The sequence below is a fragment of the Jaculus jaculus genome, chromosome 21, assembly GCF_020740685.1.
Source record: "Jaculus jaculus isolate mJacJac1 chromosome 21, mJacJac1.mat.Y.cur, whole genome shotgun sequence".
Lineage (NCBI taxonomy): Eukaryota > Metazoa > Chordata > Mammalia > Rodentia > Dipodidae > Jaculus > Jaculus jaculus.
This window is the reverse complement of record NC_059122.1, coordinates 6,993,471-7,051,744: the sequence shown is the minus strand read 5'-3', so window position 1 is coordinate 7,051,744 and position 58,274 is coordinate 6,993,471. Positions and strand designations below refer to the sequence as shown.

General features: G+C 50.9%; 1 protein-coding gene across 1 annotated transcript; it reads left to right on the top strand.

Moving 5' to 3' along the window:
- The first annotated feature begins 25,949 nt into the window (after window positions 1–25,949).
- On the top strand, window positions 25,950–56,860 carry Dhcr24 (24-dehydrocholesterol reductase). The gene is made up of 9 exons (XM_045139266.1): window positions 25,950–26,277; window positions 31,934–32,089; window positions 36,702–36,807; window positions 37,591–37,709; window positions 39,447–39,710; window positions 44,723–44,866; window positions 52,746–52,943; window positions 54,075–54,253; window positions 54,355–56,860. Exons 1-9 carry the CDS (start codon window positions 26,047–26,049, stop codon window positions 54,506–54,508), a joined length of 1,551 nt encoding a protein of 516 aa, XP_044995201.1. The 5' UTR covers window positions 25,950–26,046; the 3' UTR covers window positions 54,509–56,860.
- The last annotated feature ends 1,414 nt before the right edge of the window (window positions 56,861–58,274 follow it).

The window sequence follows — 58,274 nt, the reverse complement described above, 5'->3', positions numbered from 1 at the left end:
TAGTACGCATCTAAGGCTTGGCAGGCTCCTGTTTCAGGCATCCACTTGGGATCTTGGGCCATATCTCCATGGGCGAGGGACTACCACAGAAGACTCCAGGATGTCCCCGGGTTCTGCTATCGCTGGAGCCATTGTCACTCCTGCAAGAAGATGGCTCAGAGGGTGATTGTCTGTGGGAAGAACAGGGGCTCAGGTAAAGAATGTTGGCCAGAGAAACAATGCAGAAGAAGGGCCCGAGGGATAGAGTGAAAAGTCCAGGCTGGGGCTGGAGAGATGGCTCAGCAGTTAAGGCGCTCGCCTGAGAGGCCCAAGAACCCAGTTTCAACTCTCCAGATCCCATGTAAGCCAGACGCACCAAGGTGAGCCAAGTGCAAGGCTGCACGTGACCACTAGGTGGCCCAAGTGTCTGGAGTTCGACTTCAGTGGCTGAGGCTCTGGTGTGCCAATTCTTTCTAAAAAAAAAAAAAAAATTAAAGTTTTAAAAAATCCAGGCTCTGCTCACCCTGTAGGGAAACCACAGCCCCTGCAGCCCCCATCTTCCCCAGGTGATGTCAGCAAGCCGTCTCCCTAACTGAGCACCTCGCCCCCTGAATTATGACGACTCCCCAAGACGGGCACCCTCAATCGCAGTTTACCGATGAGGACACTGAGGCACGGAGTGGCACAATTACAGTCAGAAAGAGCAGCCGCTGGGCCAGAGAGATGGTGTAGTGGTTAGGGCGCTTGCCTGCAAAGCCAAAGGACCCAGGTTCGATTCCCCAGGACCCACGTTAGCCACATGAACGAGGTGGCCTCAAGCTTTTCTATTCACCCTCTCGCCCTGCTGGGTTCCTGGCTGTGCCCAGAACACAGTTGGCTCCTTGATCCACTGTGAGGTCCACCTGGTACCTGGAGCCCCTCCCTTGCTCACCCCTCCCCCACCACGTGGTGTACTTCCCTAACCACCTCTCCTCCCTCACCTCCCTATTGAGAGAGAAAGAGGGGAGAGGGAGAGAGAGAGAATGGGCGCGCCAGGGCCTCCAGCCGCTGCAAACGAACGCCAGACGCGGGCGCCCCCTTGTGCATCTGGCTTAATGTGGGACTTGGAGAATCGAACCGCGATCCTTTGGCTTTGCAGGCAAATGCCTTAGCCGCTAGGCCATCTCTCCAGCCCCCCCAGCACCGGTATCCATCAGCCATGGTGGCCGCCTCTGCCTGTGCATGCATCAGCGAGCCATCCGTCTGTCTTTCTGCAATCTGCCCCCGCCCGCATGAGAGCGAGCTCCGCGAAGGGGCATTTTTGAGCTTGTCTGACTGCTGTTTGCCTCTGGGGCAGTCCTGCCTTCTGGTGAGGTGATCCATCGGAATTACTGAGTGGGTGGGTGAATGAGTGAGTGTTCCCTCCGAGCCCTCCCCCTCGCCCCCCAAAACACACACACACACACACACCCTGGCTGACTCTGTGACGCTTTTCCCATGTCTCCCAGGGGTCACTTCCTGGCTAGAGCCGAGGCAAAGCTTTGTTAACAGCCATGGTTCTAGGGAAGCAAAGTCAGGTTGGGACAGGCGCCCAAAATGGACTCACCGTGTGGAGACAGACACGAGAAAGTGGGTCATCCACAGTTCTCAAGAAACCTCCCAGCCATTATCCATCACCCTTCCCTCCCCTTTCCCCCACCCTACCCGCCCACATACCCCATGGGAGTGCCAAGCCTGGATCTCGGGCAGGAGGCTCTGGAGGATATCGGCACTGATGCCAGCCTGCTTAAGTGTGGGCATGCCCTGAGGCTAGCTCGGCACCTCAGTCCTCCTTGGCTTTACCTATGAGAGGACAAAACCCAGCATCGAGTGTCCGTGACTCAATGCCAGAAGGGTTCCCGTCCTGAGCCACACTGCAACGGCAGATGTCGGATAGATCTGGTCCCCCATCTGTCCGGCCTGGAAACTTGCCTGTTCCCCGTCCTTAGAAGAAATATTTTTCTTTTATTTATTTATTTATTTGACACACAGAGAGAGAATGGGCGCACCGGGGCATCCAGCCACAGCAAACTCCAGACGCTTGCGCCACTTTGTGCAGCTGGCTTACGTGGGCGCTGGGGAATCAAACCTGGATCCTGGATCCTTTGGCTTTGCAGCCAAGTGCCTTAACCACTAAGACATTCCTCCAGCCCCATTCTTCTTTTTAAAAGGTTTTTTTTTTTTTTAATTTTTGTATTGATAACTTCTATACTTACAGACAACAAACCATGACAATTCTCTCCCCTCCCCCACTTTCCCCTTCACAACTCTGCTCTCCATCAAATCCCCTCCCTCTCTCCATCAGCCTCTCGTTTATTTTGACGTCATTGTCTTTTTCTCTTACTGTGAGGGTCTTGTGAAGGTATTGCTAGGCACTGCGAGGTTATGGATATCAAGACCAAATTCTGTCTGGACAGTTGCATTGTATAAAAGCTTTAATTTTTTTTTTTAATTCTTAAATTTTTTTTTTTATTTATTTGACAGAGAAAGAAGGAGGGGAGAAAGAATGAGAATGGGCGCGCCAGGGTCTCCAGCCACTGCAAATGAACTCCAGATGAGTGCGCCCCCTTGTGCAGCTGGCTAACATGGATCCTGGGGAACTGAACCTGGGTCCTTTGGCTTTACAGGCAAATACCTTAACTGCTAAGCCATCTCTCCAGCCCTAAAAAAGCTTTTTTTAAATTTATTTGACAGAGAGAGAATGGGCACCTCAGGGCCCCCAGCTGCTGTAAATGAACTCCAGACACATGCGCCACCTTGTGTGACTGGCTCACGTGGGTCCTGAGGCACATGTATCTGGAGTTCATTTGCAGTGGCTGGAGACCCTGGTGTGCCCATTCTCTCTCCCTCTATCTTTCTCTCTCCCTCTCTCATAAATAAATAAATAAATGTTTGTTTAAAAAAAGTTAAAGTTAACCTTGGATACCTCTGGCAAACATCTTTCTGAACTCTTGGGTCACCTGGCAGCGGGTGGCATTCTCCCTGGTTTTTGTTGTTGCCAGTTAAGATGTTCAGACCTCTCTCCCCCACACCCAGCCCTTCACCCCTAGGGTGGTCTGGGAGGTCGCGGGCTCTGCCACACTCCTCACGGGCTTTACCTCTGCCCAGGGATGGCCCCCGGGATGTTTGCCCCCTGTGCCCGATGGGGTCTCACTTGCCTACGAAGCCGTCCACAGAAATACCAACACAGCCAAGTCCAGAACCGAGAGAAACCTCACTCCTCTGCGCCGTCTCCGCGCTTTCGTGCCAACGATGCCCTTCCTGTGCCCACCACCTGAGAGTCCTGTGGTCATCTTTCCGGCCCACCTACTGTAATGCTGAGTGACTAAATAAACGAGAAGTTGCTAACTTGGTCTGGGCTTATAGCAAGTAGCTGGTGTGACTGTGGTTTAAATCCCAACACTCATGTTACAATTTGGTCCCCGGTACGATGGGGTTGGGAAGGAGACCCTTTAAGAGGGATTCGTGTTTCGATTTGCCAGATAAATGATTGAGATAATTGATTTTTTTTTTTTTTCCCAAAGAGCAAGTTGTTGCAATGTTAGCCAGACCTTTATCTCTTCCCTGTACAGCCCGGACAAGTTCACCACTCTCAAGCTCCCTGACATGTTAAAACACAGCACAAGGCCAATCATGACCAACAGATCTTGGATTTTCCAGCCTCCAGGACTGCAAGCTACATAAGCCTCCGTGCTGGTTTGAACCCGATGTTCCCCCGTGTGTTTTGAATGCTAGGTCCCCAGTTGTTGGTAATTTGGGAGGTATGTTTGGGGGGGGGCTATATTACTACAGCCAGGCATGGTGGCACATACCTTTCATCCCAGCACTCGGGAGGCAGAGGTAGGAGGATCACCATGAGTTCAAGGCCACCCTGAGACTCCATAGTGAATTCCAGGTCAGCCTGGGCTAGAGCGAGACCCTACCTCGAAAAACAAACAACAAAAAGATAATTACAATAATCTCTTCCTTTGTAATTTGCCCAGTCCAGACATTCTGTCACAGTCACGGAAAGTGAGCTAAGACAGTGGTGGAGTTGAGATTCAGACTCAAGTCAGCCTGAACGCAGTCCTATACATCACATTATTTCCAGGCCTTCCCTGTTGACCATCGTTATGGTCCCGCCGTCAGAATTATCATCACCTCCGATCATCACCTCCACCAACATCATGCCACGTCACCACCAAACTGCTCACCATCACCAAACAGCAGCACCAACCCTAACTCCCCTCCAACTGTAACCATCATTATCACTTCTTTTTTAAAAAAATATATTTTATTTATTTATTTTTGTGTTTTTGATTTTTTTTTAATTTTTTGTTATTTTTATTTATTTATTTGAGAGCAACAGACAGGGAAAGAGGCAGATAGAGAGAGAGAGAATGAGCATGCCAGGACCTCCAGCCACTGCAAACGAACTCCAGACGCGTGCGCCCCCTTGTGCATCTGGCTAACGTGGGTCCTGGGGAGCCGAGCCTCGAACCGGGGTCCTTAAGCTTCACAGGCCAGCACTTAACCGCTAAGCCATCTCTCCAGCCCGTGTTTTTGATTTTTGAGTTTTTTGTTTGTTTTATTTTGTGTTTGTTTCTCAAGAAAGGGCTGAAGTTCTTTTTTAAAAGTTCATTAAATAATAGGAGGAAAAGATCATGACATCAAAATAAAAGAGAGACTTAGCCGGGCGTGGTGGCGCACGCCTTTAATCCCAGCACTCGGGAGGCAGAGGTGGGAGGGTCGCCGTGAGTTTGAGGCCACCCTGAGACCACGTAGTGAATTCCAGGTCAGCCTGGGCTACAGTGAGACCCTACCTCAAAAAACAAAAGAGAGAGAGAGAGAGTGAGAGACAGAGAGGGAGCTTTAGAATGCTGATAGACTCCTATTTGGTTATTAAAGAAACCAGTTTTCCCCAGAGACCTTATATACCTGCCCCTGTAAAACCACCGGCAGTGGGCACCCCTAGGCTGTCTCTACCAGAGAGCCCAGAGAGAGTGTGGCATGGATAATAAACTGGAATTCAAATCTGTGCTGAGTATATGCATCAAACGTCCAGAAAGCAACCGGTTCACAGCAGGTGTGAAGTTGGGCTGTATTGTCGCATCAGCTGGGCCGCCTTCTGCAGTGAATTCTGAGGCCACAGTGACCACGTTCAGTCCTACCTTTGTCTCTACGTAGTCCATAACTCTGAGTCAGGCCTCAGCCCCTCATGTGTGAAATTTAAACCAGCAGAAGGGTCGTAAGGAGAGAGTAAGAGCCCTGCATTGGGGCTGGCAACAGCTACCGGATGGAGCATGCCCCGGGATTTCGAGCTACTCAGAGACCCACAAATGTCCCTGGCCTGGTTTCTGCAGAGTGTGGGATAAACTTCTGACCAATGTGCCCAGTGACCAGGGCCCCAGGAAAGGAGCCGGAAGCTAGAGCAGGTGGGGGCTGGCTTCATGGAAGGAGCAGGTGTCATTTTGCAGAACAGCCAAGATGGATGGGAAGAAAAGGTGGTGAATTGACCCTTCCCTGATGTCACAGTCAGGTTCGCACTGCTGGCAGAAAACACCCGACCAAGAGCAGATTGTGAGGGAAAAAAAGGAGAGGGGTTATTTTGGCTTACAGACTCAAGGGGAAGCTCCATGATGGCAGGGAAAATGATGGCATGAGCAGAGGGTGGACATCACCCCCTGGCCCACATAAGGTGGACAATAGCAACAGGAGGGTGTGCCAAACACTGGCATGGGGACACTGGCTATAATTCCCATAAGCCCACCCCCAATAATACACTGCCTCCAGGAGGCGCTAATTCCCAAATCTCCATCAGCTGGAAACCTAGCATTTGGAACACCTAAGTTTATGGGGGGACACCTAAATCAAACCACCACATTCCACCCCTGGCCCCCATAAACTGATATCTATACATGATGTAAGATGTAATATGTAATGCATCCAGTTCAACTTTTAAAGTCCCCATATTTTTTTATCAATCCTAATAATGTTCAAATATCCCATAATCCAAAGTTCTTTAACTGAGCCATAATACCAAAAAATCCTCCCCCCAGAAAAAAAAAAAAAACCATAATGGCACTAAATACACATTCACACTGCAAAACATGTCATTGGACATAGCAAAGAAATATTCAGCCAATACAAGATTTAAACAGGGTAAACATCAAACTCTGTAGCTCCAAATCCAGCAACTCTAGTCAGTGACAAATCTCCAAGTCCAATGATTCTAACCAACAAGTCTCTGGAGTTCTGATCCCTCCCCTCCAGCTAGGTTACTCACAGACCTGGAAAACTTCATCAGGGCCTTCATGGGCAGCTTTCCCTAGCATCTGTCTTGTGGTCCAGCATCTCCACTGGGTCTCCACTGCAATCCACGGTTCATCCTCATGGCCCCATGGGGTCTCCATGCAAGCTTCACACTGCCCATGGCCATTTCCAAAACACAAGACCACATTGCAAACTCAATGACCCTCTCTTTCCTGCATTTCTTAATACTCCACAATACCAGGTAGGGTGCCATTTTGCTAATCCGGGGGGGGGGGGAATAAAGCAGACTTTGAGGAACAGGACACTCCTTGAGCACTCAGGCCCCTTCAAAAGAGTCTACATTCTTCTTGTTGCCCCAGCGCAGGTCAGCTAGGCCAGTCTCAAAGGTTGTAATCTCTCATATAATTGCAGATAAACAGGCAGAAGTTTTGGCCCAGAGATTTCATTTTTTCTGTGCCATATCCCTCTGCTCGTACCAGTTCATTTCTACACAAAGCAACCCTGCACAACTTCTCAGGACACGGGCCTAAGAGCAAACCTCACACAAACTGCTAGCCCAGTCCAGGCAAAACTCTTTCTCACCCTCACAAGCCAAACCTCACAGTCCACAGTTCTTACAGCATTCGGGTCTTTCAATTCTGACCAGAATAGTCCATCAAGCTGTATTTACGACACTGCACGGCGTCTCTTAGGCCAAGGTTTCAAATCCTTCCACATTCCTCTTGAAAATCAGCTCTAAAAGGTCAAAGCCACACACAGTCAGGTGTCTAGCAGAAAATTACACCACTCTTTGGTACCAACATTACTGTTACAGTCAGATTTGCTTTGCTCGCAGAAATCACCTGACCAAGAGCAGCTTGTGGGGGGGAAAAAAAGAGGCTTATTTTGGCTTACAGACTCAAAGGGAAGCTCCATGATGGCAGGGAAAATGACAGCATGAGCCAAGGGTGGACATCATCCCCTGGACAACATAAGGTGGACAATAGCAACAGGAGAGTGTGCCAAACACTGGCAAAGGGACGCTGGCTATAACACCCATATGCCTGCCCCCAACAATACACCGCCTTCAGGAGGCGTTAATTCCCAAATCTCCACCATCTGGGAACCTAGCATTCAGAACCCCTAAGTTTATGGGGGGGGGGGGACACCCGAATCAAAGCACCACACCTGCCTTTTCTGGCTGCAGGGTGCCTAGCTCAGAGCTGACGGTCCCAAAAGGCTACTGGAATGGATACATTGCCTACACGCGGCCTCTCTGTCACCACGGGACCGTGAGTCCCAGAAAGCAGGGGTAGAACCTCGCCCCTGTCTACATCCTTGGCATAGTGGTGAGAAAGAACACAGAGGCAATGCCAGGCACCAAAGCCGTGGAGAAATGCATTGCAGGATCCTGGGCACCTCACTGCATCCCTGGGAAGCCCTGGAGAACCCTGCTAGGAGACCAGCTGCCTCCCACCAACAAGGCCACTGAGGGTCCCCAAAGACCCTTTCTGCCACCGAAACCAACAGAGTCCACGAGATCCCTGCCCACTCACCCTGTGACAAGTCCACGCTTGGATCAAATGCCCCCGATGCTGAAGGGGAACAATGATGGGAACAGGAGCTGGCCTCCCACCAAGACTCCAACGTTGGGGGGCCCCTCCCCGACGCGGGAAGGATACTACATCGGTGCTGAGAGAACTGGAGCCCGAGGGATCGGGGTGCATGCGCGAGTCACACCGAGCAAGCCACCTGGGCCCGTGGCTGGCCCTGACTCGTGCAGGGAGCTGAAAGGGAAGGGGCGTACAGGGAAGCCTAGGATGTCAGAATAAGGAGCTGGTGCTTGACTCTGCCGCAATGGGGCCATTGAAGGTCTCTAAGCAGCTTTGAAATTTGACCAAGATTACACAGACCAGAACAGAGCATGCTGGGTAGCTGGAGGCCCTGGCATGCCCATTCTCTCTCTCCCTCTCTCTCTCCCTCTCTCTCTCCCTCTCTCTCTCCCTCTCTCTCTCCCTCTTTCTTTCTCTCAAATAACTAAAGAAAAATATATACATTAAAAAAGAAAAGAGGGGCGGGAGAGATGGCTTAGCAGTTAAGTGCTTGCCTGTGAAGCCTAAGGATCCCCCGGTTCGAGGCTCCATTCCCCAGGACCAGATGCACAAGGTGGCACATGCATCTGGAGTTCATTTGCAGTGGCTGGAGGCCCTGGTGTGCCCATTCTCTATCTATCTGACTCTTTCTCTGTCTGTCGCTCTCAAATAATAAAAACAAAAGAAAAAAAGTTTTTAAATAAAAGAAAAAGAAAAAAGGAGGTGAAATGCTTGCACCCATCACAGAGTTAGTGTCCAGACAGAGGCAGCTAGTGGTCACTGGCATGGATAGAGCACAGAGCAGCCTGCCAGGCGCTGGCCAAGCATTCACTCAACCCTGTGATGCCAGAGATGATCTGGCTTTAGAGGCGAAGTCTGGTTTAGACCTAGTCAAGCTGCCCAGGCAACAGGAGGAGATTCCGACACAGAACGGTATGCCTATTCTCGAGAGCTGACTCACACGGGGGGCAGAACTGAGCCTCGGAGGCGAGAACCCGAAAGCAGTGGGATCACAGGAGGAGAGAGAGGGGGGGGGGGAGACAGAGAAACTGTATCAATTGCCTCTTGTCCTCCCAGCTCTGGGTATCTTCCCTGCCAGCCAGGGGGTAGGGGACGGGATTCTCCCTTGCCCCACCTTGACTTCTGAGTTGCTGCCATCAAAACCTGCTGCAGGGCTGAAGAGAGGGCTTAGCAGTTAAGGCTCTTGCCTGCAAAACCTAAGGACCCAGGTTCTATTCCCCAGAATCCACGTAAGCCAGATGCAGAAGTTCGTTTGCAGTGGCTGGAAGCCCTGGCGTGCCCATTCTCTCTCTCTCTCTCTCTCTTTCTCTCTCTCTCTCCCTCCTTCTTTCCCTCTCTCAAATAAATAAATAAAAATAAAATATTGGGCTGGAGAGATGGCTTAGCAGTTAAGTGCTTGCCTATGAAGCCCAAGGACCCCGGTTCGAGGCTCAATTCCCCAGGACCCACATTAGCCAGATGCACAAGGGGGCGCATGAGTCTGCAGTTCATTTGCAGTGGCTGGAGGCCCTGGCACGCCCATTCTCTCTCTCTTTCTCTCTATCTATCTATCTGCCTCTTTCTCTCTCTGTCTGTTGCTCTCAAATAAAAACAAACAAAAAACTTTAAAATAATCTAAAAACATAAAATAAAATATTAAAAAAAAAACCTGCTGCAGGAGTTGGAGAGATGGCTTAGCAGTTAAGGTGCTTGCCTGCCAAACCTAAGGACCCAGGTTCGATTCCCCAGAACCTATGTAAGCCAGATGCACAAGGGGGCGCATGCATCTGGAGTTCATTTGCAGTGGCTATAGGTGCCCTCTCTCTCTCTCTCTCTCTCTCTCTCTCTCTCACTCACTCACTCGCTCTCTGTCTCTCTCAAATAAATAAATAAACATTTTTTAAAAATCCTGCTGCAGCCCACCCTCATCACCCAGCTCCTGGCTGGCAGGTCTGGCAGCCCATCTCTCAGAAAATGCAAGGCTAATATACTGGAGGAATGTCTGGGCCCAGCACAGGGCCTGGCCATATGGAAGGGCTCGTGACCTCCTTGGTCACTGGCTTCCTCAAATGTCCCCAAACTCCCCAGAAACTCAGAACCTTCTCAGAGAAGCTTTTAGCCTTGACAAACTAACCTCCCATTTATGTCATTTTCATGGACAATTTTTTTTTTTTTCGAGGTAGGGTCTCAACTCTGGCCCAGTCTGACCTGGAATTCACTATGTAGTCTCAGGGTATCCTCAAACTCACGGCGATTCTCCTACCTCTGCCTCCCGAGTGCTGGGATTAAAGGTGTGCGCCACCACGCCTGGCTTCACAGATGATTTTTTTTTAAATTATTTTATGTCATTTATTTATTTGAGAGAGAAAGAGGCAAGTGCGCCCCTAGCCACTGCAAACTAAACCCAGACATATGTGCCACCTTGTGCATCTGGCTTATGTAGATCCTGGGGAATCGAACCTGGTTCCTTAGGCTTCACAGGCATGTGCCTTAACCACTGAGCAATATCTCCAGCCCCATTTTTGTTGTTGTTGTTGTTGTTTGTTCTCTGAGGTAGTGCTGGGATTAAAGGCATGCACCACCACGCCCAGCACAATTTTTTTTTTTTTTTTTTTTTTTTTTTTTTTTTTTTTTTTTTTTTTTTTATTTTTTATTTTTATTTTTATTTTTTTTTTAATTTTTATTAACATTTTCCATGATTATAAAATATATCCCATGGTAATTCCCTCCCTCCCCACCCCCACACTTTCCCGTTTGAAATTCCATTCTCAATCATATTACCTCCCCATTACAATCATTGTAATTACATATATACAATATCAACCTATTAAGTATCCTCCTCCCTTCCTTTCTCCACCCTTTATGTCTCCTTTTCAACTTACTGGCCTCTGCTACTAAGTATTTTCATTCTCACACAGAAGCCCAGTCATCTGTAGCTAGGATCCCCATATGAGGGAGAACATGTGGCGCTTGGCTTTCTGGGCCTGGGTTACCTGACTTAGTATAATACTTTCCAGGTCCATCCATTTTTCTGCAAATTTCATAACTTCATTTTTCTTTACCGCTGAGTAGAACTCCATTGTATAAATGTACCACATCTTCATTATCCACTCATCTGTTGAGGGACATCTAGGCTGGTTCCATTTCCCAGCTATTATAAATTGAGCAGCAATAAACATGGTTGAGCATGTACTTCTAAGGAAATGAGATGAATCCTTTGGATATATGCCTAGGAGTGCTATAGCTGGGTCATATGGTAGATCAATCTCTAGCTGCTTTAGGAACCTCCACACTGTTTTCCACAATGGCTGGACCAGATTGCATTCCCACCAGCAGTGCAGAAGGGTTCCTTTTTTTCCACATCCCCGCCAACATTTATGATCATTTGTTTTCATGATGGTGGCCAATCTGACAGGAGTGAGATGGAATCTCAATGTAGTTTTAATCTGCATTTCCCTGATGACTAGTGACGTAGAACATTTTTTTAGGTGCTTATATGCCATTCGTATTTCTTCCTTTGAGAACTCTCTATTTAGCTCCTTAGCCCATTTTTTGATTGGCCTGTTTGATTCCTTATTAGTTATCTTTTTGAGTTCTTTGTATATCCTAGATATTAATCCTTTATCAGATATATAGCTGGCGAAGATTTTTTCCCATTCTGTAGGTTGCCTCTTTGCTTTTTTCACTGTGTCCTTTGCGGTGCAAAATCTTTGTAATTTCATTAGGTCCCAGTGGTTAATCTGTGGTTTTATTGCCTGAGCAATTGGGGTTGTATTTAGAAAGTCTTTGCCAAGACCAATATGTTGGAGGGTTTCCCCAACTTTTTCCTCTAGCAGTTTCAAAGTTTCCGGTCTGATGTTAAGGTCTTTAATCCATTTGGACTTAATTCTTGTGCATGGCGAGAGAGAAGAATCTATTTTCATCCTTCTGCAGATATTTATCCAGTTTTCAAAACACCATTTCCAGCACAATTTTTAAAATATATATTTTATTTTCAAGGAGAAGGGAGGAGAAAGGAAACAAGAGACGGAAAAGGGGGGATGTCAAGGTTTCTTGCCACTGCAGACGAACTCCAGACACATGTGCCACTGTGTGCATCTGGCTTTACGTGGCCATTGGGGAATTAAACCCAGGACAATGGGCTTTGTAAGCCAAGCATGTTTAGCTGCTGGGCCATCTCTCCAGCTCATTCATGGGGAATGTAACCTTCCCAGGTCACCTCATGGCTCTTGTTCTCCCTGGAACGTGACTGGAGTATAAGCTTAGTTTCCTTTTAACTGTACCTTGGAAACCACACAATGTAGGGTCCACCACCACCTCTGAGTTCTAAGAACATCCTCCATGAAGCCCTTTCACCTTCAAAAGAACAGCAGGGAAGGAGAGCTGTGGCACTCTGCCTTGTAAGTGAAAGGACCAGGGTTAAAAGGCCAAGCCGTGTTTGTCTTAAAACAAAAGTCTGGGCTGAAGGAAGGCTTAGAGGTTAAGGCGTTTGCCTGCAAAGCCAAAAGACCCAGGTTTGATTCCCCAGGACCCACATGAGCCAGATGCACAGGAGGCGCACGCGTCTGGAGTTCGTTTGCAGTGGCTGGAGGCCCTGGTGCACCCATTCTCCCTCTCCCTCTCTCTCTCTCTCTCTCAAATAAATAACTTTGCCAGGTGTGGTGGTGCACACCTTTAATCCCAGCAGCACTTGGAAGGCAGAGCTAGGAGGACTGCTATGAGGTCAAGGCCACCCTGAGACCACAAAGTGAACTCCAGATCAGCCTGGTCTACAGCAAGATTCTACCCTGGGGTTTAAAAAAAAAAACAAAAAACAGACTTTTTTCCATTCTTCGCCACCTCTATGCGCCATTCAACCAGCAAATATTTAATAAGACTGTGCTCCATGGAGAACATGTCTGTAATGGCTTTGTGCATTCTCTCACTCTAATGGAGGCTAGACTCATCCCACAGACCTACTGTCGGCCGTGCAGGAATTCAGAGTCCAGCGTTGTTTTATTTATTGCTAACTTAACATTTCATAAGAGTCGTTAGTCAAGGTCCACTTACGTCAACAGGGACAACTGGCACGAAGAAATGTGAACTGGGTTGCAATTATTGACTCCGGTAGATGAAAGGTTCAGAAAGAAAAACACACGCACATTTACATGACAGAAATAGCAAGTGCGTGAGCCATCCCCGTTCCCAAGGTCGGTGGGCGATGAAAAGAATCAGAGATCACACAGACACAGACACAAAAAAAAAAATAATAAGTTATAGGGCTGGAGAGATGGCTTAGTGGTTAAAGCTCTTGCCTGTGAAGCCTAAGGACCCATGTTCAACTCTTCCGATCCCATGTAAGCCAGCCGCACAAAGGCAAGGCAGGCGTAAGGTCGCACACGACCACCAGGTGGCGCAAATGTCTGGAGTTCGATTTCAGTGGCTGAGGACCTGGAGTGCCAACTCTCTTTCTCTCTAAAATAAAAAAGTAATAATTTTTAAAAAAGGGGCTTGCCGGGCGTGGTGGCGCACGCCTTTAATCCCAGCACTCGGGAGGCAGAGGTAGGAGGATCACCATGAGTTCGAGGCCACCCTGAGACTACATAGTGAATTCCAGGTCAGCCTGAGCCAGAGTGAGACCCTTACCTCGAAAAACCAAAAAAAAAAAAGGGGGGGGGGCTGACGCCTGGAGAGATGGCTTAGAGGTTAAAGGTATTTGCAAAACCAAAGGACCCAGGTTCGATTCTCCAGGACCCACGTAAGCCAGATGCACAAGGGGGCGCATGCATCTGGAGTTCGTTTGCAGTGGCTGGAGGCCCAGGTATGCCCATTCTCTCCCTTTCTCTTTCTCCCTCTCTTCCTCTTTCTCTCTCTTAAATAAACAAATAAAATATTAAAAAAAAATACACATTTAAAACCAGGTATAGTGGCTCAAGCCTTTAATCCCAGCATTTGGGAGGCAGAAGTATAGGAGGATCGCCGTGAGTTCGAAACCACCCTGAGACTCTATAGTGAAAGTGAATTCCAGGTCAGCCTGGGCTAGAGTGAGACCCTACCTTGAAAAAAACAAAAGGAAAGAAAAACATTTCAAAGACCTTCTTACAGGAGCAGCACCTCGAATTTTCTCTTGTGTGTGGACAGGCTACTGGCTACTGAAAACTTCCTGGGTCAGTGCCTCTGTCTGAGAAGCTGAGGTTCCCTGGAAGCCTTCCAAGTCTCCCTGCTTCCCCCATTAGGAACTCCTGGGGGTGCCCTTGATCTCAGGCTCCCCTATTCAAGGCAAGCTTGCCCTGAAGCCTGGCTTGCCTCCGTGACTCCATACCCTCCTTAGACATTACACACTCACACATACACATTACCTATATACCTGACTTGCTGTGCAGTCACCAGCCTCACCCCTCAGGGGCTGTTCCGGAAGCTTCTTCTCTTCTCTAAGGCTGACTGACTCTGAGACTAGACCAGGTCTTGCTTTGCCCCTAGCAAGCTCCATTTCCCCTTGACACCTGTCAGTCTTCTGACCTCAACTTCTTCTCCTGTGGGCTCGGCTCTGGGGTGGGAAGTAGGGTGAAAAGACATGGCCAAGTCCCCTCAGAGCTCCTCTGAAAAGACAAGATCCCAACCTTCCAGTGAGTTGTTGGCCAGGGAGGTCCCTGATGCCCCCAAAACATTACAGGCCATTGCCGAGCCCACTGGTTTCCCACCAGGAATAGATGGTAAGACTGTTGCTAAAGACTCCACATATTTGGGCTGCAAGGCCACTGAGAAATCCTGCTGGAGCTGAGCTGATAACCTCCTCCATGTAAACCAGCTGACAGAAAACTGGAAAAAGCCACGCTGCGTGCAGTTCAATGGGAGAAAGAGAAATCACCAGTGAAGATACTCAACAGTGGACACTGCAAGCCTTATATTTAGCCAGCCAGGCCAAATGAGCCAACGGGTGCAATAGTGGCATGTCTGTTATGGGGGAGACCAACTGCCCTCTAATCTGACTGGAGGCCCGCTCCATGGGAGGGAATACATCCCTGATACTGAAAACCTACAACAGGGGTAGTCATGAGCCCCAGGGGTATAATGTCTGCTGCTGTTGGGCTAAGTGTATATACTGTGCTCACCAAACTTCCCAGCAAGCACTTCTCTTAATATTCATACCCATTGCTGGGTGTGGTAGTGCATGCTTTTAATCCCAGCACTCTGGAGGCAGAGGTAGGAGGATTGCCGTGAGTTCAAGGCCACCCTGAGACTCCATAGTGAATTCCAGGTCTGCCTGAGCTACAGTGAGACCCTACCTCGAAAAAAAAAAAAAAAAACAAGCAAACAACAACAACAAACATATATATATATATTCATACCCATATATTAATGCTACTCTCATTTTTGGTAGAGAACCTTCTCTTTAAAGATGGCAGTGACCTTGGAATGACTCAGAAGACATCATGGTGCTGGGAAGAAGTGACAGAGGAGTGCTCAGCACTGAAATATCTCTATCACACCTTCCAAGGCTCAGGGTCCATTGCAGAAGAGGTGGTAGAAAGAATGTAAGAGCCAAAGGAAGGGTAGGACTCCTTACAACGTGCTCCTCCAGACACAATATGACCTGGATATCCATGACCTCACATTGCCTGACACTCCCTACACAAGACCCTCATAATAGGAGGAAAAGATGATGACATGAAAATAAAAGAGAGACTGATTGAGAGGGGAAGGGGATATGATGGAGAGTGGAGTTTCAAAGGGGAAAGTGGGGGGAGGGAGGGAATTACCATGGGATATTGTTTACAATTATGGAAGTTGTCAATAAAAAATAAATGAATTTTTTTAAAAAGTGAAAAAAGTAAATATAATAAAATAAAAAGTTAAGATCCCAGTATCTCTCTGTGAATCATTGGCAGTGGGCTGCTAAACAACACAGGCAATTGCTGTCTCTCTTTTTTTTTTTTTTTTTTTTTTTTTGGTTTTTCGAGGTCGGGTCTCGCTCTAGCCCAGGCTGACCTGGAATTCACTATGAGTCTCAGGGTGGCCTCGAACTCATGGCGATCCTCCTACCTCTGCCTCCCGAGTGCTGGGATTAAAGGCGTGCGTCACCACGCCCGGCTCCTGTCACTCTTGACTGCCCACCAAAACTAAGTGGTAAGTCCCTGTTGCTAAAGATACCACATGCATCAGTTGTAGGACACAGAGAAACAAAGTGGACGCTGAAGTAGTAAGCCTCTTCCTGCAGGCTGGCCATTCGTAGTTCTGGAAGGTGCCACAAGGTTGCCTGGGAAGCAAAGTTATCAAGAGTCTTGCCCTGGGCTGGAGAGATGGCTTAGCGGTTATGCGCTTGTCTGTGAAGCCCAAGGACCCCGGTTCGAGGCTCGATTCCCCAGGACCCACGTTAGCCAGATGCACAAGGGGGCGCACATGTCTGGAGTTCGTTTGCAGTGGGCTGCATGCCCGTGCTGCCTCTCTCTCTCTCTAATAAATAAAAATAAATTTTTTTAAAAAAAAAGAGGAAAGAGCTGGGCATGGTAGCGCACGCCTTTAATCCCAGCACTGGGGAGGCAGCGGTAGGATGATTGCCATGAGTTCGAGGTCACCCTGAGACTCCATAGGGGATTCCAGGTCAACCTGAGCTAGAGTGAGACCCTACCTTGAAAAAAAAAAAAAAAAGAGGAAAGAATGGATGTAAGAGCCAGAGAATGGGAAGGATGAACTCACGGCATGCCTGGTTTCCTAATGCAAGGTTGAGCCTGTCAACATTACATCATGAATGGACTAGGGAATCATGATGTCGCACCCCTCCTAGAGAAGGTATTGGAAGTTAATGTTTGCTGGAGGAGAAAAGAGTCATGTCCTGGGCTGGAGTGATAGCTTAGCAATTAAGGCGCTTGCCTGCAAAGCCACAAGGACCCAGGTTCAATTCCCTAGGACCCATGTAAGCCAGATGCACAAGGTGGCACATGTGTCTGGAGTTCATTTGCAGTGACCAGCGGCCCTGGTGTGCCCATTCTCTCTCTCTCTCTCTCAAATAAATAAATTAACTTTTTTAAAAATTATTTATTTATTTATTTGAGAGCGACAGACACAGAGAGAAAGACAGATAGAGGGAGAGAGAGAGAATGGGCGCGCCAGGGCTTCCAGCCTCTGCAAACGAACTCCAGACGCGTGCGCCCCCTTGTGCATCTGGCTAACGTGGGACCTGGGGAACCGAGCCTCGAACCGGGGTCCTTAGGCTTCACAGGCAAGCGCTTAACCGCTAAGCCATCTCTCCAGCCCTAAATTAAATTTTTAAAAGGAGTCATTTCCTTCAGAGGTTGCTCTGGTAAATAACATTCCTCCCCATGCGCGTGTCAGTGCAGTGGGCCACAAAAGAAAAGAAAAAAAAAACAGACATGAAAGCAGGAAGGGAAAGAGGTATAGCAGGAATGAGAGAACGATGAGAGAGATTAGTGGGGAAGTGAATTATGATCAAAACATATTATATATATGTATGAATTATCAAAAAGAAAAGAAAATTTGGACTGGAGAGATGGTTTAGCAGTTAAGGCACTTATAAGCAAAGCCAAAGGACCTAGATTCTATTCCTCAGGACCCACGTAAAGCCAGATGCACAAGGTGGCGCACGCGTCTGGAGCTCGTCTGCAGTGGCTAGAGGCCCTGGCGTGCCCATTCTCTTTCTCTAGTCTCTGTCTCTAATAAACAAATAAATAAAAATAAAATTTAAAAAAAAGAAAGAGGAAAGAGAGAGGGAGGGAGAGAGAGGGAGGAAGGAAGTAAAGAAAGAAAGAAAGGAAAGGGGCTGGAGAGATGGGTTAGCCGTTAAAACGCTTGCCTGCAAAGCCTAAGGACCCATGTTCAACTCTCCAGATCCCGCATAAGCCAGATGCACAAGGGGGCGCACGCGTCTGGAGTTCGTCTGCAGAGGCTGGAAGCCCTGGGGCACCCATTCTCTCTCTCTCTCTCTCTCTCTCTCTCTCTCTCTTTCTCTCTCTCTATTCTTTCTCTCTGTCTGTCGCTGTCAAATAAATAAATAAATAAATAAATTATTTTTTTAAAAGATAAAAGATAAAATTTTTTAAAATAATAATAACAACATAGACAGGACTTAAGTGGCATTTGTTTTTGCTCCAAAGTCTGTGTCGTCGCCACTATGCCACGCCCTCAGCCGGGTTGGCACTCTCCTGGCTCAGGCTCCCATAGACTAGCGATCTTTTAATAGAAATTTCAGGGTCACCTGCTGTAATAGTAGAACTAGCCGGGGGGAGGGGGGACCAAAGTGCCTCAGCACTGAGTATGGATGAGATCCAGGCTTACTCATAAGCTAAGGGGATGTTGGATGTGAGCTGATTTTCCTTCGGTAAGATGGAGCTCACAGACCCACATCCCAGGCTTGATGGAAAGAATTAAAGTAGGGACTGGAGAGGTGGCTCAGCGGTTAAGGCGCTTGCCTGTGAAGCCTAAGGACCCATGTTCCACTCTCCAGATCCCACGTAAGCCAGACGCACAAAGGTGAGGCGATCGCAAAGGTCGCACGTGCCCACTAGGTGGAGCAAGCGTCTGGAGTTCAATCGCAGTGGCGGAGGCCTTGGAGCCAATTCCCTCCCTCCCTCTCCCTCTCCCTCCCTACCCTCTCTCTCTCTCTCAAAATAAATTTAAAAAGAGAACTCAGGGGCTAGAGAGATGGCTTAGCAGTTAAGCACTTGACTGTGAAGCCTGAGGACCCCGGTTCAAGGCTCGATTCCGCAGGACCCACGTTAGCCAGATGCACAAGGTGGCACATGCATCTGGAGTTCATTTGCAGTGTGGCTGGAGGCCCTGATCCTCCCATTCTCTCTCTCTCTGCCTCTTTCTCTCTCTCTGTGTGTCTGTCACTCTCAAATAAATACATACAAAAAAAAAAAAAACTCTTAAAAACCGAGAGAGAGAATTTCGGATTGGCCAGAACGACTGGAAGTATATAAGAAACAGGAAAGCAGCAACCTCAACAGCACAGACTTTAATGCAGTGTACCAAGGGGCAACTTTCCCCCGCTGGAAATGGCAATAGCAGCCCCGTGGAGAGGGCATTGGGGATTTTAAAGGGAGTTAGGTTGATGGGGCCGAGTGTGGGTAGAGGTAAACCAGCTTTAGGTTGTCTCTACCCACTGTTGACCTTTCCTTGGGAGTAGATAATGGGAAGACAGAGCCTCTTTCGTTTACTGATCACCCGCCGAGAGGGGATTAGGGATGTATCCCAGGCGGGCCTGACAGCTCCAGGAGTCTGGCCGTCTTTAAGCTTGTAAGTTTTGTGCTCCAAAAGAATTCTTCCAGGGCTGGAGAGACGGCTCGGTGGTTAAGGCGCTTGCTTGCGAAGACTAAGGACCCAGGCTCCACTCTCCAGATCCCACGTAGGCCAGACACACAAAGGTGAGGCGATCGCAAGGTCGCACGTGCCCACTAGGTGGCGCAAGCGTCCGGAGTTCGATTACAGTGGCTGAGGCCCTGGCGCACCAATTCTCCCTCGCTGACACGTGCTCTCTCTAAAAACAAAAAAAAAAAAAAAAAAAAATTTAAATAAAGAAAGAAGGAAAGAAAGAATTTTTTTTTCAGCAAGGTTAGTGATTCATACACCCTTCAGTCACCAGGATGTTAGTTCAGACACAGAGGTGGGCAATAAGTGGCTTTATTAAGGGGCTCAAGGTAGTCCAAGGTAACTTGGCTCTGATCTTGCAACATTGCATGTCTGTAGGATCACAGTAGCTCTCTCAGTCCGTTCGGCCTTGCTGGAAGGAGGTGCGGCAGCTGTAGCTGTTTTCTGGGAACTTTAGTTCACAGCGGGGCGGGGGCAGATGCACTCTGGGTGGCTCTGGAGGGCAAAAGTGGGCTCCAGGAGGCCAGCCTGGGAAGTGACTCGTGCGGAAGCAGCTTTTCTGAGCAATCCAGCTAGAAGGAATGAGCAACAGCAGCGATTCCTGTTGGTTCCAAGACAGGGCTGAACCAAGGAGGGCGACATTGAAATAGAATAGGAAATGTGCCATGACCTCAGCACAGGGCTGATCTTTACTTGAGAGCCAGTGGGTGAAGGACCCTGCAAGACCCACTGGGCGGGTCTGAGGGTGCTCCGAAAAAAGGGCACAGAATAGGGGAAGGAAAAGAAAGGAGGAGGAGGATATTAACTGCGCTTTAAGTCCTCTGCCGACTCGATTTCCCAGGTAGGACTCTGGGATGTGACTTAGTTCTTTTGATGATAGCTGCATGCATAGTTTGCATGGCTCTCAGGGCTGCAGGTAACCCTTATCTGGTTGTGGTTTGGGGAGTTATTTACAACCCAGAAGAGCCCAGAAGAACTTCCTCTGCGTCAGGGCCTGTTGCAAAGCCTGTGGCAGGGCAGCAAGTCCCAGGACTTTCTGGGACTCTCAAACCATGGCTGGGACCCCAGACCTATTAACCCTTTTCCTCTCTCTCCTTCCCTCCCTCATTTAAAAAAAAAATTTTTTTTTTGAGGGCTGGAGAGATGGCTTAGCGATTAAGACGCTTGCCTGCAAAGCCAAAGGACTCAGGTTCAATTCCCCAGGACCCATGTCAGCCAGAGATGCACAAGGTGGCACATGCATCTGGAGTTCATTTGCAGTGGCTTGGAGGCCCTGGTGTGCCCATTCACTCTCCATCTGCCTCTTTCTCTCTTCCTGTCTCTCTCTTTCAAATAGATAAATAAATTGAAAAATACTTTTTTAAAAGCACTGAAATCTAGGAATCACTGCTGTTCGGTGTGTAAAAGTCTATAGTGGGTAGTTTCTTTCAGAGAACTCTTCCAAAATCGAGCTTGGGAGTTCTCAGATATCTTTTTTTTTTGTTTTGTTTTTCCTTTTTTGGTTTTTCGAGGTAGGGTCTCACTCTAGCCCAGGCTGACCTGGAATTCCCTGTGTAGACTCAGGGTGGCCTCGAACTCACGGCGATCCTCCTACCTCTGCCTCCTGAGTGCTGGGATTAAAGACGTGAGCCACCACGCCTGGCCTCATCTACTTTTTACTTTTCTTTCTTTCTTTTTTATTTTATTTTTTTTCAAGGTAGGGTCTCACTCTAGCCCAGGCTGACCTGGAATTCCCTATGTAGTCTCAGGGTGGCCTCGAACTCACGGCGATCCTCCTACCTCCGCCTCCCGGGTGCTGGGGTTAAAGGCGTGCGCCACCACGCCCCGGCTTCTCGGGTGATCTGTTCTCTCACTCCTTGCAGTGCAGGAATTGAACCCGGCACGTCACGCGTGCCAGGCGACCGCTCTGCCGCTAAGCTCTACCACCTCCAACCCTCAGGTGTCTTTTTTTTTTTTTAATTTTATTTATTTATTTGAGAGCGACAGACACAGAGAGAAAGACAGATAGAGGGAGAAAGAGAGAATGGGCGCGCCAGGGCTACCAGCCTCTGCCAACGAACTCCAGACGCGTGCGCCCCCTTGTGCATCTGGCTAACGTGGGACCTGGGGAACCGAGCCTCGAACCGGGGTCCTTAGGCTTCACAGGCAAGCGCTTAACCGCTAAGCCATCTCTCCAGCCCCCTCAGGTGTCTTTTAAAAACGCATTACGTGCCTTTCTGTGGGACTGAGCGTCTACTCTGAACACACCTGAGCTTTAACGAAGGCCTCTGCAATCGTCCCGTACGTTTATCACCATAAACGGCTGTCACCCCTTCAGTCTGGTCCCTTAAGAGGATCATTAAGGAAAGGAGGTCTGTTTGTCCCTCATTAAGCCAGGTGACTGCTTTCCTGTGTCACAATCCTGCTGCCTCTGCAGCCACAGCCAGCCCATTGCACCAGCATCTGTCTCCTCCGCTCACGCCCACACAACGTCAAGCTGCTGAACACATTAAGTCAGCGCTATCATGGAGCACCATCAACTAGAGTCAGCGGTCTGTGACTCGTGGGCCATTTACGAGTGACAATGAATGAAGCCACCGGCTCAGTGAGTACAAGAGCCATGGCCCCGTCTGTTGAGGACATTGTAATGATAATAGAGCACTGTGGTTCTGGTTTGGTTTGGTTTCGTTTTGTTTTCTTGGGGTAGGGTCTCGCTCTAGCCCAGGCTGACCTGGAAGTCACTGGGCAGTCTCAGGGTGGCCTCGAACTCACGGCGATCCCACTGCCTCTGCCTCCCGAGGCGTGCCACACCACATCCAGCGTGGTAGGGCATCGTTCTGAACTTCACGGGAACGCAATTTATTCAGAGCAGGTGAGCTGCCCGCTGAAGGTTAATAGATACTTAGGATCCAAACCGGGAACTTCTAGATTGAGGGATGTTAGCCATTAGTATGTCTTTTGCTAGAATTTTCAGAACAGAACCCTTGAAAGTCTGACAACTGAATGAGTGAAGTCAGATACGTAACAACTATATGGAGGCCGGGCATCTTTGCTAATAGTATTTTTTACAACTAGGTTAAAAATTGAGGGTAGGGGAGATGGCTCAGCGGTTAAGGCACTTGCCTGCAAAGCCCAAGCTGGGGTCCTGGCATGCCAATTCTCTCTCTCTCTCTCACTCTCGCTCTCTGTCTCTCTAAAACAATGATATGAGGGCTGGAGGAATGACTTACTTGTTAAGGCACTTGCCTACAAAGCCAAAGGACCCAGGTTTGATTCCCCAGGACCCATGTTAGCCAGATGCACAAGGTGGTGCATGCATCTGGAGTCCGTTTGCAGGGGCTGGAGGCCCTGACATGCCAACTCTCTGTCTTTCCACTCTCTCTATCAAACAAATAAATAAATAATTTTTTTTTAAAAATGACATAAGCCTCATTCAAGAACCAACTGGGCCCCCAAAACATTATACGCCATTGCTGAGCCCCTTGGTTTCCCACCAGGAATCGATGGTAAGACCCTATTGCTGAAGACTCCACATACTTGGGCTGCAAGGCCACTGAGAAATCCTGCTGGAACTGAGCTGATAAACTCCTCCATGTAGACCAGCTGACAGAAACCTGGAAGAAGCCATTCTGCATGCAGTTCAATGGGAGAAAGAGATACCACCAATGAAAATACTCAACAGTAGACATTGCAAGCTTATAATTGGCCAGCCAGGCCAAATGAGCCAACGGATACAATAGTGGCACGTCTATCATGGTGGAAACCAACTGACCTCTAATTGGACTGGAGGCCCACTCCATGGGGGGGAAACACATCCCTGATATTTGAGGGAGGGAAAGAGAAAGAGAGAGAGTTTAGAAAGAATGGGCTCACCAGGGCTTCCAGCCACTGCAAACAAACTCCAGACGCATGCGCCCCGTTGTGCATCTGGCTTACGTGGGTCCTGGGGAATTGAACCTGGGTCCTTTGACTTCACAGGCAAATGCCTTAACCACTAAGCCATCCCTCTAGCCCTCACTTTAACTTTCCTAGCAACCACCTTAAAAATGAAATAAGACAACACCCAGGAGGCAGAGGTAGGAGGATAACTGTGAGTTTGAGGCCACCCTGAGACTACATAGTGAATTCCAGGTCAGCCTGGGCTAAAGTGAGACCCTACCTCAAAAAAAAAAACAAAAAAAAAAAACAGACATCTTGCCGGGCGTGGCGGCGTATGCCTTTAATCCCAGCCCTCAGGAGGCAGAGGTACGAGGATCGCCATGAGTTCGAGGCCACCCTGAGACTCCATAGTGAAGTCCAGGTCAGCCTGACCTAGAGTGAGACCAAAGAAAAAAGAAGAAAAGAAAAAAGACATCTCATTTGTAGGCTAGCCATACCAGCTGCTATTTGTTATTCCAGGGCATCTCAGTTTGCCCTTTGACTGTTATTGAATATTTGAACATCTACCTACCTTCTTTATTCATTCATTGGCCACAACAACACGTGGGCTTGTGTCTAAGGTGCCCTCCCAAAAATACAGACGTGTTGTAACAAGTTGTTTGCCCTAGGCTCTGGGGGGGCGGGAGGTGGGGGAGGTTGACAGACTCAAAAAGACAACTAGAAAATAACAGGAGAGTTGATTCTGATATATCCTGAAGTGTTACCCGGGAGGCACTGGCATGCTGTGTAAAGTTAGCGCGCTGTGATGAAGATGTAAAAAAGACAGCTTTGACCAAGGGGGTTACCGTGAGGGCGTTGGGGAGCAAGGGAGACCCTAAAAGATCTCAAAAACTCCGTTTCAACAGTGCAGATGGCCTTAAAGTTTAGCTGGGCTGCTAGCGGCTGCTTCTGATCACCGGGGCTGGTTGCTCCGCTAGGTCCGAGCCATGTGCTTGGCTCGTCCCTTTCCCCGAAGGCCTGCCGCACTGCCTGGAGCGTCTTTCTGTTTTCTCCTCCAGGCCTCTTGTCCACCCTGGCCTCAACAGGGAGAGTTTCAACACAGCCTGGACCCTTTAAAAAGTGCTCTGCGGGGTTGGGGGGCAGGGGAGCTGGAGGGATGGCTTAGCGGTCGAGGTGCTTGCCTGCAAAGCCAAAGGACCCAGGTTCCATTCCCCAGGACCCACGTAAGCCAGATGCACAACGGGGCGCACGCGTCTGGAGTTCGTTTGCAGTGGCTGGAAGCCCTGGTGCGCCCATTCTTTCTAAACACTCTCTCTCTTTCCCTCCCTCAAATAAATAAATAAAATTTAAAAAGTTACATATATACAACATATATATATATATATATTTTTTTTTTCTTTTTTTAAGTGCTCTGGAGTTCACAACAGGTGGAACCCATCACCTTTCGTGTATAAAATGGGGCCTGACTGGGTGATGGCTCAAGTAATTTATGCAAAACACTTTGGAAAAAAATGATAGGTGAGGGGCTGGAGAGATGAGTTAGTGGTTAAGGCACTTGCCTGTAAAGCCTAAGGGCCCAGGTTTGATTGCCCAGGACCCACATAAGCCAGCTGCACAAGGTGGAGTATGCATGTAGAGTTTGCTTGAAGTGGCTAGAGGCCCTGGCATGCCCATTCTCAATCTCTCTCTCTCTGTAATAAATAAATAAGATATGTTTTTTTCTGAGGCTGGGTCTCAATGTAAGCCAAGCTGACCTGGAACTCACTCTGTAATCCCAGGCTTGGCCTTGAACTCACAGAGATCCTCCTACCTTTGCCTCCCGAGTGCTGGGATTAAAGACGTGTGCCACCATGCCCGGCTAATAAATAAGATTATTATTTTTTTGTTTGTTTTGTTTTGTTTTTCGAGATAGGGTCTCATTCTAGCTCAGTATGACCTGGAATGCACTATGTAGTCTCAAGGTGGCCTTGAACTCAATGTGATCCTCCTACCTCTGCCTGCCCAGTGTTGAGAAAGATTTTTTTTTTTTTCAATTAAAAAATGTGGTAGGGTTGTGTGTGTGTGTGAAGTGGGGGGGGGGTGCTGGAGAGATGGGTTAGCAGTTAAGACACTTCCCTGCAAAGCCAAAGGACCCAGGTTCAATTCCCCACCACCCACATAAGCCAGATGCACACGATGGCACATGTGTCTGCAAGTTCAAATTTTGCAGCAGCTGGAGGCCCAGGCTTATCCACTCTCAGTGTGTCTCTCTCTCTCTCTCTCTGTATCTGCCTCTCCTTCAAATACGTGTAAAAATAAAAATACGCTTTTAATTATTAAAATTAAAAAGAAAAACGCTGGGTGAGTTTCACGGCCTTGGGGCGGCGTGCAAGCTTGGCAGGAACTGACTAAGGGAGTCCTTCATCCTAGGAAAACACACACACCTCTCCCTATAAGAGGAGGAGGTGACCCACCCCAAGGCTCACTGGAGGGAACCCCCTTTTAAAAAAAATTTTTTTTTTCCTCTCTCTCTCTCCCTCCACCCCTCACCCCCAAAGTGTCAGGGTCAGTCCCTTGGCTGGCATCAGCAAGGCTGGGATGGGAGGAAGGTTGGTTGGTGGTGGTGGAGGGGGGGGGGCGGGAGGGGGAGAGGTGGGAGGAGGGAAGAGAAAGTGCGGGGCGGAGCCTCCAGGACCCGGCCAGCCAATGAGAGCGGCGCGTCCCTGGTCCGATCCCCGGCGAGGCTCCCCATTGGCGGGAGGCTGGGTCTCGGCCCACCGAACCTTGGCGCCCGCAGCCAATGGCGAGGCGAGGCGGCGGCGGCGGCGGCGGCGGCGGCGGGGGAGGGGGCGGGGGGAGGGCGCGGGGAGGGGAGGGGTCCCGAGCCAGCCCGGGGCTCGGTGGGGACGTCGGGGGCGCAGGTGTGGGGTGTGTTGTTTTTTTTTTTGGGGTGTGTGTGTGTGTGTGTTTGCAGAGCCCGGGAGCCGGCGGCTTGCGGAGGCAGGAGGGCCGGCGGCGCGCGGGCTCCATCGGTCTCCCCGCGCGGGGCCCCCCTCGCCCGGTCTTCCCGCCCGCCGGCCTCATGGAGCCCGCCGCGTCGCTGGCCGTGTGCGCGCTGCTCTTCGTGCTGTGGGTGCGCGTGAAGGGGCTGGAGTTCGTGCTCATCCACCAGCGCTGGGTGTTCGTGTGCCTGTTCCTGCTGCCGCTCTCGCTCATCTTCGACGTCTACTACTACGTGCGCGCCTGGGTGGTCTTCAAGCTGAGCAGCGCGCCGCGCCTGCACGAGCAGCGCGTGCGGGACATCCAGAAGCAGGTGGGACCCCCGGGGTGGGGGGGGGAGGTGTGTGCGTGCGTGTGCTGGGGGGCCAGGTGCGGGGAAGGGGCAAGGGGAGGGGTCGGGGGTGGCATCTCTGGGCATGCACTGAGCACAGGTAGCCTGGGACAGCTGAGGTGATGGTGGTGATGATGGGGAATGTGGGGTGAGGGAAGGGAAGGGGTTCCCTGTGCATGCACTGAGCACAGGTAGCCTGGGACAGCTGAGGTGAGGGTGGTGATGATGGGGAATGTGGGGTGAGGGAAGGGAAGGGGTTCCCCGAGCATGCACTGAGCACAGGTAGCCTGGGACAGCTGAGGTGGTGGTGGTGATGATGGGGAATGTGGGGTGAGGGAAAGGAAGGGAATCCCTGTGCATGCACTGAGCACAGGTATCCTGGGACAGCTGAGGTGGTGGTGATGATGGGGAATGTGGGGTGAGGGAAAGGAAGGGGATCCCTGTGCATGCACTGAGCACAGGTATCCTGGGACAGCTGAGGTGGTTGGTGATGGGGAATGTGGGGTGAGGGAAAGGAAGGGGATCCCCGTGCATGCACTGAGCACAGGTAGCCTGGGACAGCTGAGGTGGTGGTGATGATGGGGAATGTGGGGTGAGGGAAAGGAAGGGGATCCCTGTGCATGCACTGAGCACAGGTATCCTGGGACAGCTGAGGTGGTGGTGATGATGGGGAATGTGGGGTGAGGGAAAGGAAGGGAATCCCTGTGCATGCACTGAGCACAGGTATCCTGGGACAGCTGAGGTGGTGGTGATGATGGGGAATGTGGGGTGAGGGAAAGGAAGGGGATCCCTGTGCATGCACTGAGCACAGGTATCCTGGGACAGCTGAGGTGGTTGGTGATGGGGAATGTGGGGTGAGGGAAAGGAAGGGGATCCCCGTGCATGCACTGAGCACAGGTAGCCTGGGACAGCTGAGGTGGTGGTGATGATGGGGAATGTGGGGTGAGGGAAAGGAAGGGGTTCCCCGAGCATGCACTGAGCACAGGTATCCTGGGACAGCTGAGGTGGTGTTGATGATGGGGAATGTGGGGTGAGGGAAAGGAAGGGGTTCCCCGTGCATGCACTGAGCACAGGTACCCTGGGACAGCTGAGGTGGTGGTGGTGGTAATGGGGAATGTGGGGTGAGGGAAAGGAAGGGGATCCCCGTGCATGCACTGAGCACAGGTACCCTGGGACAGCTGAGGTGGTGGTGGTGGTAATGGGGAATGTGGGGTGAGGGAAAGGAAGGGGATCCCCGTGCATGCACTGAGCACAGGTATCCTGGGACAGCTGAGGTGGTTGGTGATGGGGAATGTGGGGTGAGGGAAAGGAAGGGGATCCCCGTGCATGCACTGAGCACAGGTATCCTGGGACAGCTGAGGTGGTGGTGGTGGTGATGGGGAATGTGGGGTGAGGGAAAGGAAGGGGATCCCCGTGCATGCACTGAGCACAGGTATCCTGGGACAGCTGAGGTGGTGGTGGTGATGGGGAATGTGGGGTGAGGGAAAGGAAGGGGTTCCCCGTGCATGCACTGAGCACAGGTATCCAGGGACAGCTGAGTTGGTGGTGATGATGGGGAATGTGGGGTGAGGGAAAGTAAGGGGATCCCCGAGCATGCACTGAGCACAGGTATCCTGGGACAGCTGAGGTGGTGGTGGTGGTGATGGGGAATGTGGGGTGAGGGAAAGGAAGGGGTTCCCCGTGCATGCACTGAGCACAGGTATCCTGGGACAGCTGAGGTGGTGGTGATGATGGGGAATGTGGGGTGAGGGAAAGGAAGGGGCTCCCTGCGCATGCACTGAGCAAAAGTACCCTGGGACAGCTGAGGTGGTGGTGATTGTGATGGGGAATGTGGGGTGAGGGAAAGGAAGGGGCTCCCTGCGCATGCACTGAGCAAAAGTACCCTGGGACAGCTGAGGTGGTGGTGATGGTGATGGGGAATGTGGGGTGAGGGAAAGGAAGGGGATCCCCGTGCATGCACTGAGCACAGGTATCCTGGGACAGCTGAGGTGGTGGTGGTGGTAATGGGGAATGTGGGGTGAGGGAAAGGAAGGGGATCCCCGTGCATGCACTGAGCACAGGTATCCTGGGACAGCTGAGGTGGTGGTGGTGGTAATGGGGAATGTGGGGTGAGGGAAAGGAAGGGGATCCCCGTGCATGCACTGAGCACAGGTACCCTGGGACAGCTGAGGTGGTGGTGGTGATGGGGAATGTGGGGTGAGGGAAAGGAAGGGGTTCCCCGTGCATGCACTGAGCACAGGTATCCTGGGACAGCTGAGGTGGTGGTGGTGATGGGGAATGTGGGGTGAGGGAAAGGAAGGGGATCCCCGAGCATGCACTGAGCACAGGTAGCCTGGGACAGCTGAGGTGGTTGGTGATGATGGGGAATGTGGGGTGAGGGAAGGGAAGGGGTTCCCCGAGCATGCACTGAGCACAGGTATCCTGGGACAGCTGAGGTGGTGGTGATGATGGGGAATGTGGGGTGAGGGAAAGGAAGGGGATCCCCGAGCATGCACTGAGCACAGGTATCCTGGGACAGCTGAGGTGGTGGTGATGATGGGGAATGTGGAGTGAGGGAAAGGAAGGGGCTCCCTGCGCATTCACTGAGCAAAAGTACCCTGGGACAGCTGAGGTGGTGGTGATGGTGATGGGGAATGTGGGGTGAGGGAAAGGAAGGGGATCCCCGTGCATGCACTGAGCACAGGTATCCTGGGACAGCTCAGGTGGTTGGTGATGGGGAATGTGGGGTGAGGGAAAGGAAGGGGTTCCCCGTGCATGCACTGAGCACAAGTACCCTGGGACAGCTGAGGTGGTGGTGATGATGGGGAATGTGGGGTGAGGGAAAGGAAGGGGTTCCCCGTGCATGCACTGAGCACAGGTATCCTGGGACAGCTGAGGTGGTGGTGGTGGTAATGGGGAATGTGGGGTGAGGGAAAGGAAGGGGTTCCCCGTGCATGTACTGAGCACAAGTACCCTGGGACAGCCGAGCTGGTGATGATGGGGAATTTGGGGTGAGAGAAAGCAAGGGGTTCCCCGTGCATGCACTGAGCACGGGACACAAGTAACCCTGGGACAGCCAACCACACAACCGGTCCTCGTGGGGTCAAGGCATGTGAAAAGTTGTGTACAGTTTGTGCAGCAACAGTGTCTGGCAACTGTCACCAGGCCAGCTGAGCATTCCCCACAGAAGTTTTTTTTTCCCCCTGCCTAGGTGGATCTTGGAAGAGTGTGTTTATGTGGTGTGTGTTTACGGGGTGGGGATGCTTAGGGAAGGCGTGTCAAGGTGGAGTGGGGCAGAGGCCGGCAAGCTGGAGAAATGGTCACGCCCCCCCACACACACACGCTTGGTAGGGAGGTTGGAAAGTCAGTTTGGAGAGAGGGCCTGATGCTGGGTTAGGAAGTGGAGGTTTATGTTTTGTGTGGCACAATGCACTCTGAGCTAAAGTGAGGTGACATGCCACCTTTCTGCCCCCAAGCTCCCCTGCAGAGGTCCTTCCCACTCCCACCCTGAGCCTCTGCCCATGAGGAGGACTGGATGGACAGGAGTGTCCATCTCACCCATCCGGGCTCCAGAGCTGGCTGTGTTCACGCTGCAGCCGAGTGCTCTATCCTGTCTCTTGCTGGCGGATGATCCCGTTGACCCGCCCTGCCGCTCTCCCTAGCCAAGGCTGTAAAACTCCCGGGACTGTTAATCTGACTCACCTCTGGCCCCTGGGGCCTGGCTTGAGGCACCTTTGTGAGTGCTTGTTAACCTCAGCTACAAGAACGGATGCACTGTGAACAGAAAACAATGGAGCTCTCTGAGCCAGCCTGTGCCCTAGATCAGCCAGGCCACTTTGTCTACCATTTATAGTCCTCACAACCTTGTACCTGTTTTACTAGTGGGAAAGAAAACAAAACAGAGGTTTAATCAGTGAGTCATGTGCCCAGGACAACACTGCTCGTTAACAGGACTGGAACTCGAGTTAGCTCGAGTTCAGAGTCCATAAACGCTCGACTCTTCTCTCCTGTCCCCTTAACCATTCCAAAAACCCGGTTAAGCCTGGTTTCCTTGCCCTTGTCCTTGGAGCCGCCATGCCTGCCTTTGACTTGAAAATTCGATCAAGAACAATCCACTTAGGCATGAACTCTTCTGCTCCAGGTCCAGTCAGCTCTGATCCAACCAGTATCTCAGGCTGGATGGCTTCTGCCATGCAGGTGTGGCCCCCTCCTCCATCCTGTATGCAAACTCTGGGCCACTATACCCAAGTTACCCGGTTGGGGGGGGGGGGCCTCTGTCATCCCAGCACACTGAAGACAAGAAGACGTTTAAAATTTAAAAAAGAAAAAACAAGTATGCGCAACAGTGGGGGTGATACTGGCTCAGGTGTGGCTGAATCCAGGCCCTCTCCTCTTCCATCTCTCTGTATCCTTGTTTAAAAAAACGAAACAGGGCTGGAGAGATGGCTTAGCGGTTAAGCGCTTGCCTGTGAAGCCTAAGGACCCCGGTTCGAGGCTCGGTTCCCCAGGTCCCACGTTAGCCACATGCACAAGGGGGCGCACACGTCTGGAGTTCGTTTGCAGAGGCTGGAAGCCCTGGCGCGCCCATTCTCTCTCTCTCCCTCTATCTGTCTTTCTCTCTGTGTCTGTCGCTCTCAAATTAAAAAAAAAAAAATTTAAAATAAAAAAAGAAAGAAAACAAAACTCCCAACAGTTTCTGGCCTCCATCCAGCCAGTGTCATCCTACCCCAGGGAAGAGCGAGAGAGTTCCTTCCCCTGGAACTAGATTCAATAGGAGCTTGACATAGAATAGGGACTGGAGAGACGGCTTAGCGGTTAAACGCTTGCCTGGGAAGCCTGAGGACCCTGGTTCGAGGCTCGATTCCCCAGGACCCAGATGTACGAGGGGGCGCATGCGTCTGGAAGGTCATTTTCAGTGGCTGGAGGCCCTGGTGCGTCCATTCTCTCTCTCTCTCTGCTTCTTTCTCTGTCTCTCTCAAATAAATGAAAGTAAAACAAAAAAAAATTAGCTGTTCCTTTGTAAACTAAGTCCATCTGTCCTTCCCATGTCTGCAGTCCTACAGTCACGACCGTATGACTGTGGACAAGTAATTTTTTGCCGGGGTTTCTTTATCTGCTAAAGGGGATCACCCCCAACTTCCTGGGGCTGTGAGAATTCACTGGACAGCATACAGCAGGCTTGTAGCATGACGGAAACACCCTGTAGCTGCTAATAAGTCTCGTCTACCCATGTGTGGTTTCGTTTCCAAGGTAGGTAGTCCAGGCTGACCTGGAAGACACTTTGTAGCCCCAGGCTGGCCTTGAACTCATGGCCATCCTCCTACCTCAGTGCTGGGATGAAAGACGTGTGCCACCGCCCCCGGCCTGGTGATAATTTTTATAATTACTCTTATTACCAAACACTCCCGCCTGCTCCAAATCTTTAAGCAACAGGTTGCTGCTGCCTGACGCATTTCAGCCTTGCCAGTGTGGGAGATAATGCCATGGGCTGTGGCCAGCAGACAGTTGCCCCAGACCTGGCCTCCCAGTGCTTGGGTAAAGAAAGGCATCTTGCCCAACTACCTCCCCCCGCACCACATTCCCCCCCAAAAAAAGAAGGAATGCAAGCTGGCCTGGGAAGCCAGGCTGGGGACAGCTTAGCCTTGTCTTGCCGTCACAGGTTCGAGAATGGAAGGAGCAGGGCAGCAAGACGTTTATGTGCACCGGGCGCCCTGGGTGGCTCACCGTGTCGCTGCGAGTTGGGAAGTACAAGAAGACACACAAAAACATCATGATCAACCTGATGGACATTCTAGAGGTGGACACCAAGAGGCAGGTAAGTTGGCGGGTGCGTGGGGGTGGGGGAGCCCAGCTGTCCCATGACTCAGCGAGTACATGGGGCCCTGCTCCTCAAGCGAGTGACTCATAACAGTTGAGTTGATGGCATTCCAGAATAGATGGGACCAGGTCTACCTTTGTCTTCCCGAGCCTCACAGGTACCCAGAGGGGGAGAGAGAGAGAGAGACAGACAGACAGACTGGCCGCAGCCGGTCAGGCAAAGTGATCGGTTCTTTGGATTATCTTCAGTTCTGTAGGATATTACCAAAAAAAAAAAAAAAGTGAGGCCAAAGGGAAACTTTTTATTCTGTTTTTTTTCAAGGTAGGCTCTCACTCTAGTTTAGGCTGACCTGGAATTCACTCAGGGAATTCTCAGGGTGGCCTCGAACTCATGGCGATCCTCCTACCTCTGCCTCCCGCGTGCTGGGATTAAAGGCGTGCACCACCACACTGGGCTTTGTTTTGGTTTTTTCAAGGTAGGGTCTCACTCTAGTTCAGGCTGACCTGGAATTCACTGTGGAGTCTCAGGGTGGCCTCGAACTCATGGCGATCCTCCTGTAGGAAAAAACCCCCACAGGGGGTCCCCACGCTCTGCCTGGATAAGGCGACACCCCAAATCACTCACTCACGAGAAGCGGTCTTGATGCAAACTGCAAGAGGATTTTATTCCAAGCGCGCTGGGGCCCACAGTCGTACACCGCACAGGGGTAGAGGACTGCAGAGCCCTGAATGCAGGAACAGGACAGTTTTTATAGGGTTTCTAACAAAGCCTGTGCCTTAGACCAATCATTTTCTAATATTAGGAGCCCCGCAGGGTGTTAGCCAGTCAGTTGGTGCCACCCCATAGTTTCTAAGCCAATTAGTTTATGACCTTGGTGGTCAGCGTTTGCGCAGGTCCTTGGGTGGGAGTAGCAGAGTGTGGTACCAGTCTCCTGTGACCTTGGAGGTCAGCACTTGTGCAATTCCTTAGGTGGGGGTAACAGAGTATGGTATCAGCCTCCTATGACCTTGGTGGTCTGAGGCAGGCTGCTACAGCCTATGGTGCGAGTTACTAAGGCTTACAGTGTAGGCTACTAAGGCTTACAGTGTGGGCTATTAAGGCTTATGGTGTAGGCTATTTACAGAAACCAAATAAGTGGTTCACTTCATTACTCATTTCCCATCCTTGAGGGCTATCTCATGCCCTTTTACCTAGTTTTATATTAGGAGTGGGCTCTGATACAATGAGAAGAGGGATTCTTTACTTGCTTCTGACAGAGATTAAAACCTGGAGTTTGAGGTATGCAGGTGGCCCGCTTAAGCTCCCTTTGGAGCGTGATAGTATTTCTGAGCTTCTGAATTCTTGGGCCTTTCACTCCTACCTCTGCCTCCCGCGTGCTGGGATTAAAGGCGTGCACCACCACACCGGGCTTTGTTTTGGTTTTTTCAAGGTAGGGTCTCACTCTAGTTCAGGCTGACCTGGAATTCACTGTGGAGTCTCAGGGTGGCCTTGAACTCACGCCAATCCTCCTACCTCTGCCTCCCAAGTGCTGGGATTAAAGGCATGTGCCACCATGCCCAGCTTAATTTTTTAAGGATATTTTATTTATTTGAGAGAGAGAGAGAGTATAAGAATGAGAATGGGCACACCAGGGCTTCTAGCTACTGCAAATAAACTCCAGATGTATGCGCCCCCGTGTGCATCTGGCTAACTTGGTTCCTGGAAAATCGAGCCTCGAACCAGGGTCCTCAGGCTTCACATGAGGGCAAGTGCTTAACCGCTAAGCCATCTCTCCAGCTCTCTCTCTCTGTCTTTCTGTGTTAAATAAATACATAAAATTAATAAAGGAGTTGCAGCATTGATTACTCCACACCGCTAGGAACTTGGTAAAATCCAGCTTGATTTTAGCCATTCTGACAGGGCTGTAGTAAGAATGTCATTGTGGGTTGAGTTTGCATTTCCCACGTGACCGAAGATCTTGGCCAGCTTTCTTTGTGAATAGTTGCCAGTTGGGTATATTGTCTTTGGTGAGGCCTGTTCAGATCTTGTGCTAACTTCTTTAAAATCAGGTTACTGGGCTGGAGAGATGGCTTAGCGGTTAAGTCCTTGCCGTCACATGAAGCCTGAGGACCCTGGTTTGAGGCTCGATTCTCCAGGACCCACATTAGCCAGATGCACAAGGGGGCGCACGCGTCTGGAGTTTGTTTGCAGAGGCTGCAAGCCCTGGCGTGCCCATTCTCTCTCTCTCTCTCTCTCTCTCTACCTCTTTCTCTGTTACTCTCAAATAAATAAATAAAAATGAACAAAAGTATTTTAAAAAAAATCAGGTTGCTGTATGTTCTGGAAGGAAGTCTTCACCAATGATTTGCAAATAGTTTTCTCTGAGTCTGTGGCTCGTCTTTTAAAACCAGAATTTTATCTTATTTTATTTATCTATTATTTTATCTTATTTTTTGTGGTTTTTTTGGGGGTAGGGTCTTGCTCTAGCCCAGGCTGACCTGGAATTCACTCTGGATGGCCACAAACTCACAGCAGTTCTCCTTACCTTTGCCTCCCCAGCGGAGGGATTAAAATCGTGTGTGACTACGCCCAGTCGAGAATTTTAAATTTTTGTAAAATCCTATCTGGCATCTTACTCATTTATACATTGTGCTTTGATGTTGCATTTCAGAAATCTTTGCCTAATTCAATGCCACAAGGTTTTTCTGCTTGATTCTCTTAGAGAAGTTTTATTAAAAAAAAAACAAAAAACAAAAAACAGTGGAGAGATCTGGCCTGGTGTTATTAACTGCAAATTCAATTTCTTTTTTTTTTAATAGGTCTTTTTTATTGTTGTTGTTTATTTTTATTTATTTGAGAGCAACAGACAGAGAGAGAATGGGTGCACCAGGGCCTCCAGCCACTGTAAAGGAACTCCAGATTCATGTGTCAACTTGTGCATCTGGCGAACGTGGGTCCTGGGGAATTGAGCATTGAACCGGGGTCCTTAAGCTTCACAGGCGAGCGCTTAACCTCTAAGCCATCTCTCCAGCCCCCAATTTCTTTAATAGAAATGGCTTGTTTCTTCTTGGGTGAGCTTTGACAATTGGTGAATCAAAGACATTTGTTTGTTTCATCAGGCTGTTTGATTTGTTCACAAAGCACTGTACATAATGCTCCCTCATCGATTCCGTGGCTATGTGGATTCTGTGGCCATGGCAGGTGTGGCATTCGTTCTTGCGTGATAATTGCCTCTGCTTTTCCCCCGATCTGTCTGAATGAAGGCTAAGCAAGTTAGGCTTTGGTTTTGGTTTTGGTTTTGGTTTTACGAGGTAGGGTCTCACTCTAGCCCAAGATGACCTGGAATTCACTATGTAGTCTCAGGGTGGCCTCGAACTCTCGAACTCTTGGCAGTGCTCCTACCTCTGCCTCCCGAGTGCTGGGATTCTAGGCGTGCGCCACCACGCCCGTCTCTTAAGCAAGATTGAATCTTTGTGAAAACGGGCTGTTGATTTCCCTAGTGTTTTTTTCTCTCTCTCTTTTCAAATTCGTTAACTTCTGCTGCGGTTTCCTTCCTTTTCTTACTTTTGATTTAACTTTACTTTTGTTTTTGCAATGCTTGGGATCAAGCCCTGGGCCTCTGGCGTGCAGAGTTCTCCTCCAGCCACCAGGGGACATTTCCAGCCCCTTGTGGTAACTTTTTTGTGTTTCTTTTTCTACAAGAGGATCACGCAGGGCCTGTAGAGATCGGCTTAGCAGGTAAGGTGCTTGCCTGCAAACCCTAACGACCCATGGTCCACTCTCCAGATCCCACATTTGCCAGACGCACAAAGGTGAGGCAGGTGCAAGGTCGCACACACCCACTAGGTGGCGCAAGTGTCTGGAGTTCGATTGCAGTGGTTTAGGCCCTAGTACACCAATTCTCTCTCTCACTCTCTAAGAATAGAATAGAATAAAATAAAATAAAAAGAGAGAATCAAAGCAGAAAAACCTTGTGGTACTGCTTTGCTGTAATTTTCATTTGACCAGTGATAGCATTGTATGTACTTTTTAACTTGCTAATGTTTAAAAATATTTTCAAGCCGGGCGTGGTGGCGCACACCTTTAATCCCAGCACTTGGGAGGCAGAGGTAGGAGGATCGCCGTGAGTTCGAGGCCAGCTCGGGCTAGAGCGAGACTCTACATCAAAAAAAAAAAAACAAGAAAGGGCTGGAGAGATGGCTTAGCGGTTAAGGCGCTTGCCTGCAAAGCCAAAGGACCTTGGTTTGATTCCCTGGGACCCACATAAGCCAGATGCACAAGGTGGCACGTGTGTATGGAGTTTGTTTGCAGTGGCTGGAGGCCCTGGTATGCCCATTCTGTCCCTCCCTCTCTCTCTCTCTCTCTCTCTTTCTGCCTTTTTCTCTCTCCCAAATAAATAAATAATCAAACAAGGAGAAAAAGAAAAGATTTGAGAGGAATAGATGCAGTACCAGAGACCATTGTCACCATAATTAAAGACATTGCGGTATTCTAGAAAGATCTACAAAGGCTGTGTAGGAATCCAGGCTGGACGCTTGGGAAGGCCGACGGAGGCACCTTCCGTGTGCGGGAGCCCTGGTGGGCCTGGCTGCCTCTCTCCGACCCGCGGTCTCCTTCCTCGTGTCTACAGATCGTCCGTGTGGAGCCCTTGGTGTCCATGGGTCAGGTGACTGCCCTGCTAAACTCCATTGGCTGGACTCTGCCTGTATTGCCAGAGCTTGATGACCTCACCGTGGGTAAGGACTGCATGTTCATAGGTTGGGCGGGGGGCGGGGGGGAAATCCCAGCATCAGAATGGAGGGGCATCAGCTCCCATTCTTAGACCAGTGGCTAAGCCTTCACCATCCCAGCACCTCTGTTATCCGATGGCATCTGTTACTCCTGGCACAAATCTACTTCCCGTGGTTAGGTCCCTTGCACCACTTTTTTTTTTTTAAGATTTATTTATTCCTTACAGACAGAGGAGTGGGGGAGAGACAGAGGGGTGGGGGAGAGAGAGAGGGAGAGGATGGGCATGCCAGGGCCTCTAGCCACTGCATACAAACTCCAGACGCGTGTACCACTGTGTGCATTTGGCTTACGTGGGACCTGGAGAATCGAACCTGGGTCCTTAGGCTTCGCGGGCAGACGCCTTAACCGCTAAGCCATCTCTCCAGCGACCCCCCCGCCCCACTGCACCAGTTCTAACTGTGGCATACACAGAATTAAGTGTGGTTCCCCCCCTCCCCACTTTTCCATAGGGCCCATGGTTACTAAAGCCTCTTCCTTGCCCAGGGACGGCAATTTCCCATGGGTCACAGCTCCCTTCCACCCTAGCCATCCCGTGAAAGGGGCTTTACAGTGAACACACACACAGGCTGGTAACCGACCTGCCATCCGTCCGTCCTTCCGTCTCTACGAAGTCACCGTGTTTCTGTGTTAAGACCCTCCAGCTCCTACTCCTCAACTTCACAGAGATGGGCGCCCTCCTTAGCCGGCACCGGGGCTCACCCTGGTGACTCTGGTGTGTGTCTCCACAGGGGGCCTGATCATGGGGACGGGCATCGAGTCATCGTCACACAAGTACGGCCTGTTCCAGCATATCTGCACGGCGTACGAGCTGGTCTTAGCCGACGGTAGCTTTGCCCGGTGCACACCGGTGAGTGCAGAGGCACGGGCATTCTCCTGACCTACTGGGCATTGGAGGGATTTGGGGACTGAGGAAGGTGGCTCCCCCTGGGTGCTTCATTTCAAATGTATCTGTTCAGTCTGCAAAAAATATGTATATATATATATATATATACACGGGCTGGAGAGATGGCTTGGAAATTAAGCGCTTGCGTGTGAAGCCTAAGGACCCCGGTTTGAGGCTCGGTTCCCCAGGTCCCACGTTAGCCAGATGCACAAGGGGGCACACGCATCTGGAGTTCGTTTGCAGAGGCTGGAGGCCCTGGAGCGCCCATTCTCTCTCTCTCTTTCAAATGAATAAATAAAAATTGAATAAAATTTTAGAAAATACACACACGGAAGCTTAAGAGCTGCTGGGAATGCTTCCAACATCTGAAGTGTTTAATCCCGTCATCAGCCTGTGAGCCAAGTACCGTTTATCCTCATTTTACACATGGGGAGCTGCAACTTGCCTTGGGTTAACCCGGGCGTGACTCCCACACAGCTGAGAGTCAGACCCGGGTAACTGGGTGCCCGGGTCCTTGTGCTCACCTTTCCCTGCCTTTTCACCCAGTGACCGTGGTGGCACCAGGGCGAATGGCAATCCAGCAGAAAGTGTGGGAAGTGGCCACATGTTACTCGTACTGTGAAAGACAGCAGCCATTTTCACTTGGACAGAATCTACGCTACTTAAAGCCATTAATTAAGCGTTGGTGTGTAAATTTGGCTTGATTAACGTAAAAAAAAAACCATTTTTTTCTTTTAAACCGGGCTGGAGAGATGACTTAGCGGTTAAAGCGCTTGGCTGTGAAGCCTGAGGACCCAGGTTCGATTCTCCAGGTCCCGTGTAAGCCAGGTGCACACGGTGGCGCACGCATCTGGAGTTTGTTTTCGGCGGCTGGAGGCCCTGGCATGCCCATTCTCTCCCCCCCCCTCTTTCTCTCTCACTCGCCCTCTGTCTCTAATAAATAAATAAAAATAAATAAAATACTTCAAGGGGTTGGCGAGATGGCTTAGCAGTTAAGGCATTTGCCTGCAAAGCCAGAGGACCCAGGTTCGATTCCCCAGGACCCACGTAAGCCAGATGCCCAAAGGGGCGCATGTATCTGGAGTTCCTTTGCAGTGGCTAGAGGCCCTGGCACACCCATTCTCTCTCTCTCTCTCTCTCTCTCTCTCTCTTTCTCTCTCTCTCTCTCACTCTCATTCACTCTGTTTCAAATAAAAATAAATTTTAAAAAATACTTTAAGGCTCGAGCCACCATGCCCAACCTATAAACACAACTTTAATACTTTAAATACTCTACTTGTGATGTATTAGATACTGTATCATGGCTATTTTAAAAAAAAAAAAAAAAAAACTGGGCTGGAGAGATGGCTTAGCAGTTAAGGCACTTGCCCGCAAAGCCTAAGGACTCAGGTTCGATTCCCCAGGACCCATGTAAGGCAGATGCACAACGTGGCACGTGTTTCTGGAGTTTGTTTGCAGTGGCTAGAGGCCCTGGTGCACATATTCTGTCTTTGCATTTCTCTATGCTCCCAAATAAACAAATAAATACTTTAAAAATAAAATTTTTTTTTAACCAAGAAAAGAGAGAGAGAGAGAGAAATGAAAGACAGCAACATGAATCCAGCTCAGGCTCTTGTGCCCCCATTGACTGAGCTCCATGGTTGTGGGGTGTTGGGGGGGTCAGGGCTCAGGCTCCCGGCAGAAACCATTTCTGTCCCACAGTCTGAAAACTCCGACCTGTTCTACGCCGTGCCCTGGTCCTGCGGGACGCTGGGCTTTCTGGTGGCCGCCGAGATCCGGATCATCCCTGCCAAGAAGTACGTGAGGCTGCGGTTCGAGCCGGTGCGGGGTCTGCAGGCCATCTGCGACACGTTCACCCGCGAGTCCCAGCGGCCGGAGAACCACTTCGTGGAAGGCCTGCTCTACTCCCTGGATGAGGCCGTCATCATGACCGGGGTCATGACGGACGACGTGGAGCCCAGCAAGGTGGGACGGGGGGTGCCGCAGCTGCAGCGGACCCATGCCATGGGGGGTGGGGGAAAGAGGGCTAGCCTGGGCTACGCTGCTCCTGATGCCCACCGGGGTGAAATGAGACTATTCCTACCCTGCCGGGCACGGGCTCATCTCCTAGCCAGGTGTAACTTCTATTTTCCAAGCAGCCCCATTTCATTTTTTTTTTTTTTTTTTTTTTTTTGTAAATGTATTGTGAGCCGGGCGTGGTGGCACACACGCCTTGAATCCCAGCACTCGGGAGGCAGAGGTAGGAGGATCGCCCTGAGTTCGAGGCCACCCTGAGACTCCATAGTGCATTCCAGGTCAGCCTAGGCCAGAGCGAGACGCTACCTCAAAAAGCAAACAAACAAAAAGTATTTATTTCTTTTTATAAAGCTGGACGTAGTGGCATATGCCTTGAACCCCAGCACTTGGGAGGCAAAGGTAGAAGGATTGCCATGAGTCTGAGGCCAGAATTCCAGGTCAGCCTGGGCCACAGTAAAACACTGCCTCAAAAAATCAAATGAAGCCGGGCGTGGTGGTACATGCCTTTAATCCCAGCACTCGGGAGGCAGAAGTAGAAGGATCGCCGTGAGTTCAAGGCCACCCTGAGACTCCATAGTGAATTCCAGGTCAGCCTGGGCTAGAGTGAAACCCTACCTCGAAAAACCAAAAAAAAAAAAAGATTTCATCTGCAAACATGACCCAAAGCCAAAGTCAGCTGTTGTTAGTAAATCATTTCCCCTATGAATTGGGTATAATATGAAACTCGTGTACCGATGTTGAATATGTAAAGGAAAAGGTTAAGATAGATCCATATCTTCGCCCATGGTGTAACTGCTTCCGCAGTTTGCTGCGTGCTCCTCTTGAGTGTGGTATGTGAGTGTGTTGCGCGTGCGTGTCCTGACCTGATCGTAACTCCCACTGTTGACCAGATTAAATGGTTGGCCTATGCTCTTTCCGGTGACGCTCACTGAAAAAGTACGGTTGTCTTGCACCTATTTTTGCCATGCTGGCGTTTGTCTGAATGAAATGGAAACCCGAGCCAGGGGTGTGAACACATTAGAGCCAGGGGTGTGAGCACCCTAGATAGGTTTGAGACCTCCAAGCCCTTCAGGGAATCGTGATCATGCCCTCATTGAGCAATGATGTGGAAGAAGCCCTTTTCCCGTATGCTCTTGCCTTGCCAACTCCAGTGCAATCTCATGCGTTCATTTTTGCCAATCTGATAAAATAAAATAGTGCCTCTTTTTAACTTTGTGGTTTTAGGGTTCCTTGCAAGGCTGAACATCTCATTGCAGAGTCTTCCCATGTGTCTATCTTAATCCTTTTTTTTTTTTTTTTTTTTTTTTTAATTTTAAGAGAGATAGAGGGGCTGGAGAGATGGCTTAGTGGTTAAGGTGTTTACCTGTAAAGCCAAAGGACCTCGGTGCGATTCCCCAGGACCCACGTAAGCCACATGCACAAGGTGGCGCATGTGTCTGGAGTTCATTTGCAGCAGCTGAAGGCCCTGGCGCGCCCATTCTCTCTCCCTTTCTCTCTCTCCTTGTCTTTCTCTCTCTCAAGTAAGTAAATAAATAACAAAATATTAAAAAGAGAGAGAGAGAGAGAATTAACACACCGCCACTACAATCAAACTCCAGACACTTGCGCCACTTAGTGGGCACGTGCGACCTTACACTTGCCTGACCTTTGTGCATCAGGCTTACATGGGAACTGGAGAGTCAAACATGGGTCTGTAGGCTTTGCAGGCAAGCACCTTAACTGCTAAGCCATCTCTCCAGCCCCTGTCTTTTTTTTTTTTAACAACTTCCATGATCATAAACAATACCCCATGGTAATGCCTACCCTCCCCCCACTTTTCCCTTTGAAATCCACTCTCCGTCATATCCCCTCCTCCTCTCAATCAGTCTCTTTTATTTTGATGTCATCATCTTTTCCTCCTCTTATGAGGGTCTTGTGTAGGTAGTGTCAGGCACTGTGAGGTCTTGGATATCCAGGCCATTTTGTGTCTGGAGGAGCACATTGTAAGGAGTCCTACCCTTCCTTTGGCTCTTACATTCTTTCCGCCACCTCTTCTGCAATGGACCCTGAGTTTTGGAAGGTGTGATAGTGATATTGCAGTGCTGAGCACTCCTCTGTCACTTCTCCTTAGCACCATGGTGCCTTCTGAGTCATCCCAAGGTCACTGCCATCTGAAATGAGAAGATTCTCTACCAAAAGTGAGAGTAGCATTAATATAAGGGTATGAATATTAAGAGAAGTGCTTACTGGGCAGTTTGATGAGCATAGTATATCCATTTAGCCAGACAGCAGCAGATGTTACACCCATAGGGACTCTGTTGTAGGTTTTCATTATCAGGGATGTATTCCCTCCCATGGAGCGGGCCTCCAGTCCAGTTAGAGGGCAGTTGCTTTCCACCATGATAAATGTGCCACTATTGCACCTGTTGGCTCATCTGGCCTGGCTGGCCAAATACAAGGCTTGCAGTGTCCACTGTTGAGTATCTTCACTGGTGATTTCTCTCCCATTGAACTGCATGCAGAATGGCTTCTTCTAGCTTTCTGTCAGCTGGTCTACATGGAGGAGGTTTTCAGCTCAGCTCCAGCAGGATTTCTTTCTTTCTTTCTTTCTTTTTTTAAATTTATTTGAGAGCAACAGACAGAGAGAGAAAGAGGCTGACAGACAGAGGAGAGTGAGTGAGAGAGAGAATGGGCACGCCAGGGCCTCCAGCAACTGCAAACGAACTCCAGACGCGTGCGCCCCCTTGTGCATCTGGCTAACGTGGGACCTGGGGAATTGAGCCTCGAACCGAGGTCCTTAGGCTTCACAGGCAAGCGCTTAACCGCTAAGCCATCTCTCCAGCCCTCCAGCAGCGCTTCTTAGTGGCCTTAGCCCCTGCCTCTTTGTCATGTTCAGTGTGATGAACGTTTTGTTGTGTTAGGTGGCTTTTCTGAGTGTAGAAGGGTGTACTGGGGACATGCCCTGCCCTCTGCGTAACTACACCGCTGTCCCGTTGCTGGAAAGTTAAGTTGCTTTTATTTATTTATTTTTATTTTATTTTATTTAGCCAGTGCGTGTCACCCAACAGGGACGTCTAAGCATCCCTGAGGCCTTGAAGCTTAGGGGCTGCCTGCAGCGTCCGCCAAGGATGAGGGGCCAAGGGGAGTCGCCACCCCCCGTACCAAAGTGGTCCTGCCATCCATCGTACCAGAGGGATGTGCGTAGCTTTGAAACGTTTAAACATCTGACCCCATTCCCGAAGAGGGCGTGAGGTACCCACAGCTCCTCCCCCATAATTCTCTAAGGTTCAGGGACAAGCAAGATCCTAACTATAGATGAGAGGAGGGATGGACAGATACTTCATCTTAGCTTTTCTTCCAAGCATTGCAGCTTGTCTTGACGATTGCATAATTTGTTCCCTGTGTGCCAGGCACTACGACGAGCCCTCTGGTGGCATCGCCCACAGGGAGGCTCACAGGGGAGATCCCAGGTGGGTGGTGGCTTACTGTCGAAATGCTGGAATCAGTACTGGCCCTCTGGCCTCCCCAGCTGGCCCGTGTCCAGGGAGGGAAGCCTGGCTTCTCTGGCGTTGTAGTTCCCCAGGCAGCGTGCGGAGGAGCACTTGAACCCATGTGTCCCCCAGACCTCTCGATTCCATCACACGCCGAGAGCCGCTACTGGGCGGGTGGCCAGGCCTTGGCTGGCTTTGGAGCAAGCTGCTCCGTTTCCTGCTGGGCGCCTGTCTTCTCCCGCTATCAGGCAGAGAGGCCACACTGCATCCAGTTCGGGAAAGCAGTCTCTTGTGACTCTGTGGTGTGTCCCTGTCCCTCACCCCCCACTCCACCCCCCTCCCCGGTTCTTGCAGATCACCTGCCAGCGAAAGGTCTCCTTAAGTGGGTGGCACTCAGATAAGCTTTTAAGTGCTGGCCAGCGAGAGCTGGGCCGACGGCCAGGAAAAGGACAGGGATCTGATACCGCGCCCTACGTACGCCAGGCACTGCGTTAGCCATGTCCTGCGTCACCTCTTTTGTCCCGTGTAGCCACCCCGGGGACCACAGCGTCTCTGTCTGGCCATATAGCAAACGAGGCTCACAGAGCCATGTGGGTTTAAGCGGAGAGAGCAGATTGACATAATACGTGCACGATGATCGTGTTTTTATTAAGAGAGTGTATACGTGTTTACAAATGGCTCCAAAAGAAAAAAAAAAATCTCCCCTGAGGTCTATATTTATTTTATCTTATCATTAATTATTTTTATTTATTTATTTATTTATTTATTTTGGTTTTTCGAGGTAGGGTCTCACTCTGGCTCAGGCTGACCTGGAATTCACTACGTAGGCTCAGGGTGGCCTCGAACTCACGGCGATCCTCCTACTACCTCCGCCTCCTCCCGAGCGCTGGGATGAAAGGCGTGCGCCACCGCCACACCCGGCTGGATCCGTCTGAGTCGGGGGGAGCTGTGGCACAAACGGCTAAGTCTTCCCAGGGCGCCCAGCAGGGCAAGGCCTGAGCCTATGCCAGCTGAGCAAGACAGCAGCTCAGCATGTGACGCAGGCCCTGGGGAGCAACAGGTGCCCAGAGCAGGGCACGTGGACCGGACCGCAACGGGGGAAGTACCGTGTCTGGATGAGCTGGACTTTAATCCCAGCACTGGGGAGGCACGTTAGGAGGATCACCATGAGCTCAAGTGCCACCCTGGTGGCGGTGGACTGTAGCGAACGGTGGCGCTTGCTAGCCCGGTGGGGCAGGACGAGGGAGCCTTGCGTCGTCACTGACACTCTTCTCGTGAAGACTGTGGGGCCGAAAGAGGCCTCTGGGTCCCCCAGTGCTGTCGGGGAGCCAGCTGGCGCAGCCCTGCGCCCATTCATAAAGGCCGCCACGCTGACACACTAGACCTTTGAAAGGTCGGGCGTGCCAGAGCGGCAGCCGGGTGGCAGCCGCTCCCTGACGGTGGCTGGCACCCTCTGCAGTGCCCGATCACAATGCCCTCCTGTCACTGCAGCTGAACAGCATCGGCAATTACTACAAACCGTGGTTCTTCAAGCACGTGGAGAACTATCTGAAGGTCAACCAGGAGGGCCTCGAGTACATTCCCCTGAGACACTATTATCACCGGCACACCCGCAGCATCTTCTGGGAGCTACAGGTGAGACCCTCCCCCCCCCCACTCCTCACCCCCGAACCCTGACTTCTCCAGCCAGCAGAGCCTTAGGGCTCTTGACATTTTTGTTTTGTTGTTGTTGTTGTTTTCATATTTTAATTTTTATTTATTTACTTAGTTGGGGAGGGGAGAGGGAGAATGGGCGCACCAGGGCCTCCAGCCACTGCAGTCGAACTCCAGACACACGCGCCTCCCTTGTGCATCTGGCTTACGTGGGTCCTGGGGAATCGAACCTGGGTCCTCTGGCTTTGCAGGCAAGCGCCTTAACTGCGAAGCCATTTCTCAAGTCCTTTCTTTGTTTGTTTGTTTGTTTTGTTTTTCAAGGTAGGGTCTCTCTGTAGCCCAGGCTGACCTGGAATTCACTATGTAGTCTCAGGGTGGCCTCGAACTCACGGTGATCCTCCTACCTCTGCCTCCCCAGTGCTGGGATTAAAGGCGTGAGCTACCATGACCCGGCTGTTGTTTTTTTTTTTTATTGACAACTTCCATGACTGTAAACAATATCCCTTGGTCATTCTCGTACCCCCCCCCCCCACTTTCCCCTTTGAAACTCCACTCTCCATCATATCCCCTCCCCCTCTCAATCAGTCTCTCTTTTATTTTGATGTCATCATCTTTTCCTCCTATTATGAGGGTCTTGTGTAGGTAGTGTCAGGCACTGTGAGGTCATGGAGATCCAGGCTATTTTGTGTCTGGAGGAGCACGTTATAAGGACTCCCATTGTGTTTTTTTGGGGGGGGTGTTGTTTTTGTTTTTTAATATGTTATTTATTTATTTATTTGAAAGAGAGAGAGAGGCAGATAGAAAGAGAGAATGGGCACGCCAGGGCCTCCAGCGACTGCCAAAGAACTGCGGACGCATGCGCCCCCTTGTGCATCTCACTTACGTGGGTCCTGGGGAATCAAACCAAGGTCCTTTGGCTTTGCAGGCAAACGCCTTAACTGCTAAGTCATTTCTCCAGCCCCCTTCTTTTTTAAAAACTAGTTTTATTTATTTGAGAGAGAGACAGAGAAAGAGAGGGTGGGCACACCAGGACCTCCAGCCATTGCAAATGAACTCCAGACGTGTGCGCCCCCATGTGCATCTGGCTGACATGGGTCCTGGGGAATCGAACCCGGGTCCTTAGGCTTCGCAAGCAAGTGCCTCAACCGCTGAGTCCCCAGCCCTTGACATCGATTTTCTTCCTTCAGTGAAGGGAATGTCTTTGTCCTGGTGGAGCTGCAGCAAAGCCTTTTGGGCTGGTGGGGGGGGGACTGCTGCTTGCAGTGAGAGCTGTAGGCTGTCACCAAAGGTAGTAGAAGGGAGGCTTGTTCTGTCCTTGAGGAGCCTGCAGCCTTGCTGAGAAGCTGGGCCCCAGCTGCGCTCAGGGCCGCAGCACAAGAGGAAGAAAGGCTTGCTAGTTATTGTGTGTAAGGAGTGACAGGGCGAATGGGGAGCAAGTGACATTTTCCATGGGGTCGGAAAAGCCCCTCAGGAACTGGCTCCTGAGCAGGGACGATGGCGAGGGCCAGGCCACCCAGCAACTGCAGGAGCGTGCCCGGGCGGAGCATGGAAATGGGTCAGTGGAATTAATCAGGGCTTCGTGATTCACGTGGTTCAGGGAAGTACTGCACCTCACTCTGGTTCTAAAACATCTTCTCTGCCCCACAAAGAGACCTCATACCCATTGAGCAGCTAAATAACTTTCAACGTTCTTTATATATATATATATGTGTGTGTGTGTGTTTAATCTTCTTTATTTTTATTTATTTTGGGAGAGACAGTCAGAGAGAGAAAGAGGAATTGAGAAAGAGAGAGAGGCAGATAGAGAACGATTGAATGGGTGCGCCAGGGCCTCCAGCCCAGACGCATGCACCACCTTGTTCATCTGGCTTACATGGGTCCTGGGGAATTGAACCTGGGTTCTTTCTTTGGCTTTGCAGGCAAGTGCCTTAACTGCTAAGCCATCTCTCCAGCCCAACTTTCTACGTTCTTTAAGGTGTGTGTGTGTAAACAAAAAGGCATAGAATTGCTGTATTATATGGTATTTCTATATCTAATTTAGTGAGAACTTGCCAAAATGTTTCCTATGGTGATCTACCATTTTATATTTTTACTAGCAATGTTCCAATTTTCCCCATGTTCTCACCAGTGCTTGTGATTTTCTGATTTGTAAATCACAGCCTTCCTAGATTGTAAAGTGTACTTCATTGTGGTTTCTTGTTGATTTAGTAATACCAAGTACCATGCTATGTGCTTGCTGACGTGTACTTTTTTTTTTTTTTTTTTTTTTTGGCAAGGTGTCTGTTCAGATCTATCACCCATTTTTAACTTGGCTGTCTTTGTTACTGGATTACAAGTGCTTTTGCATATTCTGGATGCGCTTTGATCTGGAAGATAGCACACGAAGGTTGCACCAATCACTAGGATTTCCACAGAGCTCAGCCAGGGGCGTGGGTCAAAGTTGGAGACCCAAAAAGCAAGGGGAGGAGTCACAGTAGACTTCCCTGAGAAAGAAGGAAGGGGAAGGCCCCGGAAAGGTGGGGTGCCGGCCTAGCTTCACCGGAGACAGAAGACTCCTGCATCCCTCACCCTTTGCCCAGAGCAATGTGGGGTTCATCGGGTGAGGGTGAAGGGTATGTAACAGCCAGGACAAGAGAGGATTCAGCAAAGGACACCAGGAAAGATCCTAAGAGAGAGGAGCTGTTGGGCTTGACACCTCTTCCCACCACCCTGGGAGGGGAGGCTGTGGTGTTATTTCCATCCTGCAGAGGGCCAAACAGGTTGTGTTAGGTAACCTGAAACTTGGAGGGGCTGAAGCGCAGGTATCTGGGAGTGGCTGCCCTCCCGCCCAGTCCTGGCCAGGTAACTGGAAGGGCACGCCCCCAGCCACAGAGTAGCTGGCCTCGCCCACAGCAGGTCACCTGAGACAATCCGCCCAGGTAGAGTCTGTGGTATGCCTTTGATGACGCAGATTGCAGTCACGCCCTCCATGTCTCCTGTATCATCACCGTGGTCACTCAGCCAAGCCCACTGTGGCCAAGGGCACTTGGCTGCACCTCCTCAGGAGCCATAGCAGGGAATCCCAGCCGACTATAAACTGCTGCACAAAAACAGGGCCAAAGTGAAGCTAGTCTTTTGTGGAATACTGCTAAGGAGACATTGGCTTACAATGCATTCATTTACAGGAAAACATATCTCAACACTCATTATTTTATTTTTATTTTTTTAAATTTTTTATTTATTTATTTGAGAGCAACAGACACAGAGAGAAAGACAGATAGAGGGAGAGAGAGAATGGGTGCGCCAGGGCCCCCAGCCTCTGCAAACGAACTCCAGACGAGTGCGCCCCTTGTGCATCTGGCTAACGTGGGACCTGGGGAACCGAGCCTTGAACCGGGGTCCTTAGGCTTCACAGGCAAGCGCTTAACCGCTAAACCATCTCTCCAGCCCATCTTTTTTTTTTTTTTTTTTTTTTTTTTGGTTTTTCAAAGTGGGGTCTCACTTTAGCTTAGGCTGACCTAGAATTCACTATGTGGTCTCAGGGTGGCCTCAAACTCTGCCCCCCGAGTGTTGGGATTAAAGGCGTGCACCACCACGCCCAGCTTACCACTCATCTTTTAAATGCAAACAAAAGAGCACTTAAATCCTCCTGCACATATTTCTTTATTCCACTAAGAATATCACATAAGAGGCTGGAGGGATGGCTTAGCCATAAAGACATTTGCCTGCAAAGCCAAAGGACCCAGGTTCGATTTCCCAAGACCATGTAAGCCGGATGCACAAAGGGGCGCATGAGTCTAGAGTTCATTTGCAGTGGCTGGAGGCCATTCCCCTCTCTCTCTATCTATCCCTGTGTCTTTCTCTCTCTCAAATAGATAAATAAATACAAATAAAATTAAATAAAGAAAAAAAAAACAATGCCAGGCATAATGGCGCACGTCTTTAATCCCAGCGCTCGGGAGGCAGAGGTAGGAGGATCGCTGTGAGTTCGCGGCCACCCTGAGATGACATAGTGGATTCCAGGTCAACCTGGGCTAGAGTGAAACCCTACCTTTGGGTGGGGGGGAGAGTATCACAACTGCCTTGATTTCGTTTTGACACAAGTACATCCTGCCATCCCCCACCCTTTTCCCCAAATAAGGAAGGGTGGAGAAAAAGGAAGAGAGAGCAGACCGAGCTCACCCTGCTTTGAGGGGCTGCCCTTTTCAGAGCCAGTGGTTGGTCAGTGTGGAGGACTAAGTGGAGATAGACAGGGTGCTCAAGGGCTCTGGCTCAGGCTGGGCGCTCGGATCGCCACTGAGCCCTTGCCACCAGGCAGATCGGGAGCCCGAGGAGGCATGCTGCCTCGGGGAAGCCCTCCGGGGTGATTCCTCTCGGCATGTTGGCACGACAGGGCCAGGAGTGAAGCCAGGGCCTTGGGTCACTGACGGATAAAAGGAAAGTGAGAGAGAGGGCCGGGAGGCGTGCTAACGAGCCAGCTTTCTGACAGTTTGAGCCGGTTGCACACAGCCAACCCGAGGCCGGTGAGAGGGAGGAACAGGTTGTACCTACGAAACCAAACCAACCGCAGAGATGGGGCAATGTGATGGCACGGTGCATTTGGCAAGGTGGCCGGGAAGCAGCAGTCAGTCGCCTCCGGTTCCAGAGCATAAAAATGACACAAAGGGCTGGAGGGGTGGCTTAGCGGTTAAGGCGTTTGCCTGCAAAGCCGGAGGACCCCAGGTTCAGTTCCCCAGGACCCACGTTAGCCACATGCACAAGGGGGATGCGCACGCATCTGGAGACGGTTTGCAGTGGCTGGAGCAGCCTTGGCGTACCCATTCTCTCTCTCTCTCTTTCTCTCTCCCACTTTCTCTATCAAATAAATTAAAAAAAAAAATTTTTAATTTCAAATAAATAAAAATTATAAAAAGGGTGGGAAAGTGGGGTCCGTTAAAGTGGCATGTGCTGTTGAGGCTCGAATCGTCCCCTTTCTGGGAATTTGTTGATCGGCAGGTGTAGATCTTAGAGGGCAAAGACACATCTGCAGGGGTCTTCTAGAATAATCTGGAAGCAATCTAAAGGCCCATCAGGGGAGACCTTACTGCATAAGTGACGCTGCTTCCAGACAGCAGAGCAGGGATCAGCAGCGGGACACGACCAGATCCGGTCACATACACATTCAACCTGACATCAGCGGCGGCGCTAACAGATCACGGCACCCAGCAGTAAAGACCATCGCTGTTTTCTCTGTGCTCCTGCCCAGTGCCCCGTGGCATAAGAAGGACCCAGCAAACAAGATGCAGCTGGTCCCAGCCCTCTGGGGAGTACCCTTAAGTCCAGGATGCCGGAGAAGTGCCGCTGGCCTTTGGCACATGTGACTTTTTTTTTTTTAGTTTGTTTTGGTTTTGTTTTTTTTTTTTGAGGTAGGGTCTCACACTCTAGCCCAGACTGACCTGGAATTCACTCTGTAGTCTCAGGGTGGCCTCGAACGCACGGAGATTGTCCTACCTCTGCCTCCCGAGCGCTGGGATTAAAGACGTGATTCCAAGATTAAAGGCGTGCACCACCACGACCCAGCTTAAGTTAATTTAATTTATTTTTATTTTTTATTTATTTGAGACCAGAGAGAGAGAGGAGAGAGAATGGGCATGTCAGGACCTCTAGCCACTGCAGATGAACTGCAGATGCATAAGCCACCATGTGCATCTGGCTAATATGGGGATCTGGGGAATTGAACCTGGGACCTTAGGCTTCCCAGGCAAGTGCACTAACCACTAAGCCGTCTCTCCACCCCAATTTTATTTATTTTATTTTTATTTATTTACTTAAGAGAGAAAAAGGCAGAGAGAGAAAAAGAATAGGCACCCCAGGGCCTCTAGTCACTGCAAATGAACTCCAGATGCATGTGCCACCTTGTGCATCTGGCTTACTTGGGTCCTGGGAAATTGAGCCTGTGTTCTTATTGGCTTTGTAAGCAAGTGCCTTAACCTCTAAGCCATCTCTGTAGCCCCACATGAGGCTTTTTTGTTTGTTTTGTTTTTTGAGGTAGGATCTCACTCTAGCCCAGGCTAACCTGGAATTCACTATGTAGTCTCAGGGTGGTCTCGAACTCACGGTGATCCTCCTACCTACCTCTGCCTCCCGAGTGCTGCATTAAAGGCGTGTGCCACCGCGCCTGGTCTTTCGTGTGGCTTTTTTTTTTTTTTTTTTTTTTTTTGAGTCCCTACTTTGGGAAGACTCTCATGAACTGCCTTTAGATCTTTTTCCCAACTCCTCCGGGCTGTGGTCCAGTGGCCTGTTCCCTCCACACCTGAGACAGCAAGACTGTGTCTCTAATGTCTTGGCGTCTTCAGCGCCCAGCATGAAAACCTTTCCCTGACCTTCGGGAGCATAGCACAGCCTTGGATGGGAATCCAGGCAGGCAGCTGGTGACTGGGGGAAGCTGGCAGAGCCGAGAGGTCGGAGGGACACTGTAATGGCCAGCACTGGAGACTGGGCCAAGCAAAGAGCATGATGGGAAGGCAGCAGCCCCGAGGGACCGAGGGACCTGTCTGCTCAGCAGGGACACTGAGTTGGGAGGAAGCCAAGTGGTCAGGCAGTGAGCAGGGGACGCTGCAAGCCAACAGGTCCTTTTGTTGAGCTTGGGCTGGCCTTGACCTCTCCTCTGTGGAAGCTTGCTGTGAGTCCGTGGGGAGATTGTGTCATGCTTTCCGGGTTAGCCTCCCTTCCCCCTGCTCCTTGGACATTCACGGGATGCCTGTCCTGTGCCGGCCATTCGGACGTCAATAAGTAGCTCGGGAGCCATAGCCGCAGGCATGGGGTGTGGTCTCTCCATTTGCTGTCTGGACCTCGTAAATTCCTTTTCACAGATAAGCAAGCTGAGCTCAGAGAAGCTAAGTAACTGGCTCAAAGCCATCACAGTGGGTGTGTGCGTGAGAGCTGAGGATCAAACCCACATCTACCCGTTTGTTTGGTTTTGGTTTTTTGGTTGGTTTTTTTTTTTTTTTAATTTTTTTTGGTTCATTTTTTATTTATTCATTTGAGAGCAACAGACATAGAAAGACAGATAGAGGGAGAGAGAGAGAATGGGCGCGCCAGGGCCTCCAGCCTCTGCAAACGAACTCCAGACGCGTGCGCCCCCTTGTGCATCTGGCTAACGTGGGACCTGGGGAACTGAGCCTCGAACCGGGGTCCTTAGGCTTCACAGGCAAGTGCTTAACCGCTAAGCCATCTCTCCCGCCTTTCTTTCTTTTTTTTTTTTTTTTTTTTTTTTTTGAGGTAGGGTCTCACTGTAGCCCAGGCTGACCTGGAATTCACTATGTAGTCTCAGGGTGGCCTGGAACTCACGGTGATCCTCCTACCTCTGCTTCCCGAGTACTGGGATTAAAGGTGTGCACCACCACGCCCGGCTCTCCTTTTTTTTATTTTTTTTTTAAACATTTTATTTATTTATTTGAGAAAGAGAGAGAGGCAGACAGAAAGTGAGGGAAAGAGAACAGGCACACCAGGGCTTCCAGCCACTGCAAATGCACTCCAGACACATATGCCACCTTGTGCATCTGGCTTACGTGGGTTCTGGGGAATCAAACCTGGGTCCTCAGGCTCCACAGGCAAGTACCTTAACTGCTCAGCCATCTCTCCATTCCCCTTTTTATTTATTTTATTTATTTTGGCTTTTCGAGGTAAGGTCTCCCTGTAGCCCAGGCTGACCTGGAATTCACCCTGTAGTCTCAGGGTGGCCTTGAACTTCTACCTCTGCCTCCCGAATGCTGGGAGGAAAGGCGTGCGCCGCCACGCCTGGCTTTCCCTCGCTCTTTAAATGTGCATGGGACTCAGCGTGCTGAGAAAGGATGTGCCAGCTTTGACCTCTTCTCCCGCGCTCCCCGCTTGTGTCTCCCAGGACATCATCCCCTTTGGTAACAACCCTGTCTTCCGCTACCTCTTTGGCTGGATGGTGCCCCCCAAGATCTCCCTGCTGAAGCTGACCCAGGGTGAGACCCTGCGCAAGCTCTATGAGCAGCACCATGTGGTGCAGGACATGCTGGTTCCTATGAAGTGCCTGCCGCAGGCCCTGCACACCTTCCACGACGACATTCACGTGAGTCACGTGGCCAGGCGGGTGGGCACGCACACACGCACGGCGCCCTGGAGCCCAGAGCTGGTGCCGCTTCACCTTGGCACGCCTGCCCTCCGGGGGTCTTGGTTTTCCCCCAAAGATAAAGTGAGGGTTTTGCCCCTCCCTGCCTCACTCAACCACGGCTTCAAGGGCAGGCAAAAAGGCCCTGGGGTCTGATGAGATTTTTTTTTTTTTTTTGATTTTTCGAGGTAGGGTCACTCTGGTCCAGGCTGACCTGGAATTAACTCTGTAGTCTCAGGGTGGCCTTGAACTCACGGCGATCCTCCTACCTCTGCCTCCCGAGTGCTGGGATTAAGGGCGTGAGCCACCACGCCCGGCTCTGATGATAATTTTTTTAAAATATATTTTATTTATTTATCTTGAGAGAGAGAGAGAGAATGGGCACACCAGGGTCTCCAGCCACTGCAAACGAACTCCAGATGCATGCGCCTCCTTGCGCATCTGGCTTTGTGTGGGTCCTGGGGAATTGAACCATGGTACTTTGGCTTTGCAGGCAAGAACCTTAACCACTAAGCAATCTTCTCCATCCCCAGATTTTTCTTTCTTTTTTTTTTTTTTTTTTTTTTTGAGGTAGGGTCTCACTCTGGTCCAGGCTGACCTGGAATTAACTCTGTAGTCTCAGGGTGGCCTTGAACTCATGGCGATCCTCCTACCTCTGCCTCACGAGTGCTGGGATAGATTTTTCTTTTTTTTTTTTTTTATTTGAGACAGAGAGAGAGAATGGGCACGCCAGGGTCCTGTAGTAACTGCACACGAACTCCAGATGCGTGTGCCACCATTGTGCATCTGGCTTACGTGGGACCTGGAGAATCGAACCTGGGTCCTTAGGCTTCGCAGGCCTTAACCGCTGAGCCATCTGTCTCTCCAGCTCCCCTGGACTTCCATGTGTTAGAGCCAAAGTGTTCCTGGCAGGGCTAGAGGAGAGACTGACACAGAAGAGCAGAACTTCCCCCCCACACCCCTCCCAGAAAGCTGCAAAGTTTCTCTTTTTTTTTGTGGGGGGGGGGTGGGACTGTGGGTGGGCCAGCCTCACACCTGCCACCAGCTAGAGGACAAAGGCACACCCACCTACCAGTTTCCCTGGCTTCCCAGGTCTATCCCATCTGGCTGTGCCCATTCATCCTGCCCAGCCAGCCAGGCCTGGTTCACCCCAAGGGCGATGAGGCCGAACTGTACGTGGACATCGGGGCGTACGGAGAGCCACGCGTGAAGCACTTCGAGGCCAGGTCCTGCATGAGGCAGCTGGAGAAGTTTGTGCGAAGCGTACACGGGTAAGTGGCCGGGGTGCCGGTGACACGGGGGAGCCAGCGTCTCCCCGTCACCCTGCTCCCCCGCACCCTCACCCCCACCTACCCCGCGTCTCCCGACGCAGGTTCCAGATGCTCTACGCCGACTGCTACATGAACCGCCAGGAGTTCTGGGAGATGTTCGACGGCTCCTTGTACCACAGGCTGCGCAAACAGCTCGGCTGCCAGGACGCCTTCCCAGAGGTGTATGACAAGATCTGCAAGGCTGCGCGGCACTGAGCGGGCAGCCCGTGGAGCGCGATGTATCGGGGGGCATGGGGGGGGGCTGGTGGCGATGGCTCTTGGTCAGCCTCCTCTCCGCCCTTGGCTGCTTTCACGATTTCAGAGAGAAACCCCTGCAGGAACCCCTACACACACACACACACCCTACACACACACACACACACACACACACACAAACACACACATACACACACCCTACCCCAGACAGCCCACCAAGCCTCCAGGGCAGCCCAGGCACGTGGGAGCACGTGAAGCCTAAGTCCAGGTCCCACTTTTAGCCACGCGTCAGCTCTGTGCCCCAGTCTGTTCATCCGTTGAAGGGGGCCCCAGATCTATCCACCTGCGACGCGTCCTTTCTAAGCCCCGTGCCCACCCCGAGGACGGGGGGGGGGGCTACGTGAGGTGGTCACTGCCCCCGTCACTTCCCGTCCGGTGTCACGAAGTTGTCCGCAAAGGCAACCCACTCCGTAGGTCACCTGTGCATGCGGCTTTGGCGGCCACGATGAAGGGGTGGCGGTGGGGGCGGTGCGTCCTGAAGTCGCACACCGGTGTTGCTGGCGTGGGCCGCGGGACACCCTCGTGGGACCGAGAGGGTTCCTCTCCCAGCTCTGGGCCTGGGGAGGGCCGCGTGTGGAAAGCGGGCAGGCCCAGGATGTGCTGTGCCAAAGCAGGTCCACTCCAAAGTTTCTCTTCCCGTCATCCTTGGGGGCTGCCCTGCCTTTTTTTTTTTTTTTTTTTTCCTCCTGTCCTGCACACTCAGGTCCATAGGTCATCCCAACCATCGCAAAGTCCACTCGGGAATGTCCCCTGTCCGAGACATCCCGAGATGGACGCCGCCTTCTTCTCATCCCCAGAACCCACTTAGTCACGGTGGAGGAAGCACGCGCTTGGCTCTGCCACACGAGGGTCGTGGGAGTCAGGAGGGGCACCCTTGCCCTGTGCTTTTGTGAGAAACCTCCCTGGGGCTCAAAGGAAAGGGCATCACCCCATCTCCCCAGTGACCCCCTTGCTTTCATTCTCCCTCCCCAGCTCTAGTTACTTTCAGTGCCTTACAAATCCTAAGCTCAGAGAAAGTTAGCTCCAACTCTATTCGGGGGGGGAGGGACCCCTCAAGATCCCCCCCCGTCCTGTCGGTGGCGGAGTGACCCCACCACCAGACCTGCCTGGCCCAGCAGAAAGCCCCCCTTCCCCCCCGAGCGAGGGAGGATCGAGTCCCGGAAGGGAAGCCCGGAATTCATTCGAAGACTGCGCTGGGCACAGTTTGGTCCTAACCGAGCTGCGGTCTCCTCACCTGTCACACGGGTGTCTTAAGACACCAGAGTTGTCAAAGCCCATGGAAAGCCTTGTTTTGTGTTGGAAGTCCGAAGGAAAAGTGTTATGTTCCAGGTGACGGTTCGCGATTGCCCATCGTTTAAAACCCTTCGTTTTCCAAGCCAGCTTCCGTCCTCATTGGTCAGAAAATCTTTCAGAGTCGTGTTTTGACCGAAGGATCCTCCAGCGCCACGCAGGACTTGATGCCCCGGGAGGGCTGATGTATTTGTGGCGCTCGGGAGAGGTTCGACGACCGACCACCTCGTCCGTTTGGCCTGCCGAGGAAGCGAGAGTTCAAATCTAACCCGCACTTCGCAACCCTCAGCGCTGCCGTGAGCTCTCCCACCGACCGCCCCAGCGTGTCCTCGCCCAGTGCCAGACCGATGACTCTGCCTGCTGCAGATGAATGGTTAAAACCGGGCGAGATCAGTCCCTTGGCTGCACCGGCCACTCCACGGTGAAGCCACTAACCCCAAACCCACTGGGGCTATGACCGGAGATGCCAGCAGCCTGAGCCTCCCTTATCCCATAACCAAAATCTAGACCTTCGCAGACCCTACTGAGGACCAGGGAAGGGAGTTTGAAATCACATCAGCCTCAAGGTTTAATACCTTGCCCAGCAAGAGGCCTGTCTTCCAAGCATGCCCGGCTGCATTCCAGCTCTTTTTTTTTTGTTTTTTTCCCATAGCAAGTCCTGTGTCGTCCATCCAAGCAGTGGCTTCCTCTGGAAGGTCGTGGCAAGCCCCCTCACTCTGTGGCTCTCTGTTAAAAAAAAAAAAAATCAGTTGCAGCCACTCTGGCTGGAAGGCTAAATTATTTGCTGTTACTGAATGGGAGGAGAGCGGTGAGGATGGGTGTTGGAGTGTGTGGTTATTAATTCCTCCTCCCCTTTGGTCACAGGGATCAGAGAAAAGGTTATGTGTGTGGCCCCCACCACCATCAGGCTCTTGTAGCCTTGAGCACTGTGCCTGCTCTCTGGAACATGTCCCTGTGGCTAAGGGGCCGCTGCTTCTGTACAAATAAAAGTATGGCCTGGAAGCTGGTCTTGTGTCGTTTCTTGCCAAGGGGACCAGTGTAGAGTGTCAAGCCAGGACTCAAATGCAAGCTTACCCTCAGACGTCCTGCCTAAACCCCAGGGGCCACAGGACATGGTGGAGGATATGACCGATCTGTCATCCCAGGGTGGTCCAGAATAGGCTCTCCCCTGTAAAGTGCAGAGCGAGTTAAAGAGGTTGAAGGTCATGCAGGAAGCAGCTGTCCCAGCAAGATGGTTGACAGCTCAAGTCAGATTGGGGACCGCCCTCCCTGGGGCACCAGACAAATCCGGTGGTCAGGACATCCGGCCGCAGTCCTGCCTTGGTCACGTGGTCGTGTCCCCCTTGACAAGCCAGTCCATCCTGGTTGGACCTAAAAGATCATAAGGGTGGGCTGGAGAGATGACTTAGCGGTTAAGGCGTTTGCCTGCAAAGCCAAAGGACCTGGGTTCGACTCCCCAGAGCCCACGTAAGTCAGATGCACAATGGGGCGCATGCATCTGGAGTTCGTTTGCAGTGGCTGGAGACCCTGACATGCCCATTCTCTGTCTGCCTCTTTCTCCTCTCTCTCTCTCTCAAATAAATGAGTGCACTCCACCCAGCCAGATGTGTCCCTGGCTTAGTGTATGGGAGGAGAGAACTCATTCTGGTTTTCACATACCAGCGAGGGGAAAAGCCTTAGTTGGAAGGGGGTCGGCTCCCCAAGTCACTGCAGAGTTAGCTGACCAGCCCAGCCTGCCGTGAGTTCTTACAGAAGCAAGTAATCAAACTTCCTTTGAGCCGCCACACGTTTGGGGCTATTGCCTGAGCCTCCTAGCTCATCACCCCCAAATGCCGCAGGGCCGTGAGGCTTCAGTGAGTGGAGAGAAGAGACGGGATTTACACAGTAGAGACCAGCCGTTGATGCCATGTGTCCACTGTCCACCTAATTTACTGAAGCAGGGCCTCTCAGTTGAACCCAGAGCTCGTTAGCTTTCCCAGCTGGCCAGTTTGCCCTGGGAACCTGTCTCTGCTTCTCAAGTGCTGGGATTACAGCTGCCCCGTATCCGCGGGGTGCCGGGGGATCCGAACCCGGGTCCTCACATTTATACAAGCAGATGTTTCATTGGCTGAGCCATTCCCCCAGCACACTTGGCTCTTGAGTTGCTTTTGCTGTTTTATGATTTTTGCATTTCCATGGAAGTTCAAGGGTCAGCTTGTCAGTGTGAGGGTATGTGAGCTGGGAATCAAAACAAGGGTCCTTTGTGCATAGCCAATGAGCATGCCATTGTACAACTATAACCCTACCCCCATCTTGTCAACTTGGGGGGGGGGGGAGCCAGCCGTGGTGGGCGCTCGCCTTTAATCCTAGCCCTCGGGAGGCAGAGGTGGGAGGATCGCCATGAGGTCGAGGCCAGCCTGAGATTACATAGAGAATT

What these genes read in the sequence shown, in the direction of transcription:
- Dhcr24 (XM_045139266.1), top strand. Translation starts at nt 26,047, where the DNA reads ATGGAGCCCGCCGCGTCGCTGGCCGTGTGCGCGCTGCTCTTCGTGCTG. An exon ending in GCATCTTCTGGGAGCTACAG is followed by an intron (nt 44,867 to 52,745) that starts GTGAGACCCTCC and finishes TGTGTCTCCCAG; the next exon opens with GACATCATCCCCTTTGGTAA. An exon ending in TTTGTGCGAAGCGTACACGG is followed by an intron (nt 54,254 to 54,354) that starts GTAAGTGGCCGG and finishes CTCCCGACGCAG; the next exon opens with GTTCCAGATGCTCTACGCCG.